Source organism: Limanda limanda, chromosome 4 (genome assembly GCF_963576545.1).
Source record: "Limanda limanda chromosome 4, fLimLim1.1, whole genome shotgun sequence".
Taxonomy (NCBI): Eukaryota; Metazoa; Chordata; class Actinopteri; order Pleuronectiformes; family Pleuronectidae; genus Limanda; species Limanda limanda.
Genome location: NC_083639.1, coordinates 8,749,010 through 8,818,023, shown reverse-complemented (window position 1 = coordinate 8,818,023; position 69,014 = coordinate 8,749,010). Strand labels below are relative to the sequence as shown.

Here is a 69,014-nt window from a genome sequence, read left to right as displayed (position 1 = left end):
TTGTTAAGGCTGAGCTCTGCGTCTTCCAAGTAATAATGAAATAAGCACTGTGTGTGTGTGTGTTTGTGTGTGTGTGTGTGAGTGTGTGTGTGTGTGTGTGTGTGTGTGTGTGTGTGTGTGTGTGCGTGTGTGTGTGTGTGTGGTCCTAAATCAGACAGAGGAGTGCAGAAATGGACTTGTCACCTGCAGCTGGAGCAACTTGTTTGTGAGTGCAGAGCGCAGAGCAGCCAGCGCTGCCTCGGTGGGTGCAGCCAGCGAGGAGAGACGAGAGGGGGAGGACGACCTCCTGGAAGAGGAGGAGCGGTGAGAGGACGAGCCGCGCATCAAGGCCAGCAGAGGAGCCATAGAGTTGTCCTGGTCCGCTTCAGATGACAACTCTCCGTCTGACAAAACCGTCTTGAAAAGACAACTCAAATGAGGATTGTCCATCCTAATGGTATGAGTGTGTGAGCAGGTGTGTGCAGCTTGTTACCTGAGCAATGTCTTGCAGTGTTTCCAACAACATTTCAGTGTGAGCTCTCATCATCTGCATGTCAGTCTCATCATGACCACTCTGCTCCTGCAGGAGAGTTCAGGAAAAATGAGCACAGATCCCTCGGTGAGTAGGATTAATGCAAGTGACCACTACAATCGATTGTGATCGTCCTCTCACCTCCAACCTCCTCGTCAGCCTGACCACTTCTCTCTCTCTCTCCTCCATTTGGCCCTTTAGTCTCTCCCCCTCTCGCACAGAGTCCGACAACCTGATCGACAAACAAAACATTTGTAGGAAAATCAGCCGAGGTACATATCAAAGATGCCAATGATTCCTAAGATGCTGTAATCAAATCGTACGACAAATAAATCTAATTGAGGCTTGATATTTTACATTTTGACAAACTTTATAGAAATAAGTATAAAGAAAAAGAAAACACAAATACAACAAAATAAATAAAACTTGAAAATAAACTATGATTTTTAAGTAAAACGTAAACATGAATGCACGTCTTTTCCTGATATCTATGAGTATGTGCATTTTAATATATATGTGTAACTTCTAATCTTCATCTTGTCATGTACCCAGGCTTCATCTTCTTAAAGAACCAGATCATTTCTAACACATATATTCATCTTTTGCACTGATGATGTAACTGGGCCGGTTTCATGCTTGAACTGTAAATGACCTGAGATTGTTTATGAAGAAGACAATGGATGGGACTTTTCCATGGAAACTTAATAACAATGGTACTGACCTGGTATTGAGCTCACTCCTCTCTGTGTCTGTCCTGGTCTGAACATTCATCATCTCCGTCAGTCGCTCTCTCAGCTGCTGCTCCAGCTGAACCCTGAGAGCCTTCTCTCCCTCCAGAGCCAGAGCGGCTCCTCCCTCTCGGCAGTGCAGCGAGGCGGACACACCTGCACAGGACACCTGAGCAGAGTGGGAGACCCGGGCCAGCTCGTTTCGCATTTCTGACAAGTCCCTGAGATTAAAGGGAGGAAGACGTGAATGTGAATGTGCACAACGCCCAAAATACAAACAACATGGACGTGCAAATTGCTGATCTTAACCTCTCAGTGGCGCTCTTCATTTCACAGACGTGCCTCCTGAACCCGACCACCTGACGCCACACCATCAGCAAACGACTGTGCTCACTGGTGAAATAACTGTGGAAAGACTGAGAGGAAGAGAGGAGGGAAAACACAAATAAACCATCCAGACTCCACGTTCTCCTTGATGCTCGTTTTAATGTTTTACAGTTTACGGCATCCTTCTCCCACCTCTTCTTCTCTCCTCCAGTCAGACTCCTTTTGTTCCAGCTCCTCTCTGGCTTTCGTCCAATCAGCAGTGAGCCTGCGGATGTCCTGGCTGAGCGCCTCATTGGCCAGACCCGCCTGCTCCAACTGCTCCCTCAGCATCGCATTCACTGCAGACAAACTGCTGCTCCTGACAACAAAATCAAACACAAAGGAAAAACTGAGTGCGCAGTTGACAGTTGCAGAGAGTCGGAGAAAACAACAGGATGTTTTGACATTTCTCTCAAATTTAAGACCCGTGTAAAGAATGACAGATATGAAGGAATATCAGAGTTCCAGAATTACTTTTAAAGTATATTCAAAAGAATGTATGAATTTGGGAATATGGTTTATAGTTTTATTACAGCCTGCAAATATTTGGATCGGAGGCGGATCCAGGGGTGGGGCCACTGACACCTGATTTGACCCTGAAGAGCCCCTGTCCTGTCAGTAGTCACTTACTTACAATACATATTTTCTAAGCTTTTTGGGGGGTTAGTTGTCACCTCTGTTGTTCTTCCTCCAGACAGATTAGAGCATCTTCCAGGTTGCTGCCTGATTCTTCGTGATGGCGACCGTTTGACGTGTCATTGGGATTCTACATGAGAAAACATGTGAGGGGTCAATGGTCGTGTGGATAAAAGTTGCTTTCCTCAATGTTTGAAAGTAAACTTACACTCGGCCCGTGTTTGTTGAGCTCTGAGGTCTTGTCCTGCAGCATCTGCTCCAGATCCCCACATCTCTTCTTGTACTGAAGTACCTGCAGACACAGCACAGAAATCTGTATCCCAATTCACGTATCACTGATAAGTTAAGGGCAAGTGTGAAACAATCCTACCTTGGCCTGTAACTTCTGCACCAGCTGCGCCTGCCTCTGCTGACCCTCCTGGTACGCGGTGAGTTTACGCTTGTAGGAAGCTTGTTCTTCGTCCAGCCGTCTGCGTAAATCCACGTTCTGCTGAGCCAGGCTGCGGGACTCGGGCGAGTCATGGTCGCCGTCTCCCGTATCGAAACGTAGCGCCTGTTCCAGCTGAGGGTTTAAGCAAAGGCGAGAGGCAGAGGGTGATGTTTGATGAAGTGACACCTGGTCAATATTGGAGGAAAGATGTCATGTTCATGTGGCCAAAAACATGATTTGACCTTTGAATTTTTACCACCCAAATTTAATCATTTAATCTGTGAATCTCAGTGACCATTTTTTCTATCTTTGACGGACAACTCAGAAACACCTAGTTCCAGTCACTCACTGTAATTCACTCTTATTGAAATAAATGAGTTAAGGGTGGAGATAAGACCTCACCATGTTGCAGAGACGTGTATAAGCTACTCGATTTAGAGCTTCTCAAACATTGCTCAGAAGACCCCCCCCCCCTCAACTTGACACACTGAAAATCTGTTTACTATTGATCTATAATAATCAATAGAGTTTGGTAAAGGAGCCACTTTATCTGACAGTGAACCTACTTTCATCAGAGCTGCCTTTTGGTTTTTGGGACGTGAGTTTTCGTTATTAATGTGTAACCCAAAAACCCACCACCTCCTCTCCACTCAAGCCCCTGTTTACAGTTGCCCAGGGTAACAGACACCATGGCAACATTCCACTTAAGCTCATTCCAGCCCCCATCACCTGGGAGACCGGCAGACCTCACACAAAGCCACCCCAAGAAAACAGATACATTTGGAAAAAGGGAAGATAGTACAGCCCCTTTAGGTTGACAGTATTTAACATGAAGAATTTTCAAATGTTTGAGATCAGACTTTTTATGCAAAGAGAGCAGATGATGTCAGGGGTCAAATCACGTTTGAAAATCAGGATACTTGATAAGGACATTGTTCTCCATCATATCTAATGTCCTGTCCTGGTGTGTTGCCTTACCCTCTCACTAATTGCACCGTACTTGATAGCGAGCTCGTCTCGGTCGGCCCTGCTGTGTGCCAGCAGATCCTCCAGCCTCCCCAGCTCTCCCTGCAGCACTCGGTTCTCCTCCTGGAGGGACATGACCGAGGACATGGCCCCCGCTGTGGAGAGGACACAGAGACAGAGACCCACGATTAGGCAAAGGGAGGGGGTCTCATCTTTCATTTGATAACGCATAAGCAGACTGTGGCCACTCACAGTTATCGCTGAGGTTCTTTGTGACGATCTGTCGCACTCGTGCTGGCAGACATGTAGCGGGAGCATCAGGCGAAGGGCCCCGGACCGTCAGCCGCTTCTCCTCAGACAGAGCACTCTCCTCCAGCCTCTGTGGACAGAAAACACACATTCATCCTTGAGACAAAACAGGATGAGAGACAATAATGACAGAAATGGAGAAAGTATGAATGTAAAGCTTGAGACACAGGAAATGACTAGAATGAAGTGAAAGATTATGTTGATTGTGATGAAGTGCCACAAGACCAGCGGGGGGCACACTGCTCCAAAAGTGCTGCGTAGTGAACACAACACCGTCCTCCAACACGAACACACACTCACACACACACAAACAGAGGTCAGCAGGTGGATGTGTCACATTGAACACCAGGCAGCTCCTGCATTAAAGAAGCGATCCGAGCCAGAGAGAGAGCTCCTCACCTGGATCACGCTCTCCAGTTTGTTGGAGTCCGCCTCGGAGGAGTTTTCCGCTGCGCTCATCGCGGAGCCAGCAGATATTCCAGATCCCTCTCGGGGGGAATCGGATTATCTCAGTCCAACGATCGTCTTCTACTTCCCGGACGAGAGCGAATCGAATCAGAGGGGAATAAAAAAACTTTGCAACCGCGGTTGTGTTTGTTGCCGTGGGAGTCGCAGAGGAGCGGAGCGCCTGCGCGTCCTGCTCCGGCTCGGGCTGGCACAGATTGAGGACAGCAGTCTGCAGGATTAGTGGGTTTAAAGATGCACACCTCCTCCACACCTCCTCCTCCACACCTCCTCCACCGCCTCCTCACTCTCACTGCACGACGAAGCAACACGCACCACACACAGTGGCGAACCTAGAGTCTACTGGGGCCCCGGGCCAGAAGTCCCAGGGGGCCCCTCAAACAGCATGCGTCGGCATTGGTTATACATAATTTTACACCAATGAAGGGTAGGAAGTCTAAGCGTTTTCTGATTTCAAAATTTCCCTTAAATAAGTTCATTTAAAAAAAAAATAAGAAAAGAAATAGAACCAGTTTTCACATTAGCAAACATAAATTGGCACAATATGAATATATAAAGCATTATAAATAACTAAATGACTTAAATTCAAGTGTCTCTCCTATTAGTCAATGCTAATGACAGCATGCAGTTGTCCTGTTATCTGCCTCAATAACTTCTGTCTTGCTTTCCTTTTTCCTCATCATTTCGTTTTCTCTTTCTTTTTTATCTTCCAGATGGACAACTCCTCTTCTTTACCTTCAATTCAAACTTTGAGAATGGTCCAATACACAGCCGGTATTAACATGTGTTGTTTTGTGTCACCAGCTCTGAGGGCATGAATTCACCTTCGTGTCAGCATGTGTCTCGTGATCGATCTCACTTCCCTGCCCCACATGCCAACAAGCACCTACATCATTTCTGTTCACAAAGACCCCATTATGTTGTTTTCACTCACTCTGAAGTGTGTCCGATGTGTCTTTGTGGTTGTGTGTCCGAGTGTGTGTGTGTGTGTATATTGAGCAAAATCTGAATGTTTTGACTGCTGTCGGATGTCTGGTTATTTTTATAACTATACACAACTCAGGTTGTAACAAATTAAATTCAAAAGGCAGACTAGGGGTAAACTCTAAAGCCAATTCACCAGATTTTACCTGGAGGTCATGTCTGAAAATGGCTAACAAGAACTACTCCATAAACATTGAACTCAGTTCCAAGCAGAGGTGTGGACTCAAGTAACGTGACTTGGACTCGAGTCAGACTCGAGTCATGAATTGGATGACTTTAGACTCGACAAAACAAAACTTCAACTTGACAAAATGTAAAGAGACTTGCAACTCGACTTGAACTTGAACATCAATGACTCGTGACTTCACTTGGACTTGAGCCTTTTGACTTGATAAGACTTGCTCCTTTCCCCAAACCCGATAGATTAAAAAGTATGTTATTAAGGAACGCTCTGTATCTTTCATTGTGTATGTGTGCGTCTGTGTGTGTGTGAACGTGCTGTCGGCACAACATCCAATCAAGTTCACTCCCTTATTCATCACCGGTGAGATGATGAGCTCCGTCACCCCGGAGCTCACAAGCTAACGCTAGCTCCGGCGTTACCGTTTTAACTTGCTGTCAGACGGACTGTTCCGACAGGAAAACGAAGTTATACTGCTCGTTGTTCTCACTCTCCAGCAGTCTATTGACAAAAACAGCAAGGTTACCTCGCAGCACACGTGAGTTGCTGGTCTACGTGCTGCAAGGTAAAATTGCTGGAGAGAGGGAATTAACAAGCATATAATTTCAGTTTCTTGACAGAATGAGCTGTCGTGACGGCAAGGTAAAGCAATGAAAATATTCTTTATATGGCGTACACTTAAACTGACATTGATTTTATTAGGTTTGCCTCTTTTAGGTATAGCTTAAATACATTTACCTGCTGACCCCTGTCTGCTTCTCTGTAATGGGGGTGCGTTGACCGTACTTGTTTTAATAAATAAATACATATTTTGAAAGCATACATGATCTGTGTAAATATATTATTACTCTGTGATCAAAAGGACTCGAAAGGACTCGAAACTCAAACTGCAGGACTTGGACTTGAATTGAGACTTGTCAGTGTTGACTTTGGACTTGACTCGGGACTTGAGGGCAAAGACTTGAGACTTACTTGGGACTTGCAAAAAAATGACTTGGTCCCACCTCTGCTCCAAGGACACATTCTGTCGGTGAAGGGGGCCAGAGACACAGATGGCCTCCCCTCAAACTCATATTCCTTTTAATCGTCCAGCCCTACAGTCAAACCAATAAATAACCCGCCGAATATTACCCTCCAATGGGATCTCCAGTCATCATTCATCAACTGCTTCCTAAGCAGTTATTTGTTACCAACATGACCAGGAACTGGAGGCTAGTGTCGATAGCTGCATTTAGACAAGCACTGAACTCCTAATAATCTCCTGACTTTCACCTTGGGTATTTGTTTGTTGATATATATATTATTTATGTGTCTGTCACATGTTAAGATCTGTCCTTTTGATTCGTCACCAACAACTCACTGGCAGTGAATCCTGCTGTGGCTCCTCCTGACTTTCTGCGGAGTTTTTAAAATGGAGCCGGCGGGAGAAACGCTGCAGAAAGTCTGGAGGCGCTGACTATTCCCCCCCTCGGAGAATAATGTCTGAAAATGGATTTAGACCTTTACATATAGTCTATGCTTTAGACTCATCATCTACAGCCTCTGTATCTGACCACACGCATACAACGCATCAAAAAGGACACGCCCAAGTTTTCAAAAGTCTGTCTTGAGTTGGATGAGCAGAGGAGCAGGAGGAGCAGCAGCAGGAGGAGGAAGAGAAGGAGGAGGAGCAGAGGAGCAGGAGGAGCAGAGGCAGCAGGAGGAGGAGGATGTGTTGTGCGTTAAACTGCGCAGCATCAACACCACGCAACAGGAGGCGAGCGGTCGCTTTCCCTGAGCTCCTCACTGACCGGACGCTGTAGGACAACAGTCTGAATGTGTACAGATCCTGTCGCCTTCGCAGCGGAACCATCCACTTCCCTCTCTGCTGTAAACCCGGACGCATCTCACCTCGGGTCCCCGGTGTGATCATCGTTCCTCCTTCGTCCCTCCATCCCTCTCAGGGCTCAGACTCCGCGAACAAGCAGCGTCCACAAGCTGTCGTCAGGCGGCGCAGCCTCGATCTCAACTCTCCTACGACATGCTTTTTCCGGGGAGGGGCTTTCAGTTCCCCAGCCTGGAGTCCGTCTGTGTCCTGCTGCCATCACGTCATATGATCACACTCATTTCGGCTTACAATCGAATACAACCATAAACATTATTTTTCTTTATTTACTGTTGTTCAAAAAAGTTGACACACATTAGTGAAAAATCCAACATGTGCTACAAACAAATCTCTAGAACTCTTATTTTTTTTATGGAATAAAAAAACGTTTTTCACTTGAATTTGTGTACTTTTTTTCAACTTAAGTTAGATATTAATTCAAACCAATACATAATATGTTGAAGTGAGCAAATGGTTGATGAGTATAATGTAAATAGTTATGGCACTTGCATTAGTTTTTGCACTAATTTAACTAACTAAATTTGGATGCCAATAGAATGTGAAAACCATAAAGGTTTATTGTATAGAATGTACAGGCAGCATAACGTTCACCATGTGGTCAGTGTAAACCTGCTCTTCAGCTTATAGTTGGCTACTGTTTAGTACATATGCCACTACTGATATTTCTGTGAAGAGCTCGTATTGTTCAGGTTTTAACTTCTTGACGTGTGTGCTGGTGCGCAAAATCAACTTGCAACACAATCAGAATCATATTTAGTGTCACTTCTATAATATTCACTCAGCGTACACAGGAATGATAAAGAAGAAAATGCCTTTCTCCACAGATCAGTCATTCATAGTAAAAACTGACATTTTGAAAAAAGCATTAGAAAACAGGACTCAGAAGCCATTTGTTTTTTAAGTTGATAAAGTACTTTGATACATGCTTAATACAAACTACAAAACCAAATTGCACATCTCAACCTAGTGCCGACACAGAACAGACATTCATTACTTCTCTGAATGAAAAATATGTGAATTTTATCCACAATTTATCTCAAGTCATTTGTTTTTCTACTGCAGAACAAATCCCTGACAATGCACAATGTATTATACAATGGACAGGAAGGGTAACGTATTGCATAAGGAACTAAGTGAAGCAGTTTATTAGGTACACCGACCGCAAACTAACACAATCCAACACAAACAGCCCTAAAGCATATCCTACCTTCATGAAATGTACAATATTTATATAATATATGGCATTTTGTATGGGACTGCATTAGTTCCACTCAGTGTACCTAGGCATTGGTTATTAAATTAGGCATCCCTGTATTTCAAATAAACACATTTTCAAGGTACAACTGGAATGGAAGATCTCTCACTTAAGATGGAGCACAACAATAAGGGATCATCTAAATTCAATGATTATATTCATATACAATTTCCAAAGTTGGTGGGCCTATAAATATGTTAGGAAAGGGACATTGATCATGTGATCCCAGAACATAACTGTAGAAAAACTTATTTGTGTCATGGTATTGTCACTGGATTAAACAGAGTATTTTGGTCTCCCTCTAAATTAGCAAGACGTAAACTTAGACATAGTGATACATGTTGGTGATGTACTAGAAAGGAGGGAACTCTGGTGGACATGTTATATGATTTTTATTAAACAACTTGCGGGATAAAATAATATCTTTCTTAGATACGTTGTTTGGAAAGCATTAAATCAAAATTAAACATTATGTCTCTCAGGATTGCTACCAGACAATGTTGACATGTCAACCACTTTTAGGGAATGGATAGAGGTATTAAATGCAATGATCGGTGACTTAAAGAGTGGCTGAAAGAGAAGATCTATTAGTTTGTCTAACACAAGGAATGGGTCATTAACCGACTGATGTATATGAGAGTGATGCAACCTGCCCTAGAACAATTTGTATCGGGTATGTAATGTTGATGTTATTCTGTATAAATCCTAGGGGGTTGATTATGTTTTTGTTGAGTAATTTGAGTAATGAGTTATTTTTGTATGCCTATGTTACAGTCAAAGTTGAGGGGTGTGGCTTATCGTCACATCGGAGTTTCCTTTGACCTATTAGCCTTAATCATATTCCTTTAACACCCTTTACTTGAATTTCTTAAACGTCCCATGCTTCAAGTCCTTTAACCCCCAGTGCTTCAATTCCTTTAAACTCCTTTGCTTCCTTTCCCTTTCTAATCTTTAAAGATGCTCTTTATCTCAGAAAAATAAGAAGTGAAGAATCAGTCTGCACCAACCAGCCAATTGGTAGAACGAAGAAGATAATAGATTTTTTATGGAAAACACATTTCGAACAGCGAAAATAACAATTCTTAACAGACATTGAAACAAAGATCAGTCGCAATGGAGTCCATTCAGGAAGTGAAACAAATGGACATAAAGACGGAGACTCTCCGCCCGTTCTTCAAGTCCTTTTTTACGATGATCAATGCAGAGCAGTGGGAGCTGTTGAAGTCATGCGAACCGGATGAAGCTACAACAATTATGTTGGCAGATCTTCTGCTGAACTTAATGACGTCTGTTTCAACTGCCATTGTAAAGCGACATCCCCGAGCACCCGTGTCTGAGGATAAAGTTCGGTCCATTCTGGGCGACTCTCTCAACAAGAGTCTTTCACCAGGGAGCACAACAACATCTGAGAGTTTGGCCAAGCTCACAGACTTGGTTGTAGAGGAGGTGACGGAGACTGTCAACTCCACCTTGTCTGCAAGCTCCATCTGTGTGAGCTCTGAGAAGCCTATACCAACCCGCCTCATTAACCCCGCTAAAGTCAAGAAGATGATCTGTTATGCCTGCGAGTCGTTAAAGACAGACGCACGAATGAAAAGATTGGTCAAGTGTCAATCGCGCAAGCAAAGACGGGCCATTTCCTCAGAGGAACAGGACCCTTCAGATGATCGCATTCTGGTGTGTAGCACTTCTTCAAGCTCCCACTCTTCACCAGTAAGCTCCAAGTCAGGTAGTTCCTCAGATGGAGGTTCAAAAGCAAGCAGTATGGACAGTGTGAAGAGGCTTGACAAGGAAACAATCAGCAATAGTATGACTGACATCACAGCCTTCTTTAATGAGTTCAATGACAGCCTCTCTCTCAGTCCATCGTTTTCTCAGGAGATTGATATGACTTTAGATGAAATTATTGAATCATTCATTCAGGAAAGCACAAATGGAAAGGAATCTTCAGAGCCGAACCTCTCAATCAGTAAAGGAATGACAAAGATCAATAGGCTTTTCATAAAGACTTTTGCCACAGCAGGGACACTCCAAATACTGACACAGGTCGCGAAAAAATTCAAGGATACGTCCAAAGTCAATAGCAGGCAGGCGATACAGTCATTGATTGCTAGTATTGACGCTGTGGTTCCGGAGAAGGAGATGCCAGGAGGTGGAAATGAAAGTTCTGCATTCCAAACACTGAAAAAGCCTCCATCTGAAAAGGTTATTGTATTCACAAAACAGCTTTCAGACGTCATCTATTCGCACATCGCACTTGGCAGAAATGCAGAGATGGGTTCAGGTCCAGTGAAAAAGGTTTGTGTTCCTACTTCACACAGGGGCATATATGCAGACATTCAGACCAGGGTGTTTTGTTTTCTGTCCTTGTTAAGCTGGTGGCTGAACAACCAAGTTAACCGCCACACAAACAGAGTGTCAGACGCTAGCCAATTCACCAAATTTTACCTGGAGGTCATGTCTGAAAATGGCTAACAAGAACTGCTGTGCCCTCCAAAACATTGAACTCCAAGGACACATTCTTTCAGGGAAGGGGGCCAAAGACAGAGATGGCCTCCTCTCATATTCTTTTTAATTGTCCAGCCCTACAGTTAAACCAATAAACAACCCGCCGAATATTAAGTGGGATCTCAAGTCATCAATCATCAACTGCTTCCTAAGCAGTTATTTGTTTGTTACCAACATGACCAGGAACTGGAGGCTAGTGTCTATAGCTTCATTTAGACAAGCACTGAACTCCTCATTATCTCCTGACATTCACCTTGAAATTTGTTTGTTGATTCATAAATATTTTTTTCATTTATTTGTCTGTCATGTGTTAAGATTTGTCAACAACAACTCACTGGCAGTGAATCCTGCTGTGGCTCCTCCTGACTTTCTGCAGAGTTTTTAAAATGGAGCCGGCGGGAGAAACGGCGCAGAAAGTCTGGAGGCTCTGACACTCGTTTGCATCCTCATATTCAGCCCCCCAACCCCCTCCGGAGAATAATGTCTGACCTTTTGACTCATTACCGACCTACGACATGCTTTTTCCGGGGAGGGGCTATCAGTTCACCAGCCTGGAGTCAGTCTGTGTCCTGCTGCCAATCTTGCATATGATCACACTCATTTTTGCTTAGAATCGAATACAACCATAAACATTATTTTTCTTTATTTACTGTTGTTCAGAAAAGTTGACACACATTACTGAAAAATCCAACAGCTGCTACAAACAAATCTCTCAAACTCTATTTTTTTTTAATGGAATAAAAAAATGTTTTTCACTTGAATTTGTCTACTTTTTTTCAACTTTAACTTTGATATTAATTCAAACCAATGCATAATATGTTGAAGTGAGCAAATGGTTGATAAGTATAATGTAAATAGTTATGGTACTTGCATTAGTTTTTGCACTAATGTAATTATTTGTCCATCTTTAAATCTAGATTTGGATGCTTAGGATACTGAACACCTGGCCAATAGAATGTGAAAACCATAAAGGTTTATTGTTTAGAATGTACAGGCAGCATAACGTTCACCATGTGGTCAGTGTGAACCTGCTATTCAGCTTATAGTTGGCTACTGTTTGGTACATATGCCACTTCTGATATTTCTGTGAAGAGCTCGTATACTTCAGGTTTTAACTTCTTGGTGTGTGTGCTGGTGCGCAAAATCATCTTGCAACACAATCAGAATCATATTTAGTGTCACTTCTATAATATTTACTCAGCGTACACAGAAATGATAAGGAGAAAATGCCTTTCTCCACAGATCAGTCATTCATAGTAAAAACTGACATTTTGAAAAAAGCATTAGAAAACAGGACTCAGAAGCAATTTGTTTTTTAAGTTGATAAAGTACTTTGATAAATACATGCTTAATACAAACTATAAAACCAAATTGCACATCTCAACCTGGTGCCGACACAGAACAGACATTCATGACTTCTCCGAATGAAAAATATGTGAATTTTATCCACAATTTATCTCAAGTCATTTGTTTTTCTACTGCAGAACAAATCCCTGACAATGCACAATGTATTATACAATGGACAGGAAGGGTAACGTATTACATAAGGAACTAAGTGAAGCATTTTATTAGGTACACCGACCGCAAACTAATACAATCCAACACAAACAGCCCTAAAGCATATCCTACCATCATGAAATGTACAATATTTATATAATATATGACATTTTGTATGGGACTGCATTAGTTCCACTCAGTGTACCTAGGCATAGGTTATTAAATTTGGCATTGCTGTATTTCAAATAAACACATTTTCAAGGTACAACTTGAATGGAAGATCTCTCACTTAAGATGGAGAACAAAAAAAAGGGAGTATCTAAATTCTATGATTATATTTACAATTTCCAAATTTGGAGGGCCATAAAATATGTTGGGAAAGGGACTTTGATCATGTGATCCCAGAAGATAACTGTAGGAAAACTTCTTTGTGTCATGGTATTGTCACTGGATTAAACAGAGTATTTTGGTCTCCCTCTAAATTAGCAAGACGTAAACTTAGACATAGTGATACATGTTGGTGATGTACTAGAAAGGAGGGAATTCTGGTGCACATGTTATATGATTTTGATAAAACAGACAACCTGCAGGATAAAATCATATCTTTCTTAGATATGTTGTTTTGAAAGCGTTAAATCAAAATTCAACATTTTGTCTCTCAGGATTGCTACCAGACAATGTTGACATGTCAACCACTTTTATGGAAGGGTTAGGGTTAGGTGAATGATCGGTGACTTAAAGAGTGGCTGAAAGAGAAGATCTATTAGTTTGTCTAACACAAGGAATGGGTCATTAACCGACTGATGTATATGAGAGTGATGAAACCTGTGCTACAACAATTTGTATCAGGTATGTAATGTTGATGTTTTTCTGTATAATTCCTAGGGGGTTGATTATGTTTTTTGTTGTGTTGTTTTTTTTTGTTGTCTTTTTATATTTTTTGTTTTGGTTGTCTGGCAAGTTTTGAATATTATTTGCCGGACTTCAGACTTTTCTGTCATGGTTGTTTAAAAAAAGAAAAAAAAGGAAAAAGAAATGTGATTTAGACATTTACAAATCTGTGTTAAGGATCAGGTAACTGATTACGGCCATCTACTGAGTCGGTGCACCGTTGCTAGTGATACTGCAATACAAGGTCAATCCAAGGGAAAAGCGCAAGCACACGTATTGTCTGTGAAACAAAAGCCTAATACCAGACTAATGGATATAATAGTTCGATGAGTTATTTTTGTCTGCCTACCAACGGTTACTATGTTACAGTCAAAGTTTAGGGGTGTGGCTTATTGTCACTTCAGAGTTTCCTTTGATCTATTAGTCCCATTATATTCCTTTAACCCCTGCTTGAATCTCCTAAACGTGCTTTGCTTCAATTCCTATAAACTCCTTTGCTTCAATTCCTATAAACTCCTTTGCTTCAATTCCTATAAACTCCTTTGCTTCAATTCCCTTTCTAATCTTTAAAGATGCTCTTTATCTCAGAAAAATGTGTAGAATCAGTCTGCACCAACCAGCCAATTGGTAGAACGAAGAAGATAATAGATTTTTCATGGAAAACAGATTTCGAACAATTAACAATTCTTAACAATGGAGGTCACTCAGAAAGTGAAACAAATGGACATTAAGACAGAGTCTGTCCGCCCGTACTTCGAGTCCTTTTTTACGAAGATCAATGCAGTGCAGTGGGAGCTGTTGAAGTCATGCGAACCGGATGAAGCTACAACATTTATGTTGGCAGATCTTCTGCTGAACTTAATGACGTCTGTTTCAACTGCCATTGTAAAGCGACATCCCCGAGCACCCGTGTCTGAGGATAAAGTTCGGTCCATTCTGGGCGACACTCTCAACAAGAGTCTTTCACCAGGGAGCACAAAATCGTCTAAGAGTATGGATAAGCTCACAGACTTGGTTGTAGAGGAGGTGACGGAGACTGTCAACTCCACCTTGTCTGCAAGCTCCATCTGTGGGAGCTCTAAGAAGCCTATACCAACCCGCCTCATTAACCCCGCTAAAGTCCAGAAGATGATCTGTTATGCCTGCGAGACGTTAAAGACAGACGCACGAATGAAAAGATTGGTCAAGTGTCAATCGCGCAAGCAAAGACGGGCCATTTCCTCAGAGGAACAGGACCCTTCAGATGATCGCATTCTGGTGTGTAGCACTTCTTCAAGCTCCCACTCTTCACCAGTAAGCTCCAAGTCAGGTAGTTCCTCAGATGGAGGTTCAAGAGCAAGCAGTATGGACAGTGTGAAGAGGCTTGTCCAGGAAACAATCAATAATAGTATGACTGACATCTCAGACTTCTTTAATGAGTTCAATGACAGCCTCTCTCTCAATTCATCATTTTCTCCAGAGATTGATAAGACTTTAGATGAAATTATTGAGTCAATCATTAATGAAAGCACATATGGAAATGCATCTCCAGAGTCAAACTCAATCAGTAAAGGAATGAGAAAGATCAATAGGCTTTTCATAAAGACTTTTGCCACAGCAGGGACGCTCCAAATACTGACACAGGTCGCGAAAAAATTCAAGGAGAAGTCCAAAGTCAATAGCAGGCAGGCGATACAGTCATTGATTGCTAGTATTGAAGCTGTGCTTCTGGAGAAGGAGATGCCAGGAGGTGGAAGTGAAAGTTCTGCATTCCAAACACTGAAAAAGCCTCCATCTGAAAAGGTTCTCATGTTTACAAAACAGCTTTCAGATCTCATCTATTCGCACATCGCACCTGGCAGGAGTGCAGACATGGGTTCAGGTCTAGTGAAAAAGGTTTGTGTTCCTACTTCACACAAGGGCATATATGCAGAAATTCAGACCAGGGTGTTTTGTTTTCTGTCCTTGATAAGCTGGTGGCTGAACAACCAAGTTAACCGCCACACAAACAGAGTGTCAGAAGCTTTAAACTCACTGGAAACAAAGAGCCAGTCATCTTCATTAATGTTCAACAGCATTGAGGAGAAAAGATCACAGCAGTCGTCATCATCATCAGATGACAGCAGTGGAGGGAATGAAAGATCGAAGCAGTCAACACCAGCATTGTTCAGCAGCATTGAGGAGGAAACACCTAAGCAGTCAACACTATCAGAGGTCAGCAGTGGAGGGAATGAAAGACTGCAGCAGTCAACACCAGAAGTGTTCAGCATTGAGGAGAAAAGATCGAACAGGTCAACACCAGCAGTGGTCAGCATTGAGGAGAAAAGATCGAACAGGTCAACACCAGCAGTGGTCAGCTTTGAGGAGAAAAGATCGAACAGGTCAACACCAGCAGTGGTCAGCTTTGAGGAGAAAAGATCGGACAGGTTAACCCCAGAAATGGTCAGCATTGAGGAGAAAAGATCGAAAAGGTCAACACCAGCAGTGGTCAGCTTTGAGGAGAAAAGATCGGACAGGTCAACACCAGCAGTGGTCAGCTTTGAGGAGAAAAGATCAAACAGGTCAACACCAGAAATGGTCAGCATTGAGGAAAAAAGATCGAAAAGGTCAACACCAGCAGTGGTCAGCTTTGAGGAGAAAAGATCGGACAGGTCAACACCAGCAGGGGTCAGCTTTGAGGAGAAAAGATCGGACAGGTCAACACCAGAAGTGGTCAGCATTGAGGAGAAAAGATCGGACAGGTCAACACCAGCAGTGGTCAGCATTGAGGAGAAAAGATCGGACAGGTCAACACCAGCAGTGGTCAGCATTGAGGAGAAAAGATCGGACAGGTCAACACCAGCAGTGGTCAGCTTTGAGGAGAAAAGATCGAAGCAGTCACCACCAGCAGTGGTCAGCTTTGAAGAGAAAAGATCGAAGCAGTCACCACCAGCAGTGGTCAGCTTTGAGGAGAAAAGATCGAAGCAGTCACCACCAGCAGTGGTCAGCTTTGAGGAGAAAAGATCGAAGCAGTCAACACCAGCAGTGGTCAGCTTTGAGGAGAAAAGATCGAAGCAGTCAACGCCAGCAGTGGTCGGCAGCAGTGGGAATAAACAATTGAAGCAGTCAACGCCAGCAGTGGTCGGCAGCAGAGGGAAGAAAAGATCGAAGCAGTCACCACCTTTAGAGGTAACCAGCATTGAGGAGAAAAGATCGAAGCAGACAACATCATCAAAGTCAAACGGCATTGAGGAGAAAGGATCTAAGCAGACAATATCATCAGAGCTCAGCAAAGAACGTGAGAACCCAGTATCATTAGAGAGGAGCGCCAGGGAGAAGATTGAAAAAAACCAGCCAGCACTCATACATAAAATGTATGTCAGTGTTCTCTTGGACAAGCTCATCACACTAATCTATAATAAGGCAAAGGTGACCTGGACTGATGATGACATAACAGACACAAGTCGTCAAATGCTGGAGAGAATATGGGCCGAGGTCAAAGACATTGACTCAACTTTTAAACCTAAAAGAATCCTTGACGAGGCCATTATTTACAAGGAGTTGTGTAAGAAGTGGCCTTGTCCAGAGATGCTAATGGGTTGCCTTCTTGGAAGAGATCAAGAGCTTGAGATATCAATAATCTCCATTTTGAAAAGACGCCTGTGCAAAAAGCCTGGCTTCTTCTCCACTATCAAAGCAGGCATCTCTTCCTTCTTCGGGAGATAAAAGGTGGATGGTGTTACTCCGATAGCTTCACTTTCAAATGTAAGTATTTTCTGAACAGTAACGGTGCACCAACACAGTAGATGCACCTAAAGGTTATTTATCATGCTGTGACGTTACTGTACTAGTAAAACCCCCACCCTAACCTTCATTGTTTGACTGATGAGGTTTTTTGATTTTCTTGTCTCTCTCCTAATCACCTGTACTACGAAATGAAGGGGCGAAGTGTTTTCTTTTATTATCAATATTTTTTGATTACAATTAGCTTTAACTTAGTCTAAAGTTTTGCAATGGGTTTTCTCCAGGTGCTCCTGTTATCCCCACATTTATAAAAATGAATAAAATTTCTAAAATGAAATTATTTGTTCTCAGTATTTATTCCACTCAGACTAAAGTTTTGCTTTTTTCAAGCTGAAAATTCGCTGTTTCTCAGGTGCAAGTTTCTTCCTTTAATTCATCAGCCATCGGCACCTTCACCTGAACGTAGCTCCCAAAAGCTGTATAAGGAGGAGGAGGGTAACCTCATTATGGCTGGTGATCAAATAGCAATAGTAAGCATCAAACTCTCAGATATTTTCAGAATAAGACTCACAGTTGCTGCTGACTATCAGCGTAAATGGATACAGTGTTACTTGATTGTGTTTGTCTTAAATTCGAAGGAAATTCGAGATCTCAACTTATTCAATTTTGGAGTTCAATTTCTGCTGGAGATATTGAAATATGGAAATATAACTGCAGCATATTTTTAATATTTCACTTATGTAAAAAGCAACACAAGTTTATATCAATTAATATAAAGGATAAGATGTAGAATATCCCTTGTACGTTTGAAGGTCTTCTGCACAAATTACCCCCCAAAAACACATTAGATGTAGCAGGTGTTAGGAGCTACCAGCATATGTTAGGGACATAATGTCAGTTGTGCACCTTAGCGTCATTTTAGGGTATACTGAGAATCAAGGTAAATCTGACTGGCTGCTGGGTATTATGGCAGTACTGAGGCCATATGGCTGCTCAGTAGATCAGACATCATTACCTCTTTAAACTAAACTCAGTACCATTTTAGAACATAGCCTAGGACAAGATGGAGAATATTCCTTGTACGTTCGACCGCAGCAATTAATGCCTCTTGCCAGTTGATGTTAGCGGATGTTAGTGACCACCAGCGGATGTTAGGGACATATTTTCAGTTATGTACCTTAGTGTCATCAGGTGTTTAGGCCTTCTAATCACAAGACATCCTCTTTTAAGGCAGGCCCACCACAGGTTGATCAGACCTGGACATATGCATGTGCCTAGCATATTGGGGCCCAGTTGGGATCTTTCCTCCTGATTCAGAGCCATTGGCTGCAGCATTCTGCAGTGTGTGATGTTTCTTTTATGGTCCAGCGCAGGGCTTGTCCATGGTTCTCCAGATCTTTGTGCAACCTAATGGTGCAGCCAACCTCCACAGGGCAATCTATTGCTTTCCAGCCACAATCCTGTGCCTCAAATGCAAGCTATGCATTCCACAGCCTTTTCCTCTCATTTGCTTCATCACCATTATCCACCTAGGGTACAGTCAATTCTAAAAAGTTGACAATGCACAGGGTATTAGACCAGATTACCAGATCAGGTCTTAGGTTGGAAGTGACAATATGTGATGGACTGTAAGTCGCCGGCCCACATCCACCAGCATCTCCCAGTCTCGGACTTGCTCCAACTGACCACTACTGGCCAGTGGAGGAGGACCTCTCTTTCCCTGTTCCCATTCGCTGATAAATGGTGTCCTTTTAACTGCATTCAATACTTTGGAAAGCAAGGCATTGGTAGCTGTTCACTTAGATTCTAGTGTTGCTGCAAGGCATTACCTGGTTGGAGATAGGAGATACTTATTTTACAACCAGTGAGGATGTGCCTGACTCCAGCGTTATAAACTTATTTAGTTGTCTCTATATGAATCCATTCATGACATAAAATGACTCGAGTGAAACTGATTATTATTTTACAACCATAGTCCATAACACAATTGACAGCATGAAATAAAAGATATCAAACTGAACAAAACTAAAACTTTAGTTTTCAACATGATTCCAAGCTGACTTCATGTTATCATTTGATGCAGTGCTAACATTTAAACTCTGATGTTGGACAATATACTGCAAATGTGAAGAGGAAAAATCTTGCATAAACTTTAGAGAACAAACAAATTCAGATTAAATCCTGTAATTCCACAGCTACTGGTTATTTCATTGATTTACATTCACAAAAAAATCCAATGAAATACACCGTTTATTTACATGGAAACATAACATTTTATAAGTTTTAGATCTTTTTCAGAAAGGCACTTGATCAAATTCTTGTTGCAAATTATCAACAAGATAAAGGAAAATTCTATTTGGTAAAAGGCACATAAAAAAAACACGAGGAAAAGACATGGAGGGTGTAAACAAAGATGAACAGACCATTTTCAAACTTTGAATCACAGATAAAATGGCGATCACGACTATGCCAACACAGTGATGACAAATTGTATTTCTGATGAGGGTTTAAGAACTTCAACGAAAAGTTTAAGGTGCGAGGAGTATTAAAGGCCCCTCGCTTCTTGGATAGATCATCAAATGTAGGTGAAACAATGGATTCTACTGCTAATCTACAAAACTTCTGCTTTGTAAATGGAGACAGGACGGTGTGTAACATTTCAAGTAGAGTGACAACGGAATGGGCAGAAAGAGACAAAGATACTAACAATTTGAGAATTCTCAAGTAGTGCTGACTGTTTTACACATTAACTTTCACCATAATGACCAGACAAAGGAGAGGGGGGAGGTGACAAAATAGGAAAAAATAATTACTTTACTTAGGGATGGGTAACAAAAGAAAACCTGGTAATAAACAGTCCTCAGGGACTGTCAAGACGAGAGCTACAATTGACATGCATCTTGCCAGACCCAATTGTTTTGTTTACTGTCCTTGATAATCTGGTGGCTGAACAACCAGGCTAACAGCCACACAGACAGGGGGACAGAGGCTTTTCACATCATCAGAGATCAACAGCATGGAGGAGAAGTAAGGGAAGTGACTTTTGTTAACAGAGCCAGAGTGTCCATTTCATTATTGTTTTGGTTGTGTGTGGTCTATTTTAATCATATTTTATTTACTATATTTTAAAATGTTCTAATACAAATGTCGGACTGAATATGCTCAAGACTTCAAAGTGCATTGGTCTTTGAAAGGTCAGTTATTAATATGCTATAATATTATCATCAGTGGTATGAACTGGTTCCAAAAATTATTACAATATAATTTATCACAATCATTTCTGGGTACAATGAAATATCCCTAACTGAAATGACTTGTCCAGAGCTGCTAATGGTTTCCTGTCTCATATGAAAGCCAGAAATGTATTGCTTCCTCTATGAAAAGTCGCCTGTACAAAAAGCCTGGCACCATGTCCAGCTTTTTTTTCCCTCGTTGACAGCAGGCCTCTCCACCTTCTTCAGGAGTTGAGAGATTGTTGAAGGACTGAAGATTGTCAGTAATCCAGGTTATGGTAAGTAGTAAGTGTAAATGGACTTCTTCAAATCAAAAAAACCCAAAATAGCCCTTTGCATTCTATTACAATGAAAGTATCAAGATTAGACTGAAAAAAATTGAGGAATAAATTAATTTCCTACAACGAATTCATCAAGTACAGAGTGTATAAATGGCAAAAAAAAAGCCTAAGATTTGACCGATAAATTCAAAATGGCAAATTTCCTGTTGGGTATAGAGTACAGCTCCAAGAGGCGTATGCCTAATAGACACATCTCCTGAATTTCATACATCTAGAGCAAAGTTAAAGCAGGGATCTTTGAATTTTTAAACTGTGCAATCGAGCCATTTGCCATGCCAATGGGCAAGACCCAGAAAATATATAATTGTTCGCACAGCGAGCATGTTTGGGCCATGTTATGTGCACCATTCTGTGCCCGGGCCCTAACTAATTAAACATATATGTAAGATCACTAACACACACACAGCTAAACAAAATACATACTTCAATTGTAAATCATTGTGTATTCCCAAATGGTTCAGATAATTATGAGATGAGTTTTGTTGGTGTAATGAGATAAATGTGACACTGACAGCAGAAGAAAAATAGAGGGATGCGATTCAAATCTGTTTTTGACAGATTGACTAGAAAGTAGAAATAAAATAAAGGAGCAGTTGATTTAAGGCGGTGGACACGCACCTGTTAGTTTAAGGAATCAACCTTGAACTTCAACCATCACTACCCTCACTTTTCTGAGAGTGCAGAGTCTCTAACAATGACAGTTTAGAGGCTACCAGACTAAAAATCAAACCTCACTGCATAGCAGAGTATGAAAAGAATAGTCATATTGTCAAAATTCTGTACATTTTGCTGTTTGTTCCTTCAGAATGTGTTGGTCAGCGGGCTATGGTCAACATAAACAGACTCTTTACAGAACAAAAGCAGTGACGGAGGCGGTCAAGTTATTACTAACAGTTCCTCTCTTTTAGATTCTTTTCTTTTTGCCAAATGGTCCTGCCCATGGAATGTATGGAACCTGAGTGTGTGCACATTTTCTCACAACTCAACTAAACTGCACCCATCCTGATTTGACTTCATCTTTACTGGAGCTGTGGAGGAGAGGTGGTGGAAGATGAGAGTGATAATGAGAGAGGAATAACTCAAAAAAATCATGTAAAACTGATACGTATATGACAAATGGATGAGATGTATTAATACAGAAGAAAAATATGCTGAAAATCTTACTTGGAACCTGCCGATGTGAAATCCCCCCAACCGTCCGAGCTGGGCACGGCTGCAGGGACTTGGGAACCGAAGTCTAAAAGAGCGTCTATTTGAAGAAAAAACAATTAAATAAAGTATGAATGACGTTTACATCTTTTAATGTTTTTTAAAATGTTTATCTGATACAATAGCAGGGTGATCACCCGTGTTAGTTTGAACAGCTGGGACTGCTTCTTGTCCTCCAGGAGGTTGCACCATGACTCCAGCCTTTACGCCCGGTGGGGGTGGGAGCAGACCTCCAACTGCCCCCCGCGGTTTGACACCACCCGCATCCTTCTTCTTGATGTTCTGTGGTAGACAGAGTTACAACAGTTTCTAAATCTTGAAATCATCATTTTCCTGATCAATACTGTTGTCGTTATGGTCATCTCCTTCCACCTGTGATGTGTGGGTGACATGCTCACCGCAATGCTGATCTTGATTGTCTGTCCCTCTTTGAAGCTCAGGTCCAGCTTCGGAGTTGTGCACTCAGAAGCTTCCATTTTCGCGAGCTCACCCTCTTGCTTCACCCATCTTTAGAAATAGAGTTGAAAGAAAATATTTTTTGGTCAATTTAAACTTTAAGGTGGTACTTAAGAATGAAACAGGGATGGTGCAGTTGCAGATACCAGACAACAAATTGTAGATCAATGGGTTTAACATTTTAACAATGGTACGACAGAGTATTAAAATAGTGTCACGTTGCTTGCTGCTGACATAGTTTAACATACTTTTTTCCACAGGTCTTTGATTTAATTAGTTCAAAAGTCAACAAAAGGCAATCAATGAGTCACTTTTATAGAATATAATAAGAGAATACAATTTACATATGCATGCTATGCAACTTTGCATAATATCCACTCATATAAGATTAAATGTTGGAAATGAACTACACATTTAGACAAAAACAAAAAGGTGAGTCTAGAAAAATGTAGCAGGTCATACAGACTTGATCATTCATAGGTTATATGTTTAAATAGCCATTGGGGACAAAAATATATATGTAACAGGCAGTAACTTACTTAAAATGGTCTTGTAAAGCAACATTGAAGTCAAATGAGTCTCCACGATCAGCAAAGCCCAGACCAATAAAAGCATGACGTCCTATAAATCAAAGCAATTGTAAACACAATAAAGTAAACTTCAGGTGATGTAAACTAACTTTGCATCTCATAAAACAAATATATTCTTACAATATAAACATATAATAACGTAACTTTTATGTGACACTAAATGTGACAAAATATTCTTAGAAAGACTGACGAGAGTTTTTTGTATTTACAGGCTTGTTTTAATTCTTCTGTTTATAAATGTGATAACAAATTTAAGAGACAATAAGCACAGTACAGCTACCGGCTTTAATTAGGTCAAAATATTTCCTTCTATTTAGAAAAGACTAGTTACAAAAAGATAAGCTGTCTTTATAATCAAGGTCGTCATACATTAAGACCAATAGGGTAACTGGATAAATAAGTTTGCGTACTGCCACATTGTACATATGTAACATTCTCATTTGAATTGATATCCTGTTGAAAAAGTCTTACCATTGCCATCCTCTATCCGTATCACAAAATACCTGCTGGAGTCGGTGACTGATTCAACCACACAACCTGGATATTGGTCGACTGGAGCTTGTGCAAACAGCTCTCCTGCAAAGAACAAATTTACACCACATTGTGCCTTAGGGGTATCTTCTAGGAGGTAAAGTTAAAAGGCTGCTTCACAGACACTTCGATCACACTGTGACAAACATATGACACGGTGTTCTCCGTTAACATGAAATAAGCAAGGCAGATAATCTGCTGTAATGACACATACGCATTACTTTCCTCACACAGCTTTTCTCGTGAGAAAAGGTTTTCTTGTGTGCTTGTCATCTTTCTGAAGGACAAACACACACACATTGTGATAAATGTGTGTATCCCATGGATTAGTGAAACTGTGAATACAGCGAGATTCTTTCAGATAATCTGTCTTTGTTTTGTTCATTTAAATAATTAGTTTCTCTGGGAAAATCTAAGAAGTCACTTGTGGCTTTGAATAGCTTTTCATTCCGATTAAACCACTAAAGAGTTTACTACAGCAGCAAGTGCCATTGTGCTGTGGACCATCAGTTTCAGGCTACAAACATTTTAAAAGTTTCAATGTGTAGAATTTAGTGACATCTAGTGGTGAAGTGGCATCTTGCAGCTGAATAACCCTCATCCTCCCTTTCCAAACATGAAGGAGAACCTGTGGCAGCCTTCAATTGTCATCAAAACTAAATGCGAACAGTTTGGACTACTTTAAAATTACTGGCGGTCTCCGTAGAGAGCACCTGCTCCAGATGAATATATAAAGGGCTCATTCGAGGGTAAAGAGAACAATTGAGACGATTAAACACTAGTGAAAACATCACTAGGATTATTTTATATCCAGGACATAATAAAAAGACATCCCTTTTACATAAATCTTACACACTGTACCTTTAACTGCCATTACGTGCTACCTAAATGTGACTAACAAACAACCTAAACAAATAATTACCACAGGATTTACTGTATATTCAGTGCTGATGAGCAGATCAGGCAGGCTCTGTCTCTGTCTCTCTCTGGCTATACTCATCAGGGCTGTTCAAAAGGAACCGATGACCAACTTTGAATATTTAGTTGCTGAAACGTCATCAACACGCCCACATGCTCACTGTGAGATTTCCAGAAATTTCCCTGCTGCATCCTCTCATGAGGCTTACTGACATTTTACCAGAGCTGAAATAAGTCAAGCAAAAGGTTTCATAAAGGAGTTGATTGTGAAGCATTAATGCATTATGAACTCAATGAGATGCATGCAGAAAACAACATCACATGTAGTAAGCAGATGTGTTTACATTATTGTACCTGTGTTTTTGTCTTCTAACTTTATGAAAGCAATCTTGCCTTTGGCAGTGATTTTCATCCTTCCACTCCATGAAGGTTCATCCAGCTTCCAGTCAGCAGCACTAGAAAAACAAGAAAAACCCTCATCTGGATAGGAAAGTGGTTTGTGTAATTGTCATTCACAAGAACAGCTGATTTAAGTTTCCATGCAGGATTTAAGATTTCATTCTTCCTTCTGCTTTGCACAGCAGGAGGAAGCGAAATTGCAAAAATGTTCTACTGCTCAGCTCTTTTCTAATCAGTCACACGTAGAACTGAACTTTAGAAAAACCTGCTGAATTTATATTTATGTGCTCATGGACAAAAAGTGTTGCTTCTTCTGCAACAATGAAATAAAAACACCATATTGCGTGATAATCTATGGGAAGAACTTCTCTCCTGAGTGCGTTGGTCTCCAATCCTCACACAGACTGACGAACGATGATATCTGCTCGTGAATCCGAATGTTGGACCTTTTTTCAACGGGACTAAATAAGTCTCTCATAAACTCTCGAGCTAATCAAACAAGCACAAAGTAAACTTTAAGTAATGTATGGGTCGTAGTAGTTCTTCATCGGTGTTGGTGTTCATTAATAACTTGTAAAGTGAGCGCAGGTCAGCGGGGGAGTGAGGATGGAGCACAGCAGCAGTAATACTGAACAGTACCAGGATACCGGGTCCAAAATGTGTGCCTTCCCTGATCCTGGCGGCCATAATGAACGTAGCAGTAACCGTGCTGTAGTGTCCTGGCATAAATCCCAATTTATAATCATGCTAAATACAGTCGTTATACCAGAAACCTCACACTGCAGAAGCGCACAATCCTGCCTGTGTGAACAACAGACAACCCTGAACACAACAGGACCACAGCGCAGACACTGACGCAGACAGTGGCGCAAGGGCGTCATAAGGCTCGACAGATCTAAAGTCTCAATGCTAACCGGAATGCAGGATGATGATCATTTTGTCAAAATACTTTGTTTACAAAATCGTTGGAAGCCATAATCATAATAATAATAGTCGCCTCGCGCCAATGACGTCATTTGGTGCCAGAGTCTGCACAGTAGTGATCGAGCTGCGGTATCAAAGTACCACTGACACACACTCGACCAATCGCAAGATACATTCAGCTGTGTGTTTCGAATTTTGTGTTATTTTTCGAAGTCCCATTTACTGACATGAAGCCAGAGGGGTTTGTGACCTGTACTGTAGTCAACCACCAGGGGGCGGTCGAGACGTTTTGGCTTCGTTTTATGGGGAGCTGTCATGTCGTCCAAATTCATACACAAGCTTGTTTGATAAACACAAAATGTAAAATACAGAGCATCACTAGAAAAGAAGAATAAAAGATGAAGTCGCACCGTCAGTGCTGTTGTTTAGCTTCAGCAGTGCGAAGCTCTAACGTACTTTTAACCACAATAAGGACAGAAAGGACTGGGGGGAGGGGGGGACCTGACGCCTTTAGGGCCCCTGGCGGTGGGGTTTTGCACGAGCTCAGCTATTTAGAACTTTTCATAGTTTTATAAGCAGAGTCCCTCGCGTCTTTCACGGGGGGGGGGGGGGGGGACGGCTCGTGTTAACCGTTTTTCACCACAACAGGTTTGAGATTCAAGTTGTCGGGGGGGGGGTGTCTGGTTCCCGTGAGCATATGGACTGGAGGGCTTCTTTGGAAACAGCGGGGGAACTTGTTGACCCCAAACCTGCACAACAACCACGTGGATCAATCTAAATACTGTGCGTTGTAGTGCCCGGACTTCGTGGGCTTTCAGCGTCGACGACATGAATCGGGGAAACGGACGAAAAGTCACAAAACACCAGCCAAACGAACCTGTCCGATAATGGATGCATGTCCGTTTAAGTTAGCTTCGCTGACCGACACTTGTCTGTCACGAACGTACGCGCACTCTGACGTCAACTTACCGATATCCACGGTTAGAGGCGCGCGGCGGGATCTTGTAGACGTGGACCTCGGGCTTGACGCAGAGCATGGACTCATAAGAGTTGTCTTCTGCCATTTTGTAAAGTTTCACTAACTAGAAAACAACTTCCGACTTTCAATGGACACGGCTGAGGCTGGAGCTGAACAACGAGACAAGCTACCACAGCGCCGCCCCTGGTGGGAGTGGGCGCAGCGCATGGACTCATATGCACTAATGGCAATAACACCCTATGATAACACCCCCCTCCGCACATTCGCTACAAGTATAAAACAAGTATAATCAGGGGAAAGTCTTGAGCTGCCAGGACTTAAAAGACAACCATGTTCTTCAAAATCAGGATCATTAAGGCATTTCGAAATTAGATGTTATTGGAAATAACTTTCTAAAAGAAAATAATCCAGGAGAGAAAATTGTTGATATCTTTCAAAAAGTTTATAAAGATGCTTTATCCCAAAAAGTAGAATCTGAATTAAATACAGCTTTTCAAAACTTAAAATGGGATAATACTTTGGCTATTTAAGAAAGATAGGAAGCAGAGAGCAATTTCACAATGTCACAGGAAGAGTGGGACAGGATTTGCAGACAGCAATGGCGAATGTCCAGTGCTCCCTCATGGAAAGAATTTAGTTGGAAGAAGTCTTGCTTTTTCTCTGCTCCAGCACAAATCTAATTTCTCCAATCAGACAGCCTGCAGGAGATCCTGTGGTACTGCAGTATTAAATCACTTTCCTTTTTTGGGGAATTGTCCTGGAGGCAGCTTGCAAGATATGAATGTATTTTACATTTTAAATCATCTACCGTGAGGACCTAGAAGAATTTCATTGTGCAAAGCAAGATAAACATATGTTGAGGGTGCTGCTAGTTGCTGTCAAAACCGCTCTCACCAGAAAGTGGCTAAAGACAGCCGTACCAAACATGACTGAGTGGTTTCATATAATCTACAATATAAATACAAAGCACATAAATTACATTTGAATTAAAAACTTAAGTTGATATTATTAAAAAGACGTTTAGTTAAAATGGCTTAGCTGTGTTTACAACACCTGATTTTCTTTAAGTTATACACCCCGGCTAAGGATTATAAGGATTGCCTATGAATATGCATATCTATAAGCATATGTATAAGTATGTCAATTAGACCTGGAAAGTATGCTGTATGTTAGGATAGATGTTTTTAATTTTTTATATGTATTCCATATTTGAATTCCCAATCAAATAAAACGAAATATGGATACCAACAAAACCAGGGTTATAACCAAGTGAATGCATTATATATTATTTAGCTGACGCTTTTAACTAAAGTGACTTCAAATAAATGCTAACATAAATCTGCACACCTAACTCCGACAGGTTCACAACTGATGATTGACCCAAACTTCCACCGGTGGTCACCAACATCTGCTGGTAATCCTTGACATCTGCTGCTATCTGGCAGTTTGTTCAGAGGACCTTCAAATTTACAAGGGATATTCAACATCTTGTCTTATTTATTTAATATCACCAGTACAATTTCAAATTCACACTTTCATCCTTCCTTTAGGTTTGTAGCTTTGTAGAGTTTGCAAAGGGCTTGAATAGTGTGAGAGAGCCCGAAAGATCTTGATTTAAAATAAGGTTTATCAACATGTAGCGGAGGACCCAATGGCTACAACTCCAGTTGTTTTATCTGAATATTTAAAAGTTGTCAATTAACGTACTTATGTATGGCTTATTCTTGAATTATGCTTTTTCTAAAAGGCACTGAAGACACAATCAATTATGGTATTACTGAACACAACTCATCAAAAATAAAGTGTTGTAAATGTTTTTGTTTCAAATTCACCTGAATGACTCAACTCTAATCATCTATGTCATTGTGAGAATAACCATCCTTTAATCAATGTATTTATATTTGCCACAATTAGTTTATTCCTATGTGTCAAAATAAACCATTCAGAAATAACATGTGGTTTGAAATCATATTACATTCTGCTAAAGAACCGGTCTAATGAAACATCAAACATACACAAAGTTCTCTTTTTGAAGTATGTGTATTAAAGGTTATTCAAATTTCATTTGTGTTTTTCAAATTTGAGAATTCTAATGAAAACAAATCAGCCACAAACCCAACAGGTGGCTGAATGACTGAAGCAAGCATCATGGGGAAATCTCACAGGTACAGAATGACAATTCTTCTTAATACTCAATTTGAAATTAATACAAATTCAAGTTTTTCAGCAATTGAACCTGATCCCTGGGAGAAGTTATTATGGGCATCAACAGACATCAGTGATGTTACAACCTCGCCTTCCACTCATCTTGACAAGGGATGTTATGACTTATAACAAAAACACTGAGATTGTAGAACTGCAACAGACAACGTGGTTTTTCGAACAGCATCAAATTCAGCTCTGCTTTTACTTTCTTATTTGATCTATAGTACATTTGCTCACAAAAGCAAGATGTTCAACAATCAATTCACCAGGCATTATTTGGACAAATGATGGTGAAAATGTTGCATGGAGTCTTTCACTTAGAGAAGCTTTACTGCACAGCCAGTGAGAGTGATTTTTCTATCCGTCTAAAACTATAGCTTGGTGCAGCTTTAAACTGTGCCTCAAATACATTGGATTTTTTCAAAGAATAATTTACTTATGGTGTATGCACAAAAAGAAAGATTAATTAGCACCAACAATTGAAAGCATATCCAGAGTAACTGTTATTTAAGGCAAAGTATTAAAAGGTTGTAAAATGAACTGCAGGTTCATCTACTGTGAACACCTTAACTGGTGACTTTTCGGTATTTGATTGCATTATTAAATTCATGGTTTGCTAACTTTTCTTTTGAAAATGTTGCAAACATGCAGACAATGTTGTAAAACCCTGGTGTGTACAAAAAGCACAAGCCACAGAAAAACATTCAGTAAAACCAGGCAGTTGAATCTGGATTAATTCTGGAAGAGACAGATTAAAAGATTTATGTTTGAATAATTTTCATAATTTAAATCACACATTTCTTTGACCCTGAATGAAGGAAGATTACTGGAATTTGTCCATCATCTTCCTCCTTGTTGAGTATTTAAGTGTTATTTCTGAACAACTGCCAGCCAAGCAGACAATTTGTCAACAAACTGCCACCTCAGAAAAATCTGCCTTAATTCTTCTTTGCTTAACAGATGAATTGCAGTTGGTTTTAAGAGTTAACTATATGTCTGTAGAAACTTTGCCAATTTGAATCAGTGAGGCAACACAAACAGGGATATTGATGCAGGACCACTTAAGATTTTCAATACAGGGATAGGTTGGACTTTTTCCAATTTGACAACTTTAATCATGATACCACCAGTGAAGTTTCCTACAAGCTACATTATCTATTCGGTACACACTACTGATCTCCTGAATTAAACAAATGATTACTCAGAAAAGGGAAAAAAATCTAACTAATAAAACCATGTAAACTGATTAAAACAAAAAACACAGCACAGGTAATTCGTCAATATGTAAAAACAAACAAAAAGTAATAATCCAGGGAATAATTTCAGTATTATTATTGCTTGAATAAGCTTAGATTTAGTGACACTCTGTTCTTCCCATCTATAACCTTTGGCCACAGGCGATGAGCCCATTGGGTATTTCTTTAATAGCTACCAGTGCCAAAGACAGGCCTGTGGATTGTGGAAAGTGCTGGTCTGGGCCGCTACAGTATTGAAACACACTTTTGAGCGCAGAGCACTTTTACGCAAAAAGCAGAATTGTTGAGAATTTCTGTCAAGTCGTGCTCAAGGTGCTGAACACGCAGTAAACTCTCGGCACTTAATTTTCACTGAACCCAACAAAACTCAAGCCAGCTTTCCAGTGGACACCCAGCCATGATCCACAATCCACCAGAGACACGGCCAGCTCGTTCGTTTTCATGTCTCCAGGGAATTCCCATAGATTCACAAGCTCTCTTTATTATCCCTGAAGAGACAGACGCCTTAAGCCATGGCACTCTGCCGGCCGATCAGACCTAAAATCGTAGGGCACCTCATGGTACATCGAAGTATCACAGTGTGTAGGGATGTGAGGCAAAAACTTGTTCAGTGTGGAACAGAGGTTTCGGGTCTTTGGCTGATATCTGCCAGCCCCTTGCAATGTTCCACAGAGGGAAAAGACAAGGTGAAAGGCAAAGACCATGCCTGTAAGCAGAGTAGAGAGAGGGTGGAGAAGTTCGTCACAATCCATGCTACGTCTTCAGAATTCTAACATCTGTCAAATTTTATGTTGTTCCACCACTCTGCTCTTCATACCACACACAATCCCTTTAAACTGTCCCCCTTCATAGCCTCTCAGGGAGACAGGCGTTTCCTTGCAGCAGGTAGCTTCAGTTTATCTGCAGAGTCGAAAGCCTGAGGTGCCATCTGGGCCAGTGGGCTGGCGGATCACGTGATTGTGTGGATGAACTGGTTCTGATGGTTGCTGCGCACTCAAACGAGCTGGCCTAATCAAATGAGGAGACATTTAGAGTAAGTTAATATTAATCTATGTCTTTTCTTCCCAACTTTGACAAATGTTGGTTTTCCTACCTGTCGTGGCATGGAGTGTCCTGAGGCGTTTCATCTGAAGAAGCACTACCCAAAATCCTTTTCCTGGCTTCTGCATATTCTGCCTCCCTCTGGGCCAAAGACTTCATCTGCTGAGAGGGACGGGATGAGGACGCGGAAGCGTTACCGTTATTTGTGGGACGCTTTAAAATTCGGATTTGCGGTGGGGGTGCTGCCGGCTGAGAGTCATCTTGAATAACCATCGCAGTTCGCACAAGTGAAACACTTGAGCCCAAGCTGGACTTCCTGCACAGGTTAAAAAAAAAGTTGTAAGAGGAATACAAATATAAGGGAAAACATTGCATGTATATATTCACATCATATTTAAAGATGTCAGACACATTTTCTGTTTACTTACTTTGCTTCCTGGTTTATTTTCAGTTTAGCTTCAAACCTTCTCTCTATTTCCTGAGGAAAAAGCCAAAAAAAAACAAAAAAATGTATTACTGCCCAACAAGTATATTTCCTGAGTCTCATTGGTCTGTGTAGCCAACATTTACGAGATCCATAAGTCTGAGAAAACACACTTCTGACCCAGCTCAATCATTATAACCCGTTAATCCCTCACTATGGTGAGGGATCTGCTTAATCTCTGGACACTCATGGATGATCCACAGTAGACAATGCATCTACAGAGCACTCAGCAATTCCACATGGGTGGCCTCTCATAGAACTAATTACACTTACTGATAAACTAAATTGTTTTTCATTGCAACTGGAGGGCTGGCATTGAAAATGTAAATAATTTCCTCAGACTGAACAATTACTTCATATACAGTATGATGTTAAAGTCAGATCACATGTTGGATCACATCCAGGGGATTTGATCACTTGTCAGTGTTGCAATCTCTGCTACGGTTGGATTTGAATGTTTGCTTTAACTAAATCTGGTTAAATTCCTGTCACACTTTAAAAAGTTTTTACTCTTTTAGTAAGTTTACTGAGTTTTTAATCACTTTTATAGATTTGTGCATTTTTACTTGTGAAATACTTAGTAACCATGTTTTGAGAAGTGCTTTGAAAATAAAGATATTAATATATTATGTGATGTATGATAGTAAATTAGCTGATTTTAAGAAATACAAATGTCATATTTATCATCCTGGTCCCGCTATTGGTTGTATTTTAGAGTCAAACCTGATTTACTACAACTTAATGATGTTGTAATGTTTAACCAGAGTGCAGCCTATCATTTCCGCAATGGGCGGGTGTAAACACTGTGAGAGAAAAGTATACAGTGTTAAAAAAAAGGAGCTTTCTTTGTAATCACCACTCGGGTTTTCCTACAGATCATAAATGCCAATACCTTTATCGAGAATATAAAATGTCATGAACGCAGGCTTAGCCCCACGACGCTATGGGACAGTGAGGCCTGCAGACCTCACCCGGGGAAAGAGACCGTTTTCCTTGACAGGGAAACTGATCATAAAAACGATCCAGCGTATCTCAGATCCTTTCTACGTGTCTGTCGAAGTTAATTCACATTGCAACCTGGTTTGTGTAGCACGACATGTGTACGTGTTTCTCACCCCGCTGTCCGCTGCCTCTTCCCAGCTATCCGCAACCTCATCATCCTCCATTTTTTGTTAACCGGACCGCTGGCTGGTTAAGTCTTCGAAACTAGTTCCCATCCGAGCCGAGGGCCAGAGAAGGAGGGCGGCGTCTGCACCGGGCTGCGGGAGCTCGACTCCGCGGGCTTCAGTGGTCAGGAGACGGCTGGAGAAAGAGATTCCCAGACGGTTCCCAGGCCGCGTGTTAGCCTGTTAGCCTGCTAGCTTGTTAGCTTAGCACTCCAGCGAGGACACCTCCTCCTCCGGGCGCCTGCGACTTTAAATTTGGCGTCAAGCCCCCCGCCCCGCCCCGCTGATTCAACCGGTGTGACGTCCACATGTCGTTCACACGGAAAAACTACAACACACAGTACTGTCATCTATGTTCCAGATCATGTATGTGACTTTACATAAACTTCTTAAATCTGGAAATACGATAAGATAAATTAAGATAAGATAAGATAATCCTTTATTAGTCCCACAATGGGCATATTTGCTATAATACAGCAGCAAAACTCCGAATAGGCATCGGTAAAAAATAAGTACCACGCAATACATAAAACTGTGATAAAAAACAGAATTTCACTTTATATACAGTCTATGATTTCACCAGAGAACAGTCATATAATGTAGTTTTCAGAACACATAGTGTGAAGTCTCTTAGTAAGTATAACTACAAAGTTTACGATTATTGACTCTTTCTAAAGTGACTTTTTGAACATGTTCATATAACAGAATCTGGGTTTTATTGCCAAGTAGGTTTCCACATACATAGGATTTTGTTGTGGTGTATTTTTGTGCAAGTATAACTATTAAAAAAATAGGAAACAAAATGAAATTTAAAACTAGAAGCACTAGGGGAGGGATTGTGCAATACGTTGTAAGTAAACACTTGAGACTGGATTGTGCGAAGTACAGTTATTTGCCGAGGGAAGTTGAAGTGTCACAGTAACAGACAGGCGCATCACATCGTAGCTCAACGTGTCAATTTAATGATCTGAACACTTCGACCACCTCTGACGTGTTCAGGGTTTAAAATTGGCTTTGAAAGCAGGGCCGGGTCTAGGCAGGGGCAAGAGGGGGCCTGGCCCCCTCAAATAAATGTTGTGCCACCTCAAACTAAATCCCAATTTATAATAATAATAATATAATAAAGCACAATGCCCCCTCAAGATTTGTGGCTGCCCCCTCATACATGCCTGTCTAGACCCGGCCCTGTTTGAAAGGTGAGCTGTTCCCAGGGTGACGCGGCCGAGGACCCGCCGGACCCACCCTAGTGCCACGGACCGGCCGCGGCTGCCTGAGCGTCGCTGTCCTGCGGAAGATGCTGTTCACTCCGCGGAAGATGGCGACTGTTTGGAGGCTGCAGAGGAACCTCCACAGCTGATACCGGGAAGGAGACGAGACACACGCAGCGCCCACTGAACAACACGTCCAATACCACGGTACTGGGTTCATTTGTTTTTACCAGTTTTAGGGTGGGAATCCAGGGAAAGTGTGTGTGTGTGTCTGGCATTGGAGGAGCCACCGCTAGCAAAGATTATCAGCGGTGCTCCGGGACTGAACATAGCAGCTAGCTTGTTAGCTGCCAGGGTGTAAGTTAGCTTGAAAAGGATGCCGTGTCATCGAGACAATTAAGAGGTAGGGAAGTCCAAAATGTGTCTGGCGGACGTATTAGAAACAAGACGTGTATAATGTGTCTTTTTTATCCTTATGTACAGATTAGCTGATGCTGGCTAACGCTAGCTTGGGTGCTCATGTTAAGGCAGCTAGCTTCGTTAGCCAGTGCTAGCTCATATATTCCAACGACCAACCGTTAAATCCAGCAACATGAACAGGGCGGTTAGTCAGTTAAAAAGCACAAGCCAGTCTTCATTTGTAAGTATGATGTATAATATACTTGATGTATTTCTGCAACGTAGTTATCTATTGGTGATAATTAACATTAGCAACACAACCGTTTATTTATTGTATGACGGCTAACGACAGCTAGTTGGATGTAGCCTACGCTGCACAGGGGACGCGCTGTGTGTAGGGGCCAGCTGTTCAGCCTAAAGAAAGGGCACCACCCGGTTTAAACAATGGCTGAAACAATCAAGTCTGCTGAGCACATACATGCTATGTTGGTCACAGCTCTGCAGTGTCATTGGGTTTCCAGGGTAGGATCACATCTCACCCAGTGTTGTTATAGGATTCATCCTCAATAAATCTGATTTGCAGAAGTCCAAGAATGAATATGGGGGAGTCTACTACCACGAATAGAATAAATAAGTCATTGTACAAGTCATGTCTGTGTAGCCAAATTCGGCCAATAGTCAACTTGCTCCTGAGCACCAGGATCATTCGTGCATTCATCACTTACAATGTCTCCCCATGTTTCAACAGACAACAATGTCCCGCTCTCCTGACAATGAGGATGGATGCTTTGTTGCCATGGATACAGAGGACGACGGTGCAGGCCCTGCTGGGTTAACTGAGGAAGCAGAGGCAAAGATGGGGTCCTCCTGGCGACAGGATGGGACCATGGACAGTGGTGCCAAAGGAGGGGAGAGATCGATGTCGGAATTGCCAGAGGAAGTTCTTGAATTTATTCTGTCCTTCCTCTCACCCTACCAAGAACACAAGACGGCTGCGCTTGTATGTAAGCAGTGGTATCGCCTCATTAAAGGTATGTCTCCCGCATCAGCATAATCCTGTGTGAAACTGAGAGGGCCAGTGGAATGGTTAGCTTCGCTGTGAGGGGGCATTACAACATCAGCAGAGAATCGAAACATTACTCTAAAGGACCAGCCTGCAGAGTTTAGGAAGATCAATTGGCCGTACTGAAATATAACTTTAATAATGTGTTACCTGAAAATAAAGAATAAATTGCTTACTGCTAGCTTAGAATGAGCCCTGCCTATCTATATATACAGAGAGCAGGTCCTTATTGTTTTGTGTCCGCATGTTACACTGCCATGTTTCTACAGTGTCCCACAATGGACAAACATAACACTGACTCTGAGTTTTTACCTTATCTGAACCCCACATTACCTGGGTGAGGAGAGGGGTATGCAGCTGATTGCATTCTACAAACATAACTGCCAGATGCCACTAAATCCTACACAGTGGTTCTTGAAACACCTGAGAAGTGACATTTGAAAAATAATGACTCATTCAAATCTGCTTATTCTGCAGGTCGAACATTCTGCAAGTGAAGAAATGTAACTTTTTGTCTAACTTATTTGTACTTTCTCTGAACTAGGTGTTGCATATCAGTGCTATCACGGTTTCTTGAGAGCTATCCAGGAGGGAAATATCCAGTGGGAAAGTCGTACATACCCATATCCAGGAACCCCTATCACACAGCGCTTCTCACACAGTCAGTACATTCTGCTTTACTAATTGTTGTACTTTTTTCATACGGTGATTAATATCACTCACATACCCATGAAATTACTGAGATATACAGTCCTTCAGGTGTTGTATCTAGTGTCTTTAAATGTTTTAATGTCATTGTAACTGTAGGTTTGGTTTAGAGGACAGGGATCAGCAGATAAAATAGGAAGAGCAACTTCAGACTAGCCATTTTGTCATCGGGTGAACTCTATTTCGTTTGAAATCTATCTCCTTCCTGTACAACAAGAAGTTATGTAATTTATTAACTATCCAGCTTTAAAAGATTAACATTTAACTCCCCATTGTCAAATGCTTCACCTAAATTTACTGATCTAGAAGCCCACTGATCATATAAGTTCTTTTTGTCTAATGGTGTGTTGTAATACGAATGTAGTGTCAGATGGTCTTAACTGGATTTTAACGGTAATCTGATCAAGATTAGTACTAAAAAAACTTTGCAAATGTTCTGTAAACAACAAAACTAGAAAAGTCTTCCATACATTTTTATATTGGAAATGCAGGTAACTGTTTTTCTTGGTTGCACACAAACAAACTAGATTGCATAAACAAACAGAAGTAAATATTTATGTATCAGGGTGGTCAGTGTTTGCATAAGTTTGCTGTTAATCTTGTGGCTGATTTTTGTGTTTTGCAGGTGCATGTTATTATGACTCAAACCAGTCTATGTATGTGTTTGGGGGTTGCACTCAGAGTAGCTGCAATGCTGCCTTCAATGATCTATGGAGACTTGACCTCAACAGCAAGGAGTGGATCCGTCCTTTAGCCTCAGGTATGAGTCCGTCACAAGCAGTAAAGACTGATTGGTAAAATAAATTACAGCTCTAACAAAAAACTTAAAAACCACACACATGTAGCTCTGGTGGAAAAAGTAAGATGGGGCTTATGTAAGAACAACTGTGGGAGGGTGAACCTCATATGTGAATCCAGTGTTCAGACAACGAACGGCAGCAGCTGAGTTGGCAATACAAAACAGAGACGCAGCGTTAAAATGAGATTGTACTTACATATTTTACTGGTGCAGTTAAATTCTGTAAACTTTGGAGCTTTGTTTATTTTTATGAAACTGCGAGTAGGGAAGTTTCACTTATTGGATTAAAAAATTGACTCCCATCTCCGCGCTTTTCCTTTACAGGCTCTTATCCGTCTCCTAAAGCTGGGGCGACTCTAGTGATGCACAAAGATCTGTTAGTGCTCTTCGGGGGGTGGACTCGCCCCAGCCCATATCCATTGCACCAACCAGAAAGGTTTTTTGATGAAATCCACAGCTACTCACCTTCAAAGAATTGGTGAGTTGGATATCAGTGCTGGAAAGTAGCACTTTTCATCGTGGGTCTTCTGGCGCTGTGTGATTTATTATTTCTTTTGTTGATCAGGTGGAACTGCATCGTAACAACACATGGACCTCCACCCATGGCCGGCCACTCTTCCTCAGTAATTGGAAACACCATGGTGGTGTTTGGGGGATCCTTAGGAGCTCGTCAAATGTAAACATTTAATCCTTATATCCAAAATTATTAAAAACTGAGATGCATAAATTAAAGCTGGAATCTATAACTTCCTGCAAGTTTAATCTGTAGCAAAGATGATGGGGCATCTAGTGTCACATTTGCAAAGTTTCCTCCCCTCCTTATTCAAGACAATAAAAAGTTGTCAGGTGATTATACTCTTTACTGAGGTTATAAAGTTACATCACCTCAGTTACATCTACAGTGCCAACAGAACAATTGCTGATGTTACACTCATAAAATAGACTTAAATACTAAAAAAAAAGGTTGTATTTCATAAGTGGAGCTCATGTAGAAAGAGCTGTTAACACAACTTGTCCAGCCATCCTCTTAAAGGGCTTTATAAATGTCACCTGGTTTTATCAAATCTGATCTTAACACAATAAAGGATCCAACCAAGTTAGTGTTTCATCACACACTTTGGTTTTATAGTCAAACATTTACACATTTCAGCTTTAATTATTAGACTTTAACTGGGCTTTGGTAGTAAATGAAAACTTAAGCTGTCACATCTCACAATGTCGTTCTGTCCTTCGTTGGTTCTGAGCAGGAGTAATGAAGTCTGGGTTCTGGATCTGGAGCAGTGGTCCTGGTCCAAGCCTCCCATATCTGGCCCATTACCTCACCCACGAGGAGGCCAATCCCAAGTAAGGATTCATTCAACAATTCAAGCTATTAAAAATTCATTGTGATTTTATCTTGTTTTGGAATTGGACCACTTTAAGACTGTTTTCCATCTCCATGCTATTTTAAGTAGGTAAAGTTGTGATTGAAAACCCCACCCATCTTATTGATATAAAATGTTATTATACTTTTTCAATCTTTCCTATCAGATTGTCATCGATGATCAGACGTTGCTCATCTTGGGAGGATGTGGCGGTCCTAATGCGGTAGGTTTCTTTAGTATTTAATTCTCATATCAGAACAACATGTCTTAACCTCCTTTTAATGTGACTACAGTTTTGACCAAAACCTTTTATCTGTTTTAAAGCTTCTTAAAGATGCCTGGCTGCTTCACATGGACACACCCCCGTGGAAGTGGCAGCAGCTGCAGGTTGAAAATGAGGACCATGGAGCACCAGAACTTTGGTGTCACCCAGCTTGTAGAGTAAGTGTCTGTCTTAAGTGTCAGTCAGTGTGTGTGTGCGCGTTCAAACCGAAAATCAATTAATGTGTCTTTTATTATCTTTCTCATCTTCTCAAAGGTGGGCCAGTGTGTGGTCGTTTTCTCACAGGCGCCATCTGGCCGTGCACCGCTCAGCCCAAGTCTCAACTCTCGGCCCTCCCCCATAAGTGCCTCACCTGCCTCTCTGGGCCCCGAACCGCCTTCCCTGCGCTCTCATTCTCCTGTTCGGAGTGGGGCGGCCGGTGCTGTCCTGGGAGCTGTCGAAGAGGCTCCGTGTGTAAACGGTCGATGGGGAACGCTGAGACCTCGCCCCTCAGCAAGAGGATATGCCAGAGACGGTAGCCCATCCTCGTCCCAGCAGCCGTCTCCTTTGCAAGGTCCAGACAGCCCTCCTCTTCCTTCACTTCCTCCATTATTAAACGGATCATCACCTTCCCCCGGGACCAGCCCAGCCCAGGCTGCATCCCCTCCCTCTCGCCCTCACCTGCCTGCCTCCACGGACTATGATTGGGAGTCTCCCCCTTCTGCCTCCCACCACCCTGAGGTGCCCAGCACTAATGGACTGCATACACCTCCTGCAGGCTGCCCACGCACTCCACCAGGAGCAGTGTCCCCGGCTGCCTTACGACGAAGTCTTGAGGCAGTAAAAAACAGATCTTCCTCATCTTTACCTTCTTCATCATCTTCGTCATCATCATCATCATCGTCGTCTTCCCTTCAGACACAGGGAGCCTCTACCGGAGCAGGAAGTGGTGGAGGAGCTGGAGGAGCAGGTCCTCCTGGAACTCCTCCCTCATCGTCCTCCAGCCCTCCACAGGCCGCTGGAGCTGATGGACATGCTATCCCACCTATTGCACGGCGTCTTGGTCATCACCCTCCTCAGAGCCTGAACGTAGGAAAACCTTTGTACCAGTCTCTCAACTGCAAGCCCATGCAGATGTATGTTCTTGATGTATCCCGGGCCAAATCTGCCAGGGTGGTGTCTTGGAGAGTTTATGGGAACGGGACTCCCGCAGCAGTCACAGGGCCGCCAGAGACCAGCCTCCACACGGTGGTGCAGGGCAGGGGAGAGCTCATCATTTTTGGGGGCCTCATGGACAAGAAACAGAATGTGAAGTACTACCCTAAAACCAACGCCTTGTACTTTGTACGTGCTAAAAGGTAATGCAGCTCCAGACGGGACTGGGAAGACGGACGCTTCCACCTGTGACCACATGGAACGAAGACACACAGCCTTTTTCCTATAGAGAGGATTATTGGAAAAGAACATTGTTAGATGTTCCACTTTAAAAGTTCACGACCCTCCCTTCTGCCTACTGCAAGCATTCAAAATAAAACACTTTAACTACACTTTGATAAAGCATACGGTTAAATGAGAATCCTGACTGTGTGTGTGTGCTTGTTTGACAGCTAGTGTGTGTGTGCGTGTGTGTGTGTATTTGTGAGTGCCAGGACATTTTTTGTTGTCCCAGTGATCAACCAAACAAAATTTCTTCTTTTTTTTTCTGTCACCCTTCTCTGGACTCTTAAAAGAGAGGAGCTATGGAAGAACTGACAGAAACGGTTGACGACTACCTTGATTTTTGTATCACTCTTTAAGCCTGCTATGTTTACATTGAAAACCGTGTGCGTGTGATTGTGTGCGCGTGTGCCTGTGTGTGCGTGCGCGCACAATAGTGGTTACAAGTTTTTGACTAATGTGTGTCGGGATCTTTGTGTGAGAGATATGGCACTGTACTAAAAAGATAGTTGAACAATAAAGGCCTCCATGTTTAATCTGTCACAGTCTTCCTATTGCTACAGTGTTTGTTTGTGGTCTATCATTAGTAGCTGTTTTAGAGCTGTCAATGATTTTACCTGTTCTTCAGGAGGTTGTCATGGATATGGAGCATAAATCAATATCTTTCAAACTGTAATTGTAAGCCAAAGATGGATGAGAAGTATTAGTATTAATTTGAGATTAAATTTACTCAAATGCTCATAAATGCTAATAGATTTATAGCATAGAAATGTTTTTAAAGCTTGACTCACATTTGAACTTAACTTAAATCTGTCCAAATATATAAAGACATAAACTAAAGTAACCTCAGTATCACCAGATATAGAGAATTAACTCTCAGCAGCACTGATGAAGTCAGTACACGTAGTTTATGAGGGGCTGACGGAGAGCGGCCTCTAGTGGCTGCTCTGAAGTCAGCACAAAAAGGAAAGGGGTCATTCAGTGATGAGTCATCTCAACTGCAAGTAGCATCTGCTCCTATTATAAAATACCTTATATAAATGTATACCTAGTTTTATTACAATTAATCCTTACACTCTTTTAAATCTCCCCTAAAGACTTATTTTTAAAGGTGTACTTTCTCTGAATTTTGATCTTACCTAATATGATCATTTGGTAATGTTTAATGAGTTTTTTTTATATACTAATAATCATTATTTTTAATATTAGTAATTGTTTCCTGTTTAAAGTCAGTGGTGAAAAAACTATTCAGATCAAAAGTAGAAATACCACAATGGTAAATGTCCTTCATTAAAAATGTCGCTCAAGTAGTTGAGGCTCTAAATAACAACATGCACACGCAAGTGTCAAAAGTGTATATATCATATAATATATAATTCACATTCATTTGTAAGTACCATTTATTGTATGACATCCTTTGAAATACTTATACGTGTATATATTTTATGATATACTACGTTATATTATATACTGTGTTTTGAAAGGTGCAATATAAATAAAGTTTATTATTGTTATTATATATTTTTTGAAAGATATTTTCTCTAAAGCATTTGTATATATAATAATAATTATTGTTATTTATATTATTATTAAGTGCTAAATCTAAATTTTGTTTCCTCTACTGTCCACACAATCCTTTGCAAATTGACCTCGTTTCAACACCCACAGTCACTTTTTTTGAATCCTCAGTCTCCTCTCCCTCAGACTCTCCATCCCCCTCTGCGAACCAGCAACCTTTTACCCAGAGAGCTGCTATAGGAGCAGAGCAGGGGCAGCTCGGAGCTCAGCAGTCTGATTTGAGCAGAATCAGGGAGGTGGTGAGGTGGCAGACTACACTGAGGAGGTATTGGCTCTGACACCGAGGCAGTGGGAGGAGCCTGTGACAATGAATGTGCTGAGGACACATGTTTACAATGATAGGGGGAGAGAGGGGGAAGAATGGAGCTGCTGCACAGGACCACTGCACACTGTGAGTTTCCCAATGAAGTCACCAAATGCAAGAGACCTTTGTTTTGCTAAGTTTTCATGAGGCAAGTGAGAGGAGCGTTCTGCTTGAGAGTGGTTGTAGCTGGTGCTGTGCAGGTTTGTGTAGTTGGTTTGAATGACTTTAAATTTAGGCCTTGTGCGAGAGCCTGTGTTTGTGTCTGCAAGAGAAATAACTGTCTGCTGTCTAGGATGCATTCTTTAATATGAAATCTAACTGGTTGCTCTCTTGTTTCCACATCTATGCTTGTAGTGAAGTTAAGTTAAACTGACAGACTGGTTTCAAAATATGTCAGCCATGAGCTAAACCTAGATACTTCCAGGAGGACATCAGTCTTCCTCATGATTCACAACCACTCTCTGCCCTTTTAGCCTAAACACACCTGAACCTCTCATAATTCATAACATAAACACCACTATTTGATTCTCTTGCAGATGGTGCCTCTATTAAACAGCCTGACAGTCAAGGGAGCTAATGCAAGTCACTGCAGAAGGACACCAGAGTGGCTGGGTGTCATGTGATACACATGCAGTACAATCATTCAATGAGTGATCACAAAGGCTGATAGCGTTTGTTTTTGACGTCACTGTTCTGTTCTAAGTACAACACACTCCCTGTTCCCTGCTATCTCAAACAAGAAGGAGGTGACACAGCAACGACATTGGTCATTTCTCAGGGATGACCAGTTCTCAGCTGCTGGACACTTCATCCACAGAGTCTGTGTTTGGTGCTCAGGCTCCCCCCAGGATGGCATCCACAGTGTCTGCGGTCCCGCATGGAGTCTTTGGCCTCTCGCCGCCCCCTCATGCGGTTTGGCCTCCTCTGGACTTCGCCCTGGGTGCTCTGGCCTGCTGCGCGGCGTGTGTGTTCACCAATCCCCTGGAGGTTGTAAAGACCCGTCTGCAGCTCCAGGGAGAGCTGTGCGCTCGTGGATCCTACCAGAGGCACTACAGGGGAGCCCTCCAGGCCCTGTGGGTGGTGGGCCGCACAGACGGGCTCCGGGGTCTGCAGAAGGGGCTCTCGGTCGGCCTGATCTACCAGGGTGTGATGAATGGTGTACGGCTGGGCTCCTATTCCTACTGTGAAGCTTTGGGTATAACCTCACTCCACGGGGGCAGTCTTCTCTCAGGGGCAGGGGCTGGGGCACTGGGCGCCTTCATTGCCTCTCCCGCCTACCTGGTAAGTTTACTGAAGTTTCTCTTTTAGTTCATCCTCTAAAGAAGTTGTTTTTAATGTCCCCAAAGGAAAGTTTAGGGTGAAAACACATCACTGATGCTATTTTAACACACAAAGAGACTCCATAGACACTGACATGTAAACTGATCTGTATTTAGAGGTTGAGTATCGGGTAAAATATCCATTTCATGGTTCACAATGTTTTTTTTTGCTTGTTAGCCCGTAAAACAAAGCAATCTGAAATTGCAACCCCTCATCACAGGCTGCATGTTTGTGAGGTGACTTTTACCCTTTCAGTATTTGATTTATAATGATCCCTGAGGAGCAGAGGTGGTTCTAATAATTGTATCTTTGCTGTTACTATTTGTGCTTTAGTATGTCCCTTAAACATTGTTTGTGTCGGCCAGTGTGTTGTTGTGTTGGTACTGTGTCTGTTGTAGTTTGCGAGCGCGAACTCAAACACTAAACCTAATTGGAAGTTAAAACCTGTGTACAATTACAAATTAATCTCGTCTGATTAGGTTACACTTGTCACCCTCAACCTTACACGCACTTATAAGCTACTTAACAACCAAACAACTGCAGGGACTGCAGAGGAAAATTAGACTGAATGACTAAAACCTGCGCAAAGACATGATGTACCCACGTTTTCATGTTATTTTTGTGCATTTTCCCTTAAACAGTTAGTTTTCATCTGCCTGATCCAAACAAACCTTTAATTAAACCTCCCTTGAGATTGAATCTATAGTAAAACAAACAAAAAAACACATCAATTCAATGTTCTGTCTGTCGCTAATTTACAACATGTGAAAAGTATTAACAAATTCTGTAAATTGAGTTAATTTACACCATAAGATATATATTATAAGCCACAGTAGGACATTTCCGGAGACAAGGTCACCATTTTTGTATCTTTGTACTATCCACATCCACGGTTTTGTTTACTGTAATCATTCCTCTGGTCCTGAAACAATTCTTTCATAACACATTTGCAGTGAGCGTGATGGGGGCTTCATTGGTCTTTAAACAAATCAAAGTTGATGGACGTTTTACATGAAATTCCCTGCATCTGTTGCCCAGGAGCCTGTTTTCTTGCTGAGCTTCGATGAAGGAGTTTTGTACTGTGTATTGGAATCATGTTGATCTAATCCTGTTGTAAACAAACTGCAATGAAAACATAACCTACTTGATGGTGGTAAGGATCTAGAAAACTCAACCTTGAAACCTTTTGTAAATCAGCAGTATTGAACGTCTGAACAAACTAGAAACATAAAAGAACACGGCTCAGTTTCAAAGGTGTCTCAAATGTCTTGGATCTATTAACCAGGGCGAGAGCTGGTGTAGCAAATAAATTATAATAGCGATGGGTGAGTCAGAGATAAGTTCTCAATTAAAGACATTTTTGATTCACTATAATCTTGAGTCTGTCTCCGTGCCCCAAACCAGGCCCCACTCTGCTTTGCTGTTCAATATGGAGGAAGATGTAACGGTCATCTATTAAGCTAGCTACAGTTTGATGCCCTCATGATGTTTGTTTTTCTTACACGGATAAAATGTCACCATGTCTTGATTTACGGCCGGTTTTTATGAACGTCCTCCTCTGCTCGTCCTCTTTTAATATGATACGAGTCGTGTTGATATTTTTCTGCCTCAGCTGAAGCATCTGACCTTTTACTCCCTCATGGAAAGACAATACTATGGGATGACATGCTGGTCTATATCTAGGTCACTAAATATACCCTGCACGTGGCTCCAACCCTCCGCCTGCTGCCAAGAATATACATGTACAGTATCTTATGGCTCCTTCCTGTGAGCTGTTGGCAGGGCCTTATGTTATTGACACTCTGTATGAGGTTGAGCGGAGAGGCTTGCTTTGGTGTGTGTTATTATTGTGTCAGGTAATTCAGGTTTGGTGCAGGAATTTCTTTGTCAAGTTCCCGTCAAAGTTTCTTGACTTAGTGACAAGTTTTGTTTTGTTATGTTTTCACCTCTGTTTGTTTGTCAGCACGATTACGCAAACATTACTGAATGGAATTCCATGAAACCTGATGAAGGGATGGGACACGGGCTGAGAAAGAACCCTTTCACTTTTGCTACAGATCTGCATCTCAAGCGAGATGACATTTTCACCTATTTCCCAGGAAATAAATCATGGACCTTGCTAAAAAAATCACATTCAGGGGACTGATATCTATGAGTGTGTGCAAATTGGTGCCGATCCAAATAAAAAACTGGATCTAGTGGATTTCAATTTTTGCTTTCGTGGGGGAGTAGGATTTTTTCAGCTGCTATACAGCAACAAATAGGGCTAGAAACTGGTAACTAGCCGAGATAATGTGGATTCAGAGGGAAGTCAACAGTTTATATGTGTCTTTCTATTGGTCCCAACGAACATGAAGGATTTTGTGGAGAATTGAGAATTAAGTGAGCTGTTACAGTACAGTGTGATGTATAAACCTGAAAACCCCTTAAAACTTGTATGTTGTATTCTTTTCACAGGTGAAGACTCATCTCCAAGCTCAAACTGTGCAAGCCATAGCAGTCGGTCACCAGCATAACCATCTGGTAAGATACATGAATACAAGTTATCATCTGGAGTCATTTCATACTATGTGTTCAGATGCTTCAGTTTCAAGTTTACAAGAAATACATAGTGAACCATTTCAGTATTTTATTTTTATAGTATCATTATCTGCAGCTAAAGTAACTGGTATTTTATTGTTCCAGTCGTTCCAGTTTTTTGTTTGTTATTTTATTTCATACATTTCATACGTCATTTCAAACTTTATTTCCAACACATTCTTAGAAGTACATAAGTTTTAGGACTTAAAAAAATCCTCATCGTATAGACATGAAACAGGTGTTAAGTGTCTATAATTTGCATGTGATACACTTTTATTCACAAAACATTAAACATGAGGGCAGATGCTGATATAGAACTTGAATGAAGATTCCTTTATGTAAAATATAAACATAAATGCACATCTGTCTGCATCGTTTATTCTGCAAAATACAGTTTTTTTCTCATTGGTGCATACCAGTGAACATGAATCTCTGTGAACAGCTCTCATTGGATGAGATACTGTCCAACCTATAAATCGGTTCGCAAAAGGATTTAAAATATTGTATTTGTATTTGTACCATTACACAATAGTAAAACACAGACTTTGTTATTAGATACAAATATCTGCTGCTTCCAATTCATTTTTCACATTTTGTTTTTATTTTGTCATTTCAGGGAGTGTCCGATGCCTTTGTCTCCATCTATAGAAGAGAAGGTCTGATTGGTCTCTGGAGGGGTGTGAACGGGGCCGTGCCCCGAGTCATGGTGGGATCAGCTGCTCAGCTGGCGACCTTCACCTCGGCCAAGGACTGGGTGTCACATTCCCAGGTAGATGTGATGAGCTGCTAACATTTGTACTGCAACAATTTCCGTCACGGTGTCAGCCAGAAGTCAAATTCCAGTTACACCTCAGGTTATTTGTTTCTTTCCAGTGGCTCAGTCCAAACAGGTGGCTCACGACACTGATCGCTGCCATGATCAGCGGCGTCGCCGTGGCCGTCAGCATGACGCCATTTGACGTCATTAGCACGAGGCTCTACAACCAGCCCGTGGATGAGTTTCGTCGGGTGAGTTTAAACAATCTCATCAAATTTGTGCTTTGTGCTCAATCTTGGTTTAATGGGATTAAGTTTAATATGTAAACACGCGCTATAGGACCAAAGCTTGTGGTTTTCCTTCTGTGCCTCTCAGGGACGTCTGTACCACGGGTTTTCAGACTGTATGCTGAAGGTGTGCCAAGCTGAAGGTCTGCTGGGGTTGTACAAGGGCATGGGCCCCGTCTTCCTGCGTTTGGCCCCACACACAGTGCTCAGCATGATGTTCTGGGACCTGATGAGGCATCATGGAGTCGACCAGAGCCAGGGGAGCAGCTAAAACTCCCCAAATGCTACGGCTGGACTCAGTTAGAGCCGTCGGAGTGGTCCATCAGTGAATAAAAGACAAATGACATTTCTACGATTAGTGATAGCAATGTCATGTCTGTACAGCAGTCAGAGCCAGGGTAGATGAGTCGTATTGTTTCCAGTCTTTATGCTGTACTTTTATATGAACTGTGCACGGTGACTGTCGCCTCACAGCAAGAAGGTTCCCGGTTCTTCCTGTGTTGCGTGTTCTCGCCGAGCCTGCATCGGTTTTCTCACGGTACTCCCGTTTCCTGCCACAGTTGAAAGACATTTCAGATCGTGGTTAGAATAATTAACCGTGAGCATGAACGATTGTTCGTCTCTATATGTTTGCACTGCGATAATGACAACCTCTCCAGTGTCTCTCGCCTCCCGCCCAATGTCAGCTGAGATTGGCTCCAGCTCCCATCGTGAACCTCAAAGGATAATAGGGATAGATAATAGATAATGGTTGGATGGAGACACGAGTGCTGTATCAATGTTCTCCGTCAGAACGTGAATAAGCACATTTCCCAAAATGTCAAGTAATTCCTCTCAGAGAGCAATTCTCTCCCAGGATGTAAGGATGTCGGATTGACATACAAATACAGAAGACGGACAAATGTTGCACTCCAATACATATGAATGAAGCTGTCGACAAACTATCAGGTTTTTGCCTTAAAATGCCTCAAATGCAAAAAGCGATTTCTCATGTCTCAAGCAATTTAAAGAAGCACAAGAACAAATCTGGATTATTAAAAAAGTGTCTATTCCATGTATATAATCCAGTGTGGCTGCTGTAACGTGTTGTGGTTTAATACATACCTCTTGTTGCCTTTGTTGTATAGAAAATAACTTGATGGGAATATCTTGTATCTACTGTCACCAAGAATGCCATTGGATTTTTGAGGTTTTTATTTAAAACAAGGGAACTTGAATCCTTTGAACAACTGTTTATAAAAATGAGAATAATATTAATAAAAACATTTTCTTGTATGAAATATCTTAGTTTAAATAAGTTTTTGTGTCAGCTTAGGCACAATTGCTGCTTCTTTTTGTGATACATGATATCTTAAGTGACATTGTAAACACATATTTCATTCTGAAAAGGTGTCTGATTGGTCTGTAAACCTAATCATCAGTTTGGAGGACGTTCTATTCATCAGGGAATGACAAGATAACATTACATTACATTATATTTCATTTAGCTGACGCTTTTATCCAAAGCGACTTACAATGAGTGCATTCAACCCCGAGGGAACAAACCCAGAACAACTAGAATCAAGAAAGTACAATTTCTTCAAAAAGCATCATAAAGCAAAACTACTAGTGCTATAAGTAAGGGCCATTTATAGTGCTACTAAATTGTTAGTTACAAAATGTTATTCAAGGTATAGTCGAAGATGTTTGTTTTTAGTTTGTGGGGGAAGATGGTAAACTTTCTGATGTCCGGATGTCGATGGGGAGCTCATTCCACCATTTAGGAGCCAGGACAGCAAACAGTCGGGATTTTGTTGTGTTTAGCTCGCAGTGAGGGAGCAACGAGCCGATTAGAGAGCGGAGGAGAAGAGTAGTGTGAGTGATTTTAGGTTGGTTAAAAACCAGTTGAGCTTCTGCATTCTGAATGAGCTGCAGAGTTCGGATGGCACTAGCAGGTAGACCAGCCAAGAGGGAGTTTCAATGGCCTAGGCTTGAGATGGCCAGGGCCTGGACCAGAACCTGCACTGCCTTCTGAGAGAAGGGGGCGTATTCTCGTATTCTGGATGATGGTTGGCTACAGCTCTACTGACCACACCCCCTGCTCATGATCAATCAGGCCCCAGGTGGTAATGGCCAGACAGTTAAAACTCAGCAGAATTCAACAAAAGAGAAACTTGTCTCTTTAATCAGTGATCAGGTGAGTTTCCTGAGTTAAGATAAACACAGTCAAATCAAAGTTGACCTTTGGAGCTTAAGTGTGGAGCACATTCACACACTTTACAAAAGCTTTGACTGAGAGGAATTAAGAACAAACTGACTTGTTGGTCTATGCTGAACAGATTGTAGTAGCATGTGTGAGAGATCATAGTGTTTTTTTGTGAAACAAACATGTTTCTCCCTTTCTTCTGGATCCTGGGGACTTCTGAATGGACGCCTTTTGATTCAATCCCCCTAATTGACTGTTTTTTTCAAGGTGAGTTTATATTTAAATCTTCCTTGTGGCAATATAGTTTATTTTTTGTTTTCCTCAAAATCCTCAAACCTGCAAAGCTTAGAAATTGTTAATTTCTGATGTTTTGTTTTTTTTGTTGTCAAAGGTCTTGTGGGTGCATGTGCAATATCAGTGCTGTGCAGTCTGATGAGAGTTTACTATTTCCTTAAAACGTGCAGGTGAGTTTATTGTGGAGAAAAGCAGAAAATGAAGTGAACCTTTAAGAGCTGGTTTCTGAGGTACTATTCTTTGTGTTTCTCTCCACACAGTGATTCTGAAACTGAAGGTAAGCAGAGGTCATCCTCACCCGTCAATCCTCTGAGAGGGAACTGGAGAGCAGCCCTCCAGTTCTGGTCCCTGACGCTCGTCCTGTCTCTGGTTGGCTCCAGGGTCTCCTCTCTCATAGTGCTGGAGTTTTCTCTAAGAGCGGTTTCCTCTTGGGCATCAGCAGGACTGGTGAGTTCCTGAAACAGAATCAGAATCTGAATTATTTTATTGGCCAAGTATATTTTCACATACAGAAAATTGACTTGTTGTGGTTGGTGCATAGGACATAAAACAACAATATATATAGGTAGAAACAAAGCATTAACTGAAAATTTGCAAAAGAGCTAATATTAACAAATAGCGCAAAATAAGAGATCACCTGAAAACGCTGATTATGTCTTATTTACATTTAATTCAGGAGATCCTCTCAGTTGTTTGTTCTTGTGTTCAACCTATGAATCCTTCTAACACTGATCTGACTCATTTTCATCCATGCTTTAATATGTCTTTTCTCAGGATGCCAGTGGCCGAGGCCTGCACCTCCTCCTGCTCCAGTGCCAGTTTTCCCTTGGTTGCTGCTTCACCTGTGCTCTGGTCTTCCTCCATCAGGGGGCTCCACACAGCTCCCTCAACTTGTTCCTGGCAGCTGCGATCAGCTGGGTACTGGCAAGCCTCTGCCACAGTCTGTGGAGCCATGTGGCCAGACATTACCCGCTGCATAGCACAGAGCCTTACTGTGGGAAGTGCATCACCCTCCTGACCTCAGGACACACCATACTGACCTCACTGCAGAGAGCGGTTGTCTTGGCTTTTGCTTTTGCAACTGTGGCTTCCTTCGCCACAGTATATGACCACTTCCTGTCCCAGAAGGATGCTCTGAAGTCTTGGACTCCACTGACTCTCTGCTATACCATGTTGGTTATCTACATTCAAGGTGATGGTCGGGGGAGTGTGGGTAATGAAATGGTTCTTCAGGGGAGATAGTAAAAATCCTAGATTAGATAAACTAAAAGGGATAGTTCACCTAAAAATGAAAATTCACTCAGTGTTTGAGTCCAAAAAACACTTTAGAAGTTTCAGGGGTAAAGAATGCTGCAGCCAAATCCATTGCAATTGAGGTTAATGTTGACTATTCTTCAAACATATAAAACGATAGAAATATGTATATGCCTCCATGTTTTGTCATTCTTGCACTGTGGCATAAAACATAAGGACAACTAACACTAATACACAAACTAACCAATATTAGATTATAAGAGACCTTAAATATACTAAATAAACAAACCTAATAAATATAAAACCAAAAACCATCCATATCTCAGAAAAGACTTAAACACAAGACCTTGTAGCATCATTGTGTAACTTTTTTTTGTTTTCATTTTATGCAGCTGATGAGAATCTGCAGACGGGAGCGGTGGCTCTCTGGCACACGGCCGTGGTGCGACTGGGAGCTTTACTGGTGCTCGTGCTGACAGTGGGCGACTGGTCTGACATCCTGCATATCCTCATCTCTTTCCTGGGAGAAGCAGCCTGTCTGCTGCCCTCTCATGACCTGCTGCAGGCCGCCTTAAGGGTCTGTATAAATAAATCCTTACCAGTCAAAGACTATATGTTGCATGTTTCCCATTGCTCTATGTTCAGTATATAACTGTTAGGTGTCAGTATTCTTGAGAAATGTGAAAATGACAAGCGATGTTTATTTGTTATGCTCCGTTTGTAGGAAGAAGAAGAAACAAGCCCGAGAAAACAAGAGCAAATCTCTGTTCACAAAACATTTGAAGTCAAAAGGAAACATTCCTCAGACGACAGCTGACGGTGTCCCTGACATCTACCTCAACACTACCTCAAATATTACATTGATATTGTACTTTACTGAATGAAATGATTATTTTGACCTCTCTTAAACTGTGCTCCAAATCACTGCTACTGTGTTGGTTCTTGTGTAATCACCAATAGTGTTATTAATCAGAAATGCTTAATTGATAACTGCCCTTATGGAAATTGGGAAATAGAAAAAAACAGACATTAATTCAACGTCAGGTTTGAAACATATTCTACATCACAACAGTGGATAAAATGAAGCAATAGAACAAAAATATTTGGTTTAAAGCTGTATAGTAAAAAAAACCAATAAAATTAAGTAATAAAACAACTGTCTTATAAAAGCTATTTTATAAAATGGTTTTTAAAAAGTTTCAGCAGAGGATGCTGAGGTAGCTTGTCTGATGAAAGAAGGTCACTGAGATGTCACTGAGTAAAGGTGGACTCCGTCAATTTTACAAATGATATCAAATCATACTGTAAAAACAATGTACTGTTACTACCATTAAAATACATTTATTATATCTTCTGTGACTCTGGAGGGTCTGCATTTTAAGCTGGATGTGTGTCAGACATGTTGGTGGCAGGGGAGTTTAATGAAAACATTATCCAGTTGCATCTTGGGAAATGTAGGATCCACATTTTCTGAGCTTGACCCTCCCTTGGGACTAAAAGGAAAATAATTTCGACCTCAAATTGAGGTTGTTCCTCAGAATCCATTATAGAGTAATTGCTGAAGTCCTAGTCTAACTTTTACCAAAACCAGAAGAATTTCTTTTCAGTAGAGTTGTTACCAGAGCTGCAGATGTTTACATTTAGACAAAAACCATCAAGTGTAATTGTGAACATTCAGCCGTCACTGTTTTTCCTTCATCCTGTGTTTCTTCCTGTTGCTTTCCGTTCATTTCCCTCCACTCATGCAAGTCTCTGTGTACACATCCACTGACACTGAAGTAGAGGCATAATGTGATGGTGAGTCAAATGGAAAGTCGTGCTGTTAGAAGCAGTGAAGAGGTTCAGAGGGTTTAATGAGGATTGTGGCTGTGAGATGGGCGGAGCGTGGAGGTCTGGGGATTGTGTCATCAGCAGGCATGCTCCCTCCTGCAGCCGTGACATCACTGCAGCATTCCTTTCCACAGAGCTGGAACAACAGAGACCCCCATCACTCTCCTCATCTCCGTCTCCTGTTAACCCCCTCTCACACATTCCTCCGCCTCGATCAGGAAACTTTAGTTTCAGCTCACACCATCCTCATTATTGACTCTCGGAAAGACAGTAGACCTCGCAAGGCTCAGCTCCGGAAACCGAACACACTATTAGCTGATCAGCAGGCCTGATACCGCTCAGACTCATTCTGGTGGAGAGCGGCAAAAACAACAAAGCCGCTTTTTCATGGCTCTCACAGACATCACTCACTGTTCCCCCCCACCTCTCCTAATATACCAACATCTCCTCTTGCACAATGCTGTGATTCATTGCCCTGTAATGCTGCTCCTCCTGTAGAGCAGAACAATAAAAAGCCTGATCAGGAGAGTCTGATGGAGTCCAACACATATAATCAGACAGTGTGCGGGGCTCTGCACGCCAGTGAGGAGCCAATGGAGGCAATGCCATAACACGCTGATAGTAAGTCAAGGCTGGACTGATATAATGTAGTGGGGGGAAGGGAGGAAAGAGAAAGAGGGAGAAGAAAAAAGGAGGCAGACTCAATGAGGGAGGTAGGGAAAATAAAGCTGACAGAACAATAAGGCAGAGCTGCACAGGGGAGAGAGAAAGAGTGCCACTCGAGGTAGAAAAGGCAGGTAGAGTCACATCCTGCTGGCATGCACAAAGATAAAGAAATGGGAGGTGGCTCTGTTTGTCTATGCTATGTTTGTCATTTCAGGGTGAAAGCCTTTGGACAAACTTTATGATACTGTAGGCGTTATTACATTTGTCGAAGGTCAGTCTGTTTGCTTGGCTGGATTGCAACAGTTGCACGAGCATGTGTCTGAGTGCATGCATGCCAGTGTGTGTGTGTCTGTGTGTGTGTGTGCCTGCACAAGATTTCATAGCGGATGAATGTGTCATGTTTTTTTTACAGCACTTTGCCCGAGATTAACTGTTCACCTTTTACGGTCGGGAGGGAGGTGGTATTTTCATTCGACCAAAGAGGGGAAGGAGGAGGGGTCGACGGACGAGAGAGTTTGGAAGGGAGGTGCAGGAGGAAAAGGAGTGGCCTTCTGCAGATAGTCGCCCTCTCTGCCGGAGTAAAGTCTTCTCACTGTGGCAGCACACAGGAGGGAAAACAAAAGTTTAGAGACACAGAACAGGGAGAAGGAGAGAGAGAGAGGAAAAGAGGGAGAGAGAGACATCTTCAACCCACAGTTTCTCCCAGGTAGGTAATGGTAGCTCACAGCCATGGTGAGGGGGTTACAGATAACTCAGATTTGTGCTGTTTGCCTCTATAACCATTCATCATTGATTCAAGATTCAAGAGTTTATTGTAAATGAACTAGAGTTTATAGGTAAAGCGGGATGTGAGTTTGTGCTTTACCCTCTGTATTGTGAAAGTGAGAGCTCCCACAAAGTTAACTAAGACGCTCAGATTAAATGTTCTTGTGGTGAAAGACAAAAAATGTTCCTTATTTATGTGTTATTATTATTCTTACTGATTAGAAAGCTTGCGTAAGATCCGAGGATTGTCCTGTTAAACAAGTCTGTAAAACAATAAATGTTACGAGCAGTATTGAGTCATGATGATCACTGTGCTTTCTTCCTGTTAGACTGTGTGTGGGTTGAATACAGTCATGGCATCAGCAGCTCCACCAAAGAGGATGGTGTCCTCCGTCTTTATCACTCTGGCATCCCCCTACCGAGCCACGGTGACACAGCAGCAGCAGCCCACCCTCCTAGCCCACAGTTCCCCGGCTGGAGACAAGCAGCACACAGCTGTGCGAGTTAGCCCAAGTGAGAGTGTCCCTGTCGTGAGACAGAGGAAAGAAGACGTCCTCTCTTCTCACAACAGCAAGGACAAGTGTCATGCAGGAGCCTTGACCCACGTTTCAGGCCCTCAGTGTCCAAAACCTGACCAGACTGGACCCAGGGCAAAGAAAGAAGACCACATAGGTGCTGCAGGTACATGACAACATCTTTTTTTGCATAATTGTTATTTTTTTTATCCTCTGTTGAGGTGGTGGGATTCCCAGTTCATACACGATCAATATCTTCACTTTTGGGGTCCTCCACAAATACCAATAAGGGTTTATGCTTTCCTGTCTTTGTATTGGAAGATGTCTGAACTCCAGTGAGTTAATACATACCTAACAGGGGTTGAACAACACTATGAGATATGTGAAAACAAGTACTAGAATGTGACTTTGTATTACACAAACTTCTGCCAAGGCCCAACAATCAAGCCAAACCAAATTTCACACACTAACTGAATTCAGTCCACTTAATATGCCTGATTTTGTTCATTGAGATTTCTGCATAAGCGCGGGGACAATAGTATAAATGTTAAAAATGGCTACGTAAAAGATAATTATAAATCTTCCTGAAACCGCCCCCGTGTCTGAATCTGCACCGTAATGGGTTCCTCTGCTTCCACGTTCTATTCCCACCCCCAAGATTTAGTGGAAATCCAGTCAGTAGCTCTTGCATAATCTTGCTCACATACAAACCAACAGACAGAGGTAAAAACACAACCTCCTTGTCAAATGAAATAAAGCCATTGAGCTTTCAAACCTGAGTAGCCTGCATGCTACTCATCTCTGCTTGAGGCTAGTGGCTTAGGGAGATAACTTGTGTAGCTGCAATAGCATTGTGGGTAATTTAGATGCCAGGTTATGTTAAGAAGAAGAAGAAGTTGGGGGAAAGATAAGCCTGGTTATGCTGCATCAGCTATGATCCTTTTGTGTCCATCATGGTTACCACAGTGTTATAATAGTGTAACAGCAATGCAGTGAAATCTTCCAGCGCATTAAACTGGAAATATTCTCCCCTACTGACATGTATGTTCTAGGCTCTGTAGATATATTTATGTTATTAGGTTAGAAAAAGTATTTCCAGTAATAAACAGTTTTTGGAACATGCAAGATAGTTGTTATTTGTATGAAGAATGTTCAGAAGACACATCTCTTATTATATATCTTGATAGTATCTGTATGTTGACAATATGTATAAACATTTGTGAGGTCTACATTATCCTGAATTTCCTGTATTTCAGGAAATTTCCGCACTTACTGGAAACTATTTACACAATTTCTCTGTGTATGTTACTACCATGTGACAATGTCTTTTTGCTGTCAGAGTGCCTACCTCCTCCTCCTCCCCCCCCAGCTGCTGCGCGGCCTTCCCCTCAGAGAGCAGCGCTCCCTGAGGACTCAGCACTTCCACCACCACCTGCCCAGACGCCTCTCTCACACCCTTTGACCCCAGGCCAGCAGCCGCTTTACAACAAAGAGGTATGCAGACCTCTCTCTCACACACTGCTGCGAAATATCAGCCGTATTTTCATCACGCATATCTTTATATTCATATCACAGATGTCATTTACTGTCTTAAACCTTTGATCCAATTTCCTTTGATCAATTTCTCTTGAAGTAGACAATTTACCAAAGTGAAAGATTACAACTTTCCACAGCTTTTACAGATAGTGTATTATGTTCTGCAGTGGTTGTAAAGAATCATCTGCAAACTACATTATGAGGGGAAAAACAGCTGTTTCTTCAGCTATGGATAAAAGATCAGAAGAAACTTTATGAACTGTGCACAAACAGAGCACTTTCCAGTCCGCTGATAACTTTATGAGACACGTTTAGCTGCCATATTTGCAGCACCGGTCTCTGTGTAGAAACTGTAAGATGCATAGCACAATATTTTCAGTGCTTTATAGATTATTCTAGAATGTTTACCTAGGCCAAGGTCCGACAGTCTCCTTCTGAAACCACATTTAAATTCACCAGATCTGTATATCAACACCAGTTTTCACACACTCACAATTATCAGTCACCTAAACATGCCTGTTTTAATCATCAAGATCCATGAGTTATTCTCTGAGAATCAAGGAAATGTGGAAAAACACACCAAAAAATTAAATCATAGACCCTCCCCCTCCATCCCATACCACATTTCATGAAAATCGGTTTGGTAGTTTTTGCGTAATCCTGCTAACACTGAAGAAAAAATAACCTTCTTTGCGGAGTTAACTAATTTCAACTTCCTTGTTTCGGAAGCAGCTTTTTCGAGTGGTTCAGGTTCCTGTATTAGAAAACCCTACGTGAAACACAGAGAATGTAAAGACTGTTTGGGTGACACGTTAAGAGCTTACTGGACTACGATTCTCACATGACTTTGGCCAATATTAGTTATTTTTTTTAGCAAAAGATGTGATTGCAACTTTTTACTCCTAAAGTTCAAGGATAATCAGAATCTGTATGTGCACTAAAGTCCTCCTGATTAGAAATAGTCAAATGAAAGTGAAATGCTTGGAGCAAATTGTTTGAAAAGGCGACAAAAGCAGAATATAAACTCTGAAAAGCCAAACACACAGTGAAATGTAAACTGTAAATCAATGCAGTGCAGTCCTTATTGTGTGGGCTGACGTTTATGTTTCAACCTGTAACCACACAGAACAACTCTTTATCCTCTGTCCTTTCAGCATCAAACACAAACCCTGTAGTCAAAACCAAGTACCGCAAACTTGTGGTTTATCTAATGAGGCCAAACCCAAACAAGAGCATGAAATGTGTCTCAGTTCAGCATTTAGGTTTTACATTAATAAAGTGTTTTACATTGAAGGTGGAATCAAGAACACCATCTAGTGGGTTAAACCGAGGTGAACAATCCCAAAACAATGGCCAGGACGCATGTGAGGAGAGTAAAGGTAACATCATCTTTATTTACACGCACACACACGACTATAACCTGCTCTGACATTGGATGTTTGTATCCGACACAGAGGTGTGTGGCTTCTGTCGGAAGCCCGTGGCTCTTTCTGAACCTGCGATCGAGGCCTTGAACAGGACTTACCATGACGCCTGCTTCCAGTGTAGATCCTGTCACATTCCCCTGGCTGGTAAACAGTACTACAACAAGGCAGGAATCCCTCTCTGTGAAGACTGCTACCAGGTAGGTCCAAATCCATTCAAAGCACTTTATAGTAGAGTTTTACCATTCACCCATTCACACACACATTCATACAGTGCATCTATTTATGCACTGTCTTTATTACACATCACTAATACGCTGTCGGCAGTCATCAGAAGACAGAGTTTCTTACCCAAGGACACTTCGATATGCAGAATGGGGGAGACTGGGATCAAACTACCGACCCTCTGTTTAGTGGACAACTTGCTCTTTCTGCTGAGCCACAGGTGCCCTTGTAAAAGGACCATATCAATGTTCTTCACCCTCATTATCTTTAAGTAATTTATAATTTACAGGAACCAAGACTATAAAATCGTTTACATTTAAACTGCGATTTAGTTTCTCTAACTTTCAATCCAGCATCAATCCTCTTTCACAGACATGACATTTTCTTGAAATTCATCCAGCACATTCAGCATTGTGTCACCTGTTATCAGTTTCAGTGTTATGTCATAATTACATGGTGTAGTCACAACTTGAGCTGACTGTGGTGTAAAATTCTATGTGTTTATTGTGATGTTAGTGGTGAATGTTGACTTTTATTCTGTGCTAAAATGAAGCCAATGGCTACTTGGAAAGAACAACTGAATTAAACTAGAATGGCACTCAATAGAGGGCAAACCTCCGCCAAGACCGAATGAATAAATTCAGTCAGGCTGCACCAAATGTCACACACTCATAGATATCAGTTTCCTAAATGTGCTGGGGTCCATGAATATCCTCTTGAGAAATCTATGAAAATTTCGGAAAAACAACATTTCCTGGATGTGCATCAATATTTAATGGGCTCTTTGCTGACAGATACCGCAACCGTCTCACAGTTTTGTGGAAATCCACTGAGTTGTTTTCATGAAACACAAATGAAAACGGCTGAAAACATAACCTTCTTGTCAATGTTATGTTTTGCAAATTGTCAATCAATTCTAAGTAGTTGAATAATGGAAAATGTTAATATCATCCTGGAATATAGAGATGTTTTCTATTAACAATTTTTTTCTGTCTTTCAGGCCAGTCTGGAGCTTTGTTGGTCATGTGGTGAGGTCATCACAGACCATGTGATCCGCGCCCTTGAGCGAGCGTACCATCCGTCTTGTTTCACCTGCACAACATGTAAACAGAAGATCGGAGAGCAGGCGTTCGCACAGGGAGAAGTTGGAGAAGTGTATTGCCTCCAGGACTACTACAGGTATACGAGTTAAAAATCATTCACAGAAACACACCTATGCAAAAATAATAAAGATACTTTAAATGATATAATAACTGAAATTATTTTCCTATTTATAGTTATTTTAGGTGTATTTCTTCATCTTGTTTAAAGTCGTTTTAATTTCATCTGTGGTGAAATGAGCTGTACAAATTAAAGGGCCTCTACTAATATTGTTTTTTTCTCTAAAAAAATGTTCATGAAGGAAATATGCTCCAAAGTGCTGCTCCTGTAACCACCTAATTATTCCAAAAGAGGATGGGACCGACAGCTTCACTGTGGAATGTCTGGGACGCTCCTACCATGAGAACTGCTACAGATGTGAGGTAGGTGTGCAAACTGTGTGTTGTATGGACACACTGACCAGTACGCAAACACACAGACGCACACTATTCACCCTCAGTCAATCAGCTTGTGGTTTTGTGTGCAGGTCTGTGTCATTCAACTCTCTCCTGAACCAAACGAGCACGGCTGCTATCCTCTGGACGGGAGGATGCTCTGCAAATCCTGCCACATGAACTTGGTACCTGCTCAGCACTAACGCCATGAACTGCAGCTGATGGAAAAGGGCCACGAGTCCAGTCATGGGCATTTAAGACTCTGGCATGTGAATGTCACACTAACCTTTTAATGTTTTGTTTTACAATAATGAAATCTGGTTATCATTTTTTATAACATATCATACTTTCTGAAGACCATCGTATTCTTCTTTTATACTTGATAATTTTGCACTCGATTAACTCTACAAAATGCACCAAATATATTTATGCAACCGACTTAACGCAATAATTATTTGAATTTTTCAAAGTCTTAATTCGTATTCTGTTTCTCTATCGCATTAATCCTTTATAATAAACATAAAAATGTAAATGAAAAAAAACAAAAAGATATATAAAAGTAAAATAATATATTTTATCTGAAACCAGGCTTCAACATGCATTAGATTTGTTAAGTCACACTATCGATAAGTACTAAGATCAGAAACATTACAATTTTAATCACAACTGTGTAGTAATACAAACTATAGTGAAATTCAATCATTGGTAAAATGCCAAAAACAGATTGACATGTTCACTACATTCACAAAGTGACAGTTTTTCCTTATGAGAGCTGTGGAGACCTCTGTGCTGAAGATGCAGAAACTTCAACCGAGGTTATTGAATAAACTTCATAAGATAAATTTACAAAACTGAACATAGACATTTTAATGTGACATTTTTTTTCTTTAAAACACTACACAATAAGTGATTTTTAACCACTGATTATGTTCCTGTACTTTTTAATGTGATCACATCAATTGTTTGAACACACAAAGATCCTGTCTCAACCACAGAGCCTGTATTTTGTTTAGCAGCAGTGAACTGATCACATCTGGAATTTACAGTATTAAAGTGTCATTTGGATCCCAGCTGAAAAGCTTGTTTATTTATGTTCTGTATGTCAAATGAATTATTTGTTGAATTATATGTCTGTTTATTAAAAGCATTAATTAAAACTTTTTGTACTGAAAACAAATAAATTTGCAGTGTGTGTTTCTATTTTTTCCTTTCTTTTATTTTCCAAGGTAAATATTGCAGTTGTTGTTTCATCATTATCTGTTGGTCTTAAGAGTGAGACTAGTTCACATTTCAATGATGATATAGAACATTATTCTTTTTGGAAAATTAAAAAGTTGAATTCTGCTAAGGTCTTACTGACTTGGTCTGGTATAATCACTTTAATCTATGTATTTCATAGTTGAATTGGATGTAATAATGATAAATATTAGGTTTCCTAAATTAAAAAGTTATGTTATGTCAAGTAAAAAAAGTTGGCATGTTTTTTATGACAAGTTATCTTTTCAATTTGTGTTAATGAAATAGTTTTGTCTTCTCATCTTCTTAAGTGTACAGTTTAAAACATACAAGGCTATAAAAACATTGATTGGGCTTGAGAAAAATCCCTTTACATTGAGTGACTGTGACCACAACGTAAGTACTCTGATACTGATTTTACCCAGATTTTATGTAAACTTATAAAATACAACACAATTTAGGAAACTGCACAATCAGATAAGTTATCAAACTACTAACAAATAGTGGTTAACCAGACTCACCTCAGGGCTCAAATGGAAAAAAGATAAGAATGAATACATAAATGTAGGAAAAAAATGAATGCGGAAATACAGACATATACTTTTTTAAATCTGAAGTGGGTTTATTTAATCATTGTTTTGTGTATTTTTCTGGAGTTGTGTCATGTTTGTCCTTCATGGTTTTGTCTGCTTGTTATACTTCCCGCCTCCACCCTGGCTTGGACTGACACACACCCTCCTCCAGCCACTGAACATTTGAACATTTGCACTAGACTGTTATTTTTTTTACTACTGTATAATCCCACCTAAAGTGTATTCATATATATATTTTTATCTTGCTCATAGTGTATTCATCATTCTTATATCATACAAAACCTATTAATACTGTTCATATTCCATATATATTTCTTACTGTACATGTCTAATTTACTGTACATATTCCACTTTAAATATGCCCAATACTCTGCACTTTTACTGCCTTTTTTTGCACTTCTGGTTAGATGCTAAACTGCATTTCGTTGTATAAGTACTTGTGCAATGACAATAAAGTTGAATCCAATCTAATCTTGTCCACATGTTCACAGCGAGCTCTGACGCAACAGTTGACTTTGTATCCAGCACTGACGCGTTGAAGATGATCGGATCGATGACGTCAGCTCCACAATAATCGATAACACTGATCGATGACGTTGATCGCCGTCTCGTGACGTTGCAGACAAATCGAGATCCCTTTGAAGACGTCGCGTGCTCACTCACTGTCACTGGTGCGTCGGGGCCGCGCACCTCGCTCGTACCCGGACCTGACAAGAGCGAGGCTCATGCGCGCTCCCGCGAACCAGCTCGGGGACGCAGCCGCAGCTAAAGCTACACGGAGCACGGCCAGCGGGCCTCATCGAGTGCGGAACCCAGCGTCGTTCATTTTGTTCAGGCGGACCTCCGACCGGCAGGGATCAGAAACGTGCCCGAGCATATGTGTGTGGAGGGGGGAAGGATAGCGCATCATGGTGCGGGAGACCAGACACCTCTGGGTGGGGAATTTACCCGAACATGTCCGCGAGGAGAAGATCGTGGAGCATTTCAAACGGTAGGTTACGCAAGAGGATCCGCGGAGTGCGGAGCAGCGCGGGCTAGCTGTGGCTCCGCCGCTAGCCGCGTAGCCTGCGCCCGATGCTAGCACCGCTAGCGGTAGCATTTCTAAGTTTTACGAGTCAGTGTGTTTCGTGTGCGGTGCATGTGAATTCTCACAACACGGTGGCATCCACAGAGGCGACATGCATACAGCAGAAGCACTGAAATGCACACGGGTACAATTTGTAATGTTTAGCTAACTTTCGCTAACGTCAATAGGCGGGTAGCTAGTTGTGCTAGCCACCGAGCTAACACCCAACCAACCGACCATTTTGTGGGAAGTGGAGACGTTTTCATGATCTCTCCGAGCCAAAGCGACGCTAATGTTAGCCGTGCAAGCAGGGCACACAACAACAGATGACTCATGCTAGTCACTCCAACCGTCGTCACCACCGTGTTATTATTTATCCTGTTGACATTGTTGTTGGAGAAAAACCGAAATGTAGGAAAGCCACAAACAGCGAGCCCCACGGTGCTGATAATCCGAGGTTACCTAAACACGGTCAACCGAGCTCGGCTGAGATACTCGTGTTGAAAGTTTGCAAGTTACGTGTAAAGTGTGACGTTTTTGGCCCCGCCAGTCAGAGTCTAATTTGGCTTTAATGAGCGCTAATAGCCTTAACTTGCAGCCTCTCCGTCGGTCACGTAAATCATTTAAGACTATGACGTTACATGACTTCACCGTCTGCGACCTAATGTGAAGTCCAGCCGAGAGAATCTGATCCACAATCAATACATCCGTCCTCAGTCAGACTGGTACCACAGTACAAGTGGTCTGTTGACAAATGTGTTTTTAAAGATGTTGCTTTTTATAGTCGCCAAACATGGATGTTTGACAGGTATGAGGTTCAGAAATCCTGCCGACAATATTTGCAAATTGAAGTACAATCATCCAGTGTGATAATTGCAAACATAACTGTAGGAGTTTAGTCCTGATAAGTGGTTGAGATGGAAACTAGTGGAAACGTATTGTGGCACAAAGTTGCATCTGAATAATTACTTTAATGTATTATAATATTGTCTCTTCCCTTGATTTACCAGACTTTGGCATGTATAAAAAATGGTTGCACTCATACTATTTATAGCCTGTTTGTATATAATTTCCTCTTTGTTTTCATTGTAATTTCCTCTCAGGTATGGGCGCGTGGAGAGTGTTAAAGTTCTGCGGAAGCGAGGGTCAGAGGGTGGTGTTGCAGCGTTTGTGGATTTTGTGGATATCAAAAGTGCGCAGAAGGCTCACAATGCTGTCAACAAAATGGGAGACAGGGACCTGCGGACTGACTACAATGAGCCCGGATCAGTCCCTAGTGCTGTTCGGGGCCTCGAAGACAGCTCCCCCTCGAGCAGTCGAGACGTTACAGGATTCTCTAGGACAACAGTTGGTCCAGTGTTTGGCCCACCTGTGTCCCTTCACACCAGAGAAGGACGTTATGAACGGAGAATAGATGGGTAAGTGGACACGGCCTCCCCTTAAAATCCAGGGGATTCTAGGTATTGGATGGGTGTAAGACCTAAACACATAGCGGGGTTATTCGTGAGAGATAGATGCCTCAAGGTGGTTACACAAAGGTAATTTAGGGATTATTCCACTTTTCATCATAATCGACTTGCCATTCCCACTGGATCTAAGTATATTACCTACACAATATCATTTGATAAGGTAACTATAATTCAAGGTTTGACAGCTGGTGTGGATATTACATCTGTGAGGAATATCCAAGTGAGTTTTGGATTTATTCCATTTTTGTGGGAAACTACCTCGGAAACTTTGGATATTTTTTAACGTTTTCTCTAAAATATGGGATCTAACAGTGACTTTTTTGGTCCATGGAGTCGTTTGAAGATGGAAGTAAATCCCTACTTTGAAGGATGCACTTTTCTCTGAAGAATCTTTACAGGTAATGCTTAATTACATCAAGGACCTTCCATCTTGGGTTGTCATTTTTTTCTCTTGGCAACAGTTGATGGTTGGAATACTAATTTTTGCATCTATGGATACGGCCCTGTCTGGATTTACTTTATGAACAAGTGGATAGAAGATTTTTACATTCGTCTCACACCCAAAGAAAGACATAAGTGTTTATCTCCATGGCTATTTAATCATTTTAGGGTGAGATTAACTATATCACTGCCATCGTCCCAAATATGGAAGTTATACCAAGAAGACTTTGCAAGAACACTGAGGATCCAAACCACCAGCAATCATCAAAAGTTTGTGGAGCTAATCCGGTTTTGGATTGATGGCCAAGAAGAAACATGAAGGCTGCCTTAATGGGATCTAACCTCCTGGATGTATGCAGTAGGATACCCCATGATGGATGTACTGATGTGGAACGTAGTATGGATAGGTGTAGATGCCATTCATTTGGATTACTCATGAGTGGATGTAGCTGTGTAAGGCTGAGGCGAAGAACACTCCCAAAGAAGTTGCAGAGAGCTGAAGCCTACTTTTAAAAGTAAATTGAAACGCTCTTACAGAAAGATGAAACCTGCCAGTACACACCTGAGGGAGTCCATGGTTTGTGGAATTATGTCATCTGTACGTGCCCAAGAGGATTTTATGTGCCATGATCATAGTGTTAAGCTGGTTAAACTACTTGACATTAACCAGTGGAATACATTTTTGGCAATTTGAATGCCATTTTAAAGCTTAACATTTGGAAAATACTACCTCCGCAAGACTGATCTAGTTGGATGTATTTTATATTTTGGCAAATGCCTTTAGTCAACCTGGAGTCTGCTGAATTACCCCCAAATTGAATTATCCTGTTTTATTTATTTTTTTAACAACTAATAGTTATTTATTGAGGTATGTTTCTACGTATTTTTCCACCCCACATGCCCTGAATTCCATAAAGAGTTCCATCTGTGGTTGCTTTTGTTTTTATTTTTTCCATCCAGTGAAGAGAATTGAGTAGCCTAACTGTGGACTACACGTCAACAATCGACTGGCCTGGTCCTCCACAGAATTATGAAGATAACGCGCAGTGCGATTCAAGAGAAACGTTTTTGCCAAATTAGATCACTTGATTTTTTTTTTCTTGGTTTTCCATTCGGGCTCTCACATTCTGACCACCTAGATTTTATTTGGATTAGTTTCAGTAACTTCTTTTCCAAAAGGTTGGTATTGCTCTGCCCTCTGCATATTTTCTTTCTCTAACTTTCCTTAGTGCCCTGTCTAATATTAGGTCTTGCACTGCTTCTAGGGAAAAACAATTATACAAAAGCGGAAAACTTATTTTATGAAATATTTACATACTATTTGTCTATTGTTTGTCAATTTGTTTCGTAGCATCTCATGATGTACTATTGAGTATTAGTTTCACATTAAACACATTGATCTGACCTCTTTTAAGGCATTTTGAATTTCCACACCACACAGTTCCTTGACTTTTAAATATTAGAGTAATATTTAGCTTGGATATTTTCTTTTTCTCTCACCGGCAGTAGTTTATGAGCAGTATGAAATCAGCCCCCTTGAACTCCCTGAGGAGACAAACGTGATTTAGTTTTTACAAATTAAATTAACTGAATGAGGCAAGAACATAATTTCAGCATCGCTGAGTTATGTTTGTATGGGTAAACCTTCCATCTGCATCATAACATTTTGTTTGTTTTGAAGAATGAAAAGTCATTTTAGGCTGCTAACAGTTTAGATATGGGTGGAGTCACATTCGTATTTACAGACGGTGCCAGTATTTTCTTTTCTTGAAGAGTTGGTTATTTATCCAGCTGTGAGGACTTAAATCTTTTTCAGATCGTAATAGAATTAGTATGTATGCAGAAAATCTTGTAAACACCAAATATTTCATATGGTGTAAACACCATATTTGTTAGAAGAAGAGGCAACCTTTTATGTAGTAAGTTGCTGAGAAGATTGAAAAAAATGTTTTTGTTTTTTGAAAAAATGTGAACTGTTCCAGTTTGATAGTAATAAATCAACTGATAAAATTTACAGTGATACAATTTAGCCACAGAGAGAATCTACAGGATCTACATTAGATATATTGGCACCTGTCTTTGTATCACTACTAAAGGGAGAGTTCCCCCAAAAATGTAAATTCACTCATCCACTCACCACTATGCCTATGGAGGGGAGGGCAAAGTGTTTGAGTCACAAAACACAGAAAATGGCTCCATACTCTGTCATTTACACCATGTTTTTATCTTAAATGTCCACTGTGATTTATGCACAAAAGTGGCTCCAGGGAACGATAGCAGAGGACATTTAGGCTAAAAACATGGTCTAAATTATGCCTTTCCGAGTGGAACCTGAATGTTGGGGCTGACAGACACTTGGATGAAACCACATAGGTAGTATTGAGGCGTTCAATGTTTTTTTTTACCTATGATAAATCAGTCACCATTTACTTCAAATGTATTGGATTTGGCTGCAATGCTCTTTACCCCTGAAACTTAAGGGTTTTGTGGACTCAAACACTTAAACCACCTCACCATCGGCATAGTGGTCACTAGATAATGAGTGAATTTAAATTTTTGGGTGAACAATCCCTCTAAGCTGCTTAAATTGATTTTGCATCTGACAACTTTCTAGATTTTTAAACATACAATTGCTGTTAATTGTTTTGTCTTTTATTGATTTGTAATCACCATTTTTCCCTCTCTCCCCTTTTCTTGCTTCACAGTAGCTCAGAAACCCGTGAACGTGCATATGATCACAGCCCATATGGACACCATGACCGCAGTGGCACTCTTGACCGGCAGCGTCACTACAACACTGAATATTACCGTGATCGTTCTTTGTTTGCTGCTGCTGGCCCTGGGACTAGTGCTGTTGGGGGAAGCTTTGAGGCAACAGACCCACATTTTGACTCTAGAATTCGAGACCCCTTCACTCTTACTAATTCAACACGACGTGACCTGTACAGAGATGACCGAGGACGACGTGTTGACAGAACTTACCATCATCGGCGCAGCCGATCGTCTCATTCCTCACAGTCAAGGCACCCTTCCCCACAACGGACCATGGGACAAACCCCCAAAACCCCTCATTCGCCTAAAAGAGCTCCTTTGTCCCCTGGTAGAGGCCCAAGATCTGGGTCCCGGAGCCGATCTTCAAGCTCTGATTCTGTCAGTAGCACCAGCAGCACGGGCAGTGGCAGGTGTGTCATTCATTTTGTCCTATATCACTCAATGTCTAAGGGGTTCACTGACATAAGCATTGTATGCTATTGTTTTTTACTCTTTTTTGTTTTTTTGTTTTTCTATCTAACAGTGATTCAAACAGCAGCTCAAGCGATGGGTCCCGTGCACGATCTGTTCAGTCGTCGGCTGCACACGCCCCTACTCAGTCATCAATGGGGCTGGACTCCGATGAACCACGCAGAAGCTTTGGAATTAAAGTTCAAAACTTACCAGTGCGCTCCACAGGTGCGTTTCCATATATTTGATATGCTCCCTCTAAGAGTTCATGAATCCATCTAAAATTCATATATTTGAAATGTCAAAGGTGTGTAAAAAAAAAAAGGGGGGGATACTTTCAAGTTTCACTTTACTCATGTAGTTACAGCAAAGATCATAGCCCACAATGTTGCAGTTTGTCTCCTGTAGTTAATTCAGATTTACTTTGGAAACGTAAAACATCCAAAGAATGTTTTTCTTTTTCAATTATTGCTGTCCTCGAAGTCAAAAACCTTTTGATTAAACTTTACCTAGCAAAATCACAACAGTTGGTAAGTAGTAGGAAGTAGGGCTGGGTGGTTGCACAAGGCAAATTTTCATTTTATTTTACTGATATAATGGTCTGCCGCAAGAATCCATTCAGCTGTGCACATGAGCCTACGAATTGGCACTGCATGCATTATATTCATTCAGTCCATTCTGACTTTTCTTGCACACTTTTAGGAAGTGTAAGAAACTGTCCCAGTCAGAAAATAAGTAACTGCTTAAAGACGTATTGCTACTTCAGGCTTTACCATGGGTCAAAATACCACTCAGAACATTGCAAAGTTAACGTGTCAGCCAGTTGACACCACCGTTAGAATCTGTTACAGTTTCGTGTTTCAGCAAAGAGTCAGGAATCTAAAATAGCTTAGAGTGACAGTGAAGTGAAAAAAGCCTGCAAGATGGAAACCATTGCCCCTCTATGATCAGGTTTATCTGCAAACTGGGGACAAATAATTTAAGTGGCACCTAAATTGGTTCATGGTTATTATTATATTTTGTTCTTTTAACACCTGTTTCGGTCAGTATTTTTCCAGATGATCTTGATATAATTTTTGCTCCACAGACACAAGTTTAAAAGACGGACTCTTCCATGAATTCAAGAAACATGGGAAAGTGACATCTGTGCAGATCCATGGAGCAACGGAGGACCGTTATGGCTTGGTGTTCTTTAGACAGCAAGAGGATCAAGAGAAAGCCCTAACTGTTTCCAAGGGAAAGCTTTTCTTTGGCATGCTTATTGAAGTCACTGCCTGGAATGGTCCTGGTAAGTGATGACAAATATACATTATTTATTGTCGCAATTCATAGTGGTGACAGATGAATTCCCTAAAAGTAACATTTCATAAAGCTGTTTGTGGTCCTCATGTTGGTAAATATGAGCCTGAACTTGAGTAGCATGTCTGCAGTATAAATGATACATTTCCTCCTTTCTTCAGAAACGGAGAGTGAAAATGAGTTCAGGCCCTTGGATGGGCGGATAGATGAGTTCCACCCAAAGGCCACTAGGACACTGTTTATTGGTAACCTTGAGAAGACCACCAGTTATCAACAACTCCTCGACATCTTTCAGCGGTTTGGAGAAATTGTGGTAAGCTGGCATTTTTTTCTTATTAACACAATTA

General features: G+C 41.3%; 8 protein-coding genes across 12 annotated transcripts in view; 5 read left to right on the top strand and 3 right to left on the bottom strand.

The window, feature by feature from the left end:
* LOC132999523 (rootletin-like) overlaps window positions 1–4,405 on the bottom strand; it is a 19,391-nt gene extending 14,986 nt beyond the window's left edge. The window contains exons 1-12 of the mRNA XM_061069215.1: window positions 4,346–4,405; window positions 3,890–4,016; window positions 3,650–3,792; window positions 2,612–2,803; window positions 2,450–2,533; window positions 2,280–2,371; window positions 1,759–1,924; window positions 1,549–1,655; window positions 1,233–1,460; window positions 653–743; window positions 473–559; window positions 184–396 (exon numbers count right to left, since the gene is read on the bottom strand). Of these exons, the coding sequence (XP_060925198.1) occupies window positions 184–396; window positions 473–559; window positions 653–743; window positions 1,233–1,460; window positions 1,549–1,655; window positions 1,759–1,924; window positions 2,280–2,371; window positions 2,450–2,533; window positions 2,612–2,803; window positions 3,650–3,792; window positions 3,890–4,016; window positions 4,346–4,405 (1,590 nt within the window). The remainder of the gene's footprint in view (window positions 1–183; window positions 397–472; window positions 560–652; window positions 744–1,232; window positions 1,461–1,548; window positions 1,656–1,758; window positions 1,925–2,279; window positions 2,372–2,449; window positions 2,534–2,611; window positions 2,804–3,649; window positions 3,793–3,889; window positions 4,017–4,345) is intronic.
* A 15,141-nt stretch (window positions 4,406–19,546) lies between these two features.
* Window positions 19,547–27,028, bottom strand: necap2 (NECAP endocytosis associated 2). Its single transcript, XM_061069050.1, has 8 exons — window positions 26,885–27,028; window positions 24,947–25,047; window positions 23,615–23,719; window positions 23,093–23,174; window positions 22,496–22,604; window positions 22,235–22,379; window positions 22,053–22,137; window positions 19,547–21,916 (listed from the first exon to the last, which is right to left on the bottom strand). The coding sequence occupies exons 1-8, from the start codon at window positions 26,977–26,979 to the stop codon at window positions 21,871–21,873; spliced, it is 768 nt and encodes a 255-aa protein (XP_060925033.1). The 5' UTR covers window positions 26,980–27,028; the 3' UTR covers window positions 19,547–21,870.
* A 1,760-nt stretch (window positions 27,029–28,788) lies between these two features.
* On the bottom strand, window positions 28,789–33,279 carry LOC132999445 (SUZ domain-containing protein 1-like). The gene is made up of 4 exons (XM_061069127.1): window positions 32,996–33,279; window positions 31,825–31,874; window positions 31,449–31,712; window positions 28,789–31,363 (listed from the first exon to the last, which is right to left on the bottom strand). The coding sequence occupies exons 1-4, from the start codon at window positions 33,044–33,046 to the stop codon at window positions 31,252–31,254; spliced, it is 477 nt and encodes a 158-aa protein (XP_060925110.1). The 5' UTR covers window positions 33,047–33,279; the 3' UTR covers window positions 28,789–31,251.
* A 95-nt stretch (window positions 33,280–33,374) lies between these two features.
* On the top strand, window positions 33,375–40,822 carry fbxo42 (F-box protein 42). Of its 2 annotated transcripts, XM_061069508.1 has the most exons (11): window positions 33,375–33,412; window positions 34,258–34,461; window positions 35,402–35,684; window positions 36,261–36,377; window positions 37,050–37,184; window positions 37,548–37,701; window positions 37,789–37,899; window positions 38,471–38,567; window positions 38,754–38,810; window positions 38,912–39,028; window positions 39,126–40,822. In XM_061069508.1, the coding sequence occupies exons 3-11, from the start codon at window positions 35,408–35,410 to the stop codon at window positions 40,209–40,211; spliced, it is 2,151 nt and encodes a 716-aa protein (XP_060925491.1). In that variant the 5' UTR covers window positions 33,375–33,412; window positions 34,258–34,461; window positions 35,402–35,407; the 3' UTR covers window positions 40,212–40,822. The 2 variants fall into 2 exon arrangements, with proteins under 2 accessions (XP_060925491.1, XP_060925492.1); XM_061069509.1 differs by lacking the exon at window positions 33,375–33,412 and having other exon boundaries at window positions 34,239–34,461.
* Window positions 40,823–42,168: 1,346 nt separating this feature from the next.
* slc25a34 (solute carrier family 25 member 34) lies at window positions 42,169–48,392 on the top strand. The gene is made up of 6 exons (XM_061070097.1): window positions 42,169–42,255; window positions 42,705–43,449; window positions 45,946–46,011; window positions 46,685–46,837; window positions 46,942–47,076; window positions 47,201–48,392. Exons 2-6 carry the CDS (start codon window positions 42,949–42,951, stop codon window positions 47,381–47,383), a joined length of 1,038 nt encoding a protein of 345 aa, XP_060926080.1. The 5' UTR covers window positions 42,169–42,255; window positions 42,705–42,948; the 3' UTR covers window positions 47,384–48,392.
* Window positions 48,393–49,479: 1,087 nt separating this feature from the next.
* LOC133000076 (transmembrane protein 82-like) lies at window positions 49,480–51,769 on the top strand. Its single transcript, XM_061069947.1, has 6 exons — window positions 49,480–49,564; window positions 49,689–49,761; window positions 49,852–50,038; window positions 50,366–50,783; window positions 51,238–51,422; window positions 51,570–51,769. Exons 1-6 carry the CDS (start codon window positions 49,480–49,482, stop codon window positions 51,660–51,662), a joined length of 1,041 nt encoding a protein of 346 aa, XP_060925930.1. The 3' UTR covers window positions 51,663–51,769.
* A 2,150-nt stretch (window positions 51,770–53,919) lies between these two features.
* On the top strand, window positions 53,920–59,781 carry fblim1 (filamin binding LIM protein 1). 2 transcript variants are annotated; one of them, XM_061069946.1, is made up of 8 exons: window positions 53,920–54,047; window positions 54,436–54,787; window positions 55,991–56,115; window positions 57,452–57,536; window positions 57,612–57,781; window positions 58,807–58,985; window positions 59,209–59,329; window positions 59,434–59,781. In XM_061069946.1, exons 2-8 carry the CDS (start codon window positions 54,460–54,462, stop codon window positions 59,542–59,544), a joined length of 1,119 nt encoding a protein of 372 aa, XP_060925929.1. In that variant the 5' UTR covers window positions 53,920–54,047; window positions 54,436–54,459; the 3' UTR covers window positions 59,545–59,781. The 2 variants fall into 2 exon arrangements, with proteins under 2 accessions (XP_060925929.1, XP_060925928.1); XM_061069945.1 differs by having other exon boundaries at window positions 55,961–56,115.
* A 2,165-nt stretch (window positions 59,782–61,946) lies between these two features.
* si:ch1073-335m2.2 (msx2-interacting protein) overlaps window positions 61,947–69,014 on the top strand; it is a 17,627-nt gene continuing 10,559 nt past the window's right edge. For 2 of the 3 annotated variants that reach the window (XM_061070689.1, XM_061070688.1), the window contains exons 1-6: window positions 61,947–62,161; window positions 63,340–63,654; window positions 66,852–67,328; window positions 67,442–67,596; window positions 68,456–68,656; window positions 68,829–68,980. In XM_061070689.1, the coding sequence (XP_060926672.1) occupies window positions 62,079–62,161; window positions 63,340–63,654; window positions 66,852–67,328; window positions 67,442–67,596; window positions 68,456–68,656; window positions 68,829–68,980 (1,383 nt within the window). In that variant the 5' untranslated portion in view covers window positions 61,947–62,078. The other variant, XM_061070690.1, reaches the window with a different exon arrangement.

Bases quoted from the DNA above. Each gene is read 5' to 3' on its own strand.
- LOC132999445 (XM_061069127.1), bottom strand. From the start codon at position 33,046: ATGGAGGATGATGAGGTTGCGGATAGCTGGGAAGAGGCAGCGGACAGC. The intron at 31,713-31,824 runs GTAAGTAAACAG...TAACCTGTGCAG, and splicing joins AAAATAAACCAGGAAGCAAA to GAAGTCCAGCTTGGGCTCAA. The intron at 31,364-31,448 runs GTAGGAAAACCA...TCATTTGATTAG, and splicing joins GACACTCCATGCCACGACAG to GCCAGCTCGTTTGAGTGCGC.
- fbxo42 (XM_061069508.1), top strand. From the start codon at position 35,408: ATGTCCCGCTCTCCTGACAATGAGGATGGATGCTTTGTTGCCATGGAT. The intron at 35,685-36,260 runs GTATGTCTCCCG...TCTCTGAACTAG, and splicing joins GTGGTATCGCCTCATTAAAG to GTGTTGCATATCAGTGCTAT. The intron at 37,185-37,547 runs GTATGAGTCCGT...TTTCCTTTACAG, and splicing joins GATCCGTCCTTTAGCCTCAG to GCTCTTATCCGTCTCCTAAA.
- slc25a34 (XM_061070097.1), top strand. From the start codon at position 42,949: ATGACCAGTTCTCAGCTGCTGGACACTTCATCCACAGAGTCTGTGTTT. The intron at 43,450-45,945 runs GTAAGTTTACTG...TTCTTTTCACAG, and splicing joins TTGCCTCTCCCGCCTACCTG to GTGAAGACTCATCTCCAAGC. The intron at 46,012-46,684 runs GTAAGATACATG...TTGTCATTTCAG, and splicing joins GTCACCAGCATAACCATCTG to GGAGTGTCCGATGCCTTTGT.
- necap2 (XM_061069050.1), bottom strand. From the start codon at position 26,979: ATGGCAGAAGACAACTCTTATGAGTCCATGCTCTGCGTCAAGCCCGAG. The intron at 22,605-23,092 runs GTAAGTTACTGC...CTATTTCTAAAG, and splicing joins GCTTTACAAGACCATTTTAA to ATGGGTGAAGCAAGAGGGTG. The intron at 21,917-22,052 runs GTAAGATTTTCA...TCTCCTCCACAG, and splicing joins TTCACATCGGCAGGTTCCAA to CTCCAGTAAAGATGAAGTCA.
- fblim1 (XM_061069945.1), top strand. From the start codon at position 54,460: ATGGCATCAGCAGCTCCACCAAAGAGGATGGTGTCCTCCGTCTTTATC. The intron at 57,537-57,611 runs GTAACATCATCT...TATCCGACACAG, and splicing joins CGCATGTGAGGAGAGTAAAG to AGGTGTGTGGCTTCTGTCGG. The intron at 57,782-58,806 runs GTAGGTCCAAAT...TCTGTCTTTCAG, and splicing joins TCTGTGAAGACTGCTACCAG to GCCAGTCTGGAGCTTTGTTG.
- LOC133000076 (XM_061069947.1), top strand. From the start codon at position 49,480: ATGTTTCTCCCTTTCTTCTGGATCCTGGGGACTTCTGAATGGACGCCT. The intron at 49,762-49,851 runs GTGAGTTTATTG...CTCTCCACACAG, and splicing joins TATTTCCTTAAAACGTGCAG to TGATTCTGAAACTGAAGGTA. The intron at 51,423-51,569 runs GTCTGTATAAAT...CTCCGTTTGTAG, and splicing joins TGCTGCAGGCCGCCTTAAGG to GAAGAAGAAGAAACAAGCCC.